General features: G+C 40.3%; 1 protein-coding gene across 1 annotated transcript; it reads right to left on the reverse strand.

Annotated features, from left to right (window-relative positions):
• Positions 1 to 16,707: 16,707 nt before the first annotated feature.
• On the reverse strand, positions 16,708 to 40,804 carry lrfn5 (leucine rich repeat and fibronectin type III domain containing 5). The gene is made up of 9 exons (XM_022751123.1): positions 40,608 to 40,804; positions 38,910 to 39,038; positions 38,616 to 38,796; positions 37,859 to 38,014; positions 36,641 to 36,900; positions 34,406 to 34,873; positions 18,505 to 18,778; positions 17,257 to 17,688; positions 16,708 to 17,142 (listed from the first exon to the last, which is right to left on the reverse strand). Exons 1-9 carry the CDS (start codon positions 40,802 to 40,804, stop codon positions 16,708 to 16,710), a joined length of 2,532 nt encoding a protein of 843 aa, XP_022606844.1.
• Positions 40,805 to 72,089: the final 31,285 nt, after the last annotated feature.

A 72,089-nucleotide genomic window follows, 5' to 3' on the forward strand; every position in this document is an offset into this window, starting at 1 on the left:
TTTCCCTGGATTTAAGAAGAATACATCTCTTCTTTCATCTTCCATCTCTCTATCCTCCCCCCTTTTCTTACTTCTCTTACTCAAATGTGTCAAAAGTATCAACATTCCGCCAACAGCTAACTGATCCACACAATAAACACTTGAGCAGCCTGTGACATTTCATTGTTGTCTCTCTTTTACATTATATCTTCCTCATCTGCAGGGAGAGAACTCAAACCATCTAAAACTGACAACATCAACAAATTATTTAACATCATCCTCATGTAATATAAAAGTGTCACAGGGGATGTGAGGCAAAGATACTGCATGAGGTGAAAAGGACTTGAAATAAGTTAGAAGCCCCAAGCATCCCAGCAGACACACAGGAGGAAACCAACGTTGTTAATGTTGATATTTGGTTGAATTTAGGTTGTGATGTCGGGTGACCAAACTTCAATATCAGGACGTCTAATGCCAAGTCATTTTGATCTGATTTTCATTTCCAACTAAAATTTAACACGTGTCCATTGTTAGAGTCGTTAGAGTCCGTCTTTCTGGCATTACATTGATGTCCGTTACCGGCTGGGATATGACAACTTGCAATAGTACTACAACAGTGTTAAAGGTTGTCAGTGTTAATGTCTCTGCACCCACGAAGCCATCCGTCATATTCTGGTACATGCAATACCTCAATAACGACTTTACAGAACTTCTTTACATTTAGCACATACATTCACTTGGACTCAAGGATGAACTGATTCGATTTTGGTGGTCAAAGGTCAATCGTCAAAGGCCAAGCTCATGATGACCTAACAAAACGCGGTTTTGGCCTTGTGAACGCAATATCGTAGTTGCATAGTCAGCTCTGCTTGCCTTTCTGTAAACGTCACCACAACACAGATTTAACTATATGGTATTTTTGGAGAATGTAGTCTGTGGTGGAGTTGACCTGTAGTGTTTTATGTTGACAGGTGTTCCTTTTATTTTGTCCACCCCATTCAAATTAGTGAGGGTAGGCTAAAAAAACAGATTTACCTTTTCTACAATGCTACAGGGCTACTTTTATGACGATTAGGTTGCTTTTTCTCAGTCAAATCTGGCGATGCTGTCTCGCACCATTATCGGGTCAAAATTTCAATTTGTCCAAAACTTTGCTGCACTAATGACATTCCCAGCAGCCTCAGCTGTACTTTTTGTTTTTCTCAAATCAACGGTGAACATGGTAAACCTGGTACCCGCTAATCATCAGCATGCTAATATTGTCATTGTGAGTATATTAGCATGCTGACATGCACATTTAGCTCAAAGCACTACAGTGTTTAAATAGAATCTCACAGAGCATCTAGCATGGCTTGTTGTTGTCATATGTTCCTTCAAATCCTGGAGGAAACAAAGGTCTGCTGTCAAACTGCAATATATCTGTAGTGGAAATATCTGTAATATACAGTACCAGTCAAAAGTTTGGACTTGTTATTCTCTGTTGCTTACATTTGGCCATTTCATATGTTTACACACTATTTTGTGCTTGGAAAAAAAATCCCCCTGACACCACAGAAAGTGTATCATTCAAACTCTATGGTATTTTTGTGTCTGATGCTCAACGTCAGGAAGCATAGCCCATATGAATGGGAAACTTCTTTTCATTGTAACATTATAAAAATACTTGACACTATTAAGAGAGTTTCAAGGGTGAATCCACTTTTGTATTGACTTATGTGCACATAGTAGTTCAAATGCCTTCATGACAACTGAATACATCTTTAAGAATTCTCAACACTATCTTCATTTAATCTCCTGAGTAGGAATGATTTCTTGATGAAATATCCACAGTGTGTAGATGGTGAAATATTCATTTTGAGGTGTATTTTCTGGACAGGGCGCTAGTACACATACTGCATCCTAAAAGTGACAGTGTAAATGTATACACCAATGAGAAAGGCATGGTAATATACAACCCCATTTTGAAAGAAGATTTTGTCTTTTTTAGTTTCATATTATTAGTTAGGTAGGAGGCAGAAGATTGGTACCACTCTTATGTCTGCGAGGTAAATATGAAGCTAAATGCTAATCATTAAACTTAGAGACTTTAAATTTAAAGACTGCAAACGAGGGAAGCAGCTACCTCCGCTGTAAGGTAAAAACAACTAGAAGTCTTGGGTGAGCCAAGAAGTAAGCCACTTCAGTTCATAACTTCCACCAAACCACAGCTTGTTTTACCGTTTTGTTTTTGCACCAACTGAACAAACTACATATCACATTTTAAAGACTGAGCTTCAGAAAGAGGCTTGTTTTTGGTCTTTAAGTTAAAAAGCTAACCATCTCCTGGCTGTAGCTTCAAGGTATTGGTAATGCTGCATCTTTGACACTTGCTGTGTTGACAGCACTATACTTACTGCAGACATTTTGGTAATTATACCTTTTCGCCAGCACAGACTTTCTTCCACTCAACTATTCATTCCTCTGATTAATAGATATGGATTCAAACCTCCTTACTCTCTCACCCCACTTTTGCCTCAGCCCTGTTACCATCCCTCCTTTTTCCATTCCTCCCTCCTTCACTTTTTCCATCCCTGCCTCACCTTTTTCATCCTAGGAAATGAAAAAAGGGAGCGGCAGCATATGAAAAGTCAGACAGCATGGAGTATTCAAATCAGTCTGAGCCCCCAGGAGAGTGCTGCAGGAGAGTGCACACTTAAGGTGCTTTGGGAGGGAAGGGTGGAGAAATAGATGAAAGAATGGTGCAGAAGTTGTTCGAACACCTCCCTAGTCCTTTCATCCCCTCTGTCGAGCCCCCCCCACCCCACCACCCACCCACGCACCACCCAAAGTCTCTCAAGTGTATTTTTGGTGCTCGGTTCTGTCTCCAATTTTTTAACACTTCGTGATGCATGAGCAAGCCAGACATCCTCCGCACAGCATGGTGCTGCAGAAAGGTGTTTGTTCTCTCATTTCACCCATTCATACTGTGTTTAAAGCTTGAGCTGTGTGACTAATTGCTTGGCAAGTCAAAGTCAAGGGGTAGCAGCAATGCAGAGCAACAGTGTGTATTTTGTTTTGCAGGGACACAGCAGAACAGCTTCAAGAGAACACAATCTGCCGCTGAGCCAGACTCTTCTTTATACTGTCATCCTGTTGTTGGCTACACTGTGTCAACACACTCGCACAGCTTTTTACTAAGACCGCTTAGGAGCTGGAGAAGAAGCGAAGAGGAGGAGTTGGTTTCCTGTTGCAGGCAGTGAAGTAAATGAGATCTAAAAATAAATATTTATATGTGAGCTTGTTTTCTGTATGAAACTTGTGGTACTGAGTGTTAAATACTCTAATATTTTCCATACCAAGTTTCAAAAACTTTTTGTAGAGTCATTTTTCATTAACCAGTATTTTGCTGGAACAAATGGGAAGTACTGAGCTTTACTGCGATTTATACATCATATTTATACACTAGTCTATACTGCTCCACGAGACAGCTGGAAAAGAAACACCTTTTATTAATTAATGTGGCAGAAAATGACATCTGCTCACGTGTGCACCGCTTTCTTACTTTGTTAACACCCTAACCCGTGTGGTGCAGTTTAAATTAAATCTGATTAATTTTCCTATGAGGTCGGGTGCCTTTGAGCTGGTGAGAGTGATTTGTTGAGGACCACTCAGCTGCACTGAGAGCACTTGAAAAGATGCATCAAGCGGATTCTGCTGCACAAGAACACAAACCAGCCACATCATTTCATGTGAAAATGTGAACTGGTCTGAATCTAAAACTCAAAGAATAATTAATACTTCTATTGCTTTCATCTTGTTGCAGTTGGATGGTTGTCCTCTTTTTATGACACATCAAATCCACAAGTGTCTGTACTACATAAAAAGGTACCCTGTGGATTTTTTTGGATACCAACAAAGTATACATTCATTGTCTTTCCCTGAACTGTTAAATTTGAGGTAGGCAGTAATTTTTATTTTAGCACCAATGGACAAAAATTCAATTATCATCTTTCAGCATATTGTAATTAAAGTGATAAGAGAGCAAACAAGACGTCCGCAACTCCTCTTGGCTTTGTTTTCAGACTTTAGAAAAATCTAACTTGTGAGGGGAGACTTTGGCCAATCACAGCTCTTTTCAGAGAGTGTTCCTATTCGCTGTTCTACAAATGCAGACGCTTGTGCATGTCCTTTCACTTGGACAGGTAACAGGCTGCTAACTTCCTGTGATATCTAAATGTGTTGTAGTGGTAGGTTGTGGATGTGTAGATTTACCATGAAAGCAAGAGATGAGTGGCTATGGTGAATGTTGCTAATAGTTTAGCGTTCTGCTTACGGTAGCCAAAGGCTCATGGCCGCGGCTGTGTTGTTTGTGTTGCATATGGGTATGAAGCACATGCACACGCCATGAGGGGAGAGGGGTGTTTTTTTTCCTTTCTTTCTTTTTCTAGATTTCTGCCAACCCCAGCTTTTAGCTTCAGCGTTTTTCTTCCCTGTCTTTGCATTTCTTGACACCTTCGATCAATGGAATAGTGTGAAGTCATCAGCTGGACTGTCTATTGTGACACCAGCACACATATGCATTTGAGTGTCCTTGTGCGGATGCACTCTTTAAAACATTGCTCCATAGTGCTATAGGGAAAAATGGTGAAGTCACATGCTACATGTACTGTACCTCATGATCAGTCTGCTCAGCCTGATTCCACTGGACAAACATTTAAATTACCTGCATTACTACTCTATTTTTTATGCACGAATTGAAAGTGGTCATAAAAACAGGCAGATGAAAATGCACTTAACAACAATAAACCCAGAGGAGTCATGACAAATGTCTAAACACTCACAAAGAACAAACTCATTCCCTTTGCCTCTTCTCTGAAATAACGCTGTGTGTGTGTGTCCTTCTTTCTACAGTAGTTGTAAAATGCATCTTAACATTACAGTCAACACAATGACCTACCTGAGTCGGCAAGTCATTTAAACGTTGCTTTCAGGTTTTACACATAATGACAATAAAACCCTCCATGAAAGAAGAGGATGTTCAGATTCATACATGGTTTGAATATTCAAGGACAGATGATCCCGAGTAACAAATGATTCTGTCTCATATTCACATCATTACATTTTCCCTGCAAATCTCCCATTCGGTTTCTTCCATTTGCTTCTTTCCACGCAGAGCATTGGCATTTCTTTCACCTAGTTAAGCAGAGATGCTTAAATAAAATATGTGAACGCTTTTCTCCTATTATGCAGAAATCACACAAAGCCACACACCGTCACAAGTCCCTGACAATAAATGATGCCAGATCCACGTTCACAGCCATTTTCTGTGAGCTGCCTCGTCTCAAGGACCTTACTCTGCGGATGATTTAGTTGTTGTTTCTCCTCTCTGGAATAAATGCCTGCAAAGGACGTCTTTTTTTTAATGATGTTTAAAGTGGCACGTTTTTTGCCTTAACTTATCATTATGAAGTAAATGTTGATTGGACAATTTGATGTCTATAGAACAATGCAACAAGTCCTCCAACCTGAACGACCAAATATGTTGTGTTTTTTTCAACCCTCTAGGAGTGTCTCCTGAAATAGCGCCCCTATGGCGACAGGCACACCAGACCTTGGTTGTCATGGTTACAGTAGTAAACTGTACCAACAACGTGGTACCTACCATAGTTATACAATAACAGTTATGGCTTGGTTAGGTTTAGGCACTACAACTAGTTATCTGTCACTATCACTATCATGATTTGGGTTAAAATAAGTAATTCCTGAACATTACACAATCTTTGTTGTCATGGTTTTAGTAAAGACAATGGGGTTTATTTTGTCAAAAGGCCATAGATAAGTGAAACAACATAAACTGCTACTTGATAAAGCATATAAAATGATGACAATCTCACTTCCTCCTCAGTGAACCTGCTTCTTTCTTCTCTCCTATTTCCAAAATGATGTTGATTGTGTGTAAATTCTGAAGGAAACGGAAAGTGATCCGGACTTTGTGAACCCGAATCCCCCAGCAGTAATAACACTTTGGGGGGGAAAGTTGTCTGTTTCCACTTTCAAGAAAGGAAGAAAATCACGATAAGGTTTTTGGTAAGTTCTCCAGCATGAATGAATTGCTGTCCTAACTTTTTTTTTTGATGACTGGTTGATTAACTATTTTCCTGTTTTGCTGCAGAGTTTGAACCTTATGCCCTCAGCCGGCAGCTTTCAAATGCCTGCTCAGAGGAAAACAAGATGTAGAGCCCCATTTGTTCCCCGTGCGTTACATTTGCTTAATACAAAATGATGGTGCTAACGTGACACTTTGCACTTATTTAACAGGATGCCATTTAAAAATAAATCTCATTATTTTCCTTTGAGGTGATGCTGAGGTGATGTTCGCTTCACTCACTCCTTCCACATGCACACACACTCACTGTAGATTCCAACTAAGTCACACACACACACACACACACCCACTTCCTGCCTCTCGTACATGCTGACGCTCTCTTTCTTCCGTTCACAAACTCAACACCACAGTTGGCCAGCACATGCTGACACAGTCATTAAGCATTCCTTCTGGCTTCATGAGCAAAGGATAATTTCTCTTGTACACACACATGCGTGTGCGCACACACACACACACACACACACACACATTCTTGTACAGCTATCTTTGTGGGGTCCAGTCACTGACAACCAAGTCTAACCCTCACTCAGCCATTTAAACTTGTTGGGTCCAGTATTTTCATCACCAAACAGTTGTATAATGGATTCCAGGTTTATGGACCCCAAAAATATAGTGAAAGAAGCCCACACGCACGCACGCACACACACACACACACACACATTTGCATTCTTCTACTCTCTTTTAATCCCTCAATCTGTGTGTGTGTGTGTGTGTGTGTGTATGCGTGTCCACAATATCAGATACACCTGCTCAGATGCTCATATATCCACATGGATGGCGTAAGGGGAAGGGGGGGGGGGGGGTTTGGTGACAGTGAGTGGACTATCTGATACTGTGTATCAGATACGGTGTATCAGAGTATCAGATAACCCAGACCTCGCTCTCTCAAACACAGAGAGAGAGAGAGAGAGAGAGACAAGACACTTCAACACAACACAATCATTTCAACCACTGACAAAATGCTAAGAACTAAGTTAAAAAATATTAATCGCCACATATTATTAACACTTAATTTCCATTAATTCTTAATAATTTCCTCAGAAGTTTCTTGGAAAGAATCACAAATAATAATGTAATCCCTCCTTGCCACTGAATGTAAGATATTAGACTGGGCTTCTAATTCAAAGTGTTTGAACAGGATCCTGAGTAGAGCTGAGTAGGTTGAACTTGCTAAACCTCCCTGTACCAGTAAATGTGATCATTACAGTCTAGAATGTAAAGAATAAGCATATTGTAACCATAAAGTAATTGCCAAGAAATAATAGCGTTGTGCCTCCACTGTGGGTCTACAGCCGTTTCTCAATCTGCATTCTTCTCTGTGCTTGTTCTTGCAGACTTTTGAAAAGTCATCAGTCTCAGCCCAAATACTGTTCCAACTCAAAGTCTGTATCTACCCAAGTACAGATCAAATATCCTGGCCCCACTCATTTTATCAAGGATGCATCAGATTTGACTTGTGAGGACTTGGGACATATAACTATCCTAGAATGCATTTTGCACTAAATAGCAACAATGGCAGAGTTCCTAAACCAGGCTCAAAGCTGAAACAATTTTCACCCCTCGTACTATATGAAGTCGTGATGGTTTTTCAGGCAAGAAATTGACCGTTAAGACTTCAAATATGTGGTCAGTTTATACAAATTACCTCTTTTTGGAAATTTGCTCGGCTATTTTCGGACATGTGAGGACCGTCGAACCGAGTGAGATCGATGGTCATTTCAGCAGCTCGCTGCCCAGCTCCTGGCCCAGTCAGTGTTCACTGTCTAATTGTAGTATTATGTTAAAAACAAATCTCTTTTTGGTTGCTTCACCATATTAAATGAACACAAAATCAATACCAGTGCAATTAGACAGAAATAAAAATAAATAAAATTTCAGGAAAGTACCCTTTAAACTTAAACTGATGTTCTGAAAAATAATCAATAATTAAAAATCTTTAGACTAAACACACTTTCAACCTTTAAAATTAACACTTCCCTTGTTTTTCCCCACAGCAAAACCCCTGTGTGTATGTTTACCAGTGTTTAGATGTAGGTGTGTGTGTGTGTGTGTGTGTGTGTGTGTGTGTGTGTGTGTGTGGGTGTGTGTGGGTGTGTGTGGGTGTGTTACAGTGAGAGTGTATGTGTGTAAACCAATTATATTTAACACAATAGAAAGTATAAATCAAATCACCTGTGGTTAGACAGTTAACCATTAAGAACAGTTAAAATTATTAGAGCTTGGATTTGTGACCATTGGGGCCCATAAGTTGGTGCACATATGAAGAAACAAATCAGTCGGTTACTCACGCGACCACAATACATGCAGCTAAGAAGGGTCCACGAGCTGGTAGGTGACGCAGCAGCAGGTGAGATGCACAGGTGGTTGTCTGTGTCCCGACGTAGGTCCAGTGGCTGAGTCGATCCTCATAAACAGAAGCAGCTGCTGCCAATTAACATGGTGCTCCAGCAAAGTCCTCCTCTCCTCCAGTCCTCGGTGTAAATGCTGCTGACTCACGACGCTGCTAACTTAAACGTCCACATTTTAGAGTCCAAACGTTTCACGTTTTACAAAGCTAGTGACAACAATAAACGCACCTCTGAAGCCCATAGGAGCATATACGCTCCCAAATACCACGTCGTCATAACTCCGCCACATTTTCAGATAGAGACATGCCGTTTTTTTTTCATTTCAAACTAGAGAATTGGCGCTAATAAGCCAATGTCCGTCCGTGTGAGTCACGTTCTTCGGTCGATAAACTAATGTGAAAAGTTAGAAAATAATTGGACCTTCTTACTGCTTGCCTGGGGCATTGCTGTTTGTGTGTTTATGAATGGATTCACATCCGCAATCTTTGCTAGTGACGTGACGAGCCAATCAGAGTGTTTGATTGAGGCTTGCTCAGTTGCATGTATATACCCAAACTAAATGGCAGCAGTACTGAACCATTCTGAGCTCACAGTGAGGAGAAGTTGCTTTGACTTCATTGTAGTGACTGAAAACAGTCAGAAGGACTTGATCATTATTATGGTTTGCAGTGTTTTTATCTATAAAATAAGGAAAAATTCCCTCTTTGTTTTTATTTTTTGTTGTTGTTTTGTTTTATTGGCTACTATTCTCTGTTATGCTGTACAGAAGTCTTTATTGAGTGACCTATAACTAATAATTGGGTGAAGTTGTGCTGATTCTGAATCTGTGCAGCACTTGGTGAAACTTTTAGAAATTACACTTTATAAAGCAAAACACACAGGTATGAAAAAACAGAAAAGTCTTGATGTGGGCCTTAGAAGTGACTGCACTAAGACCTTTAACTACAGGATAATACTTGTGCCGAAGTATTTGAGTCTACAAATATTAGTACAATGAACTTAGTCTCTACTGCTCTGCTGGCTACACAACCCTCTATTTTTCTCCAAGTTCATCTCTGATTGGCTAAGAGTGCAGCTGTTACAGATTGGCTTAGATTACATCACTCAAAATAAACTGAAAACACATCAGCTGAATAAACAGGATATTACAAGTCATGGTAATGTAGTTGTCAGACAAAATTTGCAATAATTGGATAATGGGTATAATATTGACAGTTTCCATTTGGTACATTTCCAATTAATTAGTTTAAATAAACTGCTAGCATAATCTACCTTAGCTGGATATGTGAAGATATGAAATTTGTCCGGAGGTCAACAAACAATTCAACATACTGTACATGCAGAATAAAGTTTTTAAAAATGTATGAACACTGAAGGCATATTGGGTTAAAGTGGCCTGCTATTCATAGATATCATCATGTGTAAAATGTGTAAAATAAAGCAACACCCACAATTTCAATTCAGCTTTAAAGTCACCTTTAATGGGACGGTCAGGTAGGTTAGAATGACAGCCGGCCGTCTCCTATAAATGTGCATCTGCTGAGCATGATCCACCCCTGTGATCTGTTACTTAACAGTTCAACCGATTCCCAAGCTCGTCATTGTTACACAGGCCAAAGTTACCACAGCAAACCACACTGTAAAAGCATACTTACCCATCAGCCTCAGCTCACCCAGTCTTTCATAAGGCCTCCCAGAGCTCTTAGCCTCAACCTGGGGGTTGGAGATGCGGGATGTTGCTCAGATTCTGGTCCCGACGGTAACAATTCGCTTTTACATGATTATTGTGCCTAAATGGAATGATTAGGTCACACATGCAGCTCTGGCTTTTGTTGCTTACTCTACTTTATATTCAGTGAAATTCACACTTTTTATTTCTTACCTTCATTGTGTTGCATTTCCTTGAGATTCTTGCATTTTTCACAGATTGAATTTTTCAGTTGATTTCTCGTCTTTGTGTTCTCCAGACAATGAGAGAGATAGATACCATTGATATATCACCCAGCAATATACAGCGGCATTATACAAACGTATTCACTTAGACAGTTCTGTAGTTCAACAATAAAACATTACTTCTTTCTTTCCCCTCTCTGTACTCAGCTCATGAACCTGATGATGTAATGGTCTGGTCCCAGTAAAAAGTGGCACAGTAAATTCATCTGCACATTTTGCACCTTCCTATTGTTGGGAATGTTACTTTTGAAATGTTACTAATTACCCTGTTAAAATGTTATTGTTTTATGTTCAGTGTAACTGTTACTGTTACTTCATCAAAGTAATATGACTTATTATATTTGACTGCGTTTTGATAACTTCTCATTGCCATTAATTTAGTCTGTTGGTGCCCTGTGGACATTTCACAACCTAATGACCTCTCCAGGTTAATATTTAATGAAAACACAATGCTTCGTTAAGTTAGTGAGTGTTATAAGTTCTCACACCTATCACCTGTCCGACCCACGTCGTCCACAAATATGAAAAAAAAAAAAGGCGTTCCTAGTTACTCCCCATCACTGCTAGGGACTACTCAGAGGTGGCGAGGTAGCTGGAGAGCTAACAGCAAACATGTGCTAGTGTAGCTCTTCCAAACCTTTTCCTACTAATGGCCTACTTGAAAATCTCAAAAATGTTATATATATGTACATATATACTTTTTATATAATTAAATTTTTTTAATAAAATGATACTGTTTTGGAAATGATTTGTCGGATCACTTGCAGTACCTTTGTAGGGTTAGGCTCCAAGCGCTCGGACCACTGTGCTCGTCAGTCACAATCACTCTCTGAGCTTCTCTCTACTTTTCCTCTACTAGGCTGCTTACTCTGGCATTTTGTTATGAAGCTTGTACATCATTTCATTCAGTAAAGAATTACTGAAAGAGATAAAACCCTCTGAGCTGGCTCGCTAACTCTGTTATTAGCGCTTACTGTCAGTTATTTATAGCACTGACTCCACTGTTTGTTTGTTTTTTGCGGAAGTTAATAGCTGGACAATGGAGGATTAACTTAAACTGGATGATGTGACACAGGATTGTTGGGGTCTTTGTTCCCTGAAAGATCAGCCCTGTAAAGACATCTAGCTGTGATGCAGTGTAGACTGTCAAAGTCCACCAAAATTCAACTTGACTTTGGGCGAATTTACTCTGCCACTGAACGAACGAATGATTTTGCTGTTTTAAATGTTGGTTTTACACCGCTGTCAGTCTGCATCATGCTCGGTTTTTCACCATTAGATGTCAGTCACACACTTCAGGGTTTGTTTAGGGTTCAAACTATTCTGGCTCAAAGTTATTACTGGAGTTCATTCATAAGACTCTTAGTACTAGTATTTTTTTTTTTTTTTTTTTTCACTCCAATCCATCATCTCTTCTCTAAGGCTTTTCCTCATTCATTCAGTCTGTCTTTCAAACATTCACTCCCTCTGTGTGAAGCAGGCCAACCACACAGCTCACGCTTCCACCGGATGACTTCAACTTCTGCTGAGGCTCGATCAGATGGCCTCTGTTAAAACGCTCCACCAGGACTTTCACTCGCCACCAAAACTTTATTCATTAGTTTTTTTCCCCTCATTCAGAATGTGGATGAGTCTTTATGAGTTGAAATGCGGTGTAAATGTCACAGATTATTACTTTAAGCTTCTTCTGCTGTTACACAAACTATCATTCACTGTATAAAAGCTGCTGCTAAATCCACAAAATATAAAAAGATAAATGAGGGAAAATGAAAGACGGAGAGAAAGAGAGAGAGAGAGAGGGAGAGGGGCAGGTTCTGAAAGGGAGAGAAAATGAGGAAGACGCATATAGAGAGGGATATTCTCCTGCAAAGCCTCTTACCATTAAGCATTTACAGCTTAAGAAAAAGGCATTGGAAGGTCAGTCAAGGAGGTGTGAAGCAGGACGATACTGACACACTTTTAAAGAGAGGAAGATTGTGGGTGTGTGAGCTCAGTTCTGAGGCTGTATATGGGCTGGCTGTACAGCAGAGGCAATGGACTTTCTACGCATATTAAATGAGGAGAATTATGGGAAGGTAATTTGTTTCCCCTCTCATCTTCTCCTATGACTCTCCAGCTACTCAGGTTCCTATTTAAACATTCACCTGATGTCTGCTGGCGTCATCAGCTATTGAAATGTAAAACCCGGCGGAGAACCTGAGTGTGATAGGAGAACGATAGCGGGGGGTGATTTTGTCTTTAATCCCGCAGAGAGTTTAGGTTTGTATCTCACTCTCTTTAATTAAATAAGTTTGTCAGGAGAAAACATGTGACTTCATTACTAAGAATTTAACCCGATGGTCTTCCAGAAAACACAGAGTAAACACTTAGATATTCTCACAAAGGTCTGTAATGATTCTCCGTCAGTTCAGTCGATTCAATTTACTTCATTAAAACAGCAAAGCCTGATAATTGAAGAGAGAACATCCATTTGTAATTTCCTGTCAGAACTGCTTCATGTCAAACAAATTCCAGTAATTTCATTGCAAAGTGAATACATTTTCTGCATTGACGTTAACTAATAGTGACTTCACCCGTACTGGCTGTGGCCCCCAGGTCGCCTTCTCACCGTAGCTGCTGATGTATAAAAGCAGACCTGACGGTGTATTACAGCTGGGTGAGGCGGAGAGTGAGAGCTTAGTTTGAAACTTGGTTCTGGTGCTTTTTTTGTGTGAAATGCTGATATATGATGACACAGGTGGCTGTCACGCCAGGGATAAAGTTCATTTGAATAAGTAAGAGCGCATATATCATTTGTTCTAACCACAGCAGCCTGGGTTAGAGTCCGGCCCGAGGCCCTCTGCTGCCTGTCATCCCCTCTCTCTCTCGCTCTCTCTCTCTCTCGCTCTCTCTCTCTCTCTCTCTCTGACTTCCATGTCTCTCTTTCACTGTGGTAATTACAAGAAAGGCAAAAAATACCCAAAACATAACTTAACAAAACTAAAAATCTGAGACTTTTCCCAGAATGGGAAGGACTGCGGTGTATGTTCGTTTTCCTGAGGAACTACTAAAGTATAGGAGTAGGACACAGACCTTCAGTCTTTTTCTGAGGTGATCAGGTAAAGCCCAAACTCACATACTTTACCGCGGTTACCTGATGAACTTGCAAATATATAAATATATAGGCTGCTTTACACTGATCGCTTGGTTAACAGTTCACATTCATCTAATGGAGTTAATAGTAGTTTGGCTTTCAAAGAGGAGACGTCCCTTCTCATGCGGTTTCTTTCCGGGCCTCTGGCTGTTCTGCCTAACCTGTTTGGTTTGGTTCAAATGAACTCTCGTTTGTTTGCCAATTTGGTCTGGTTCGTTTAGGCTGCTGGAAAATGATGCCAATTAAACAACTAGAGCGAGACTGTGGGCCTGTGGGCGCTGTCACACCTGTGTTTTGGTTCAGTTGGTCCAGACCATGGGGAAAAAAATTATATCTGGCTCATGTTCACACTGGCTTTTTACAAACAAACCAAGAGGAGTAAACACAAAGTCACAGAGTCTGATACCTTACTGATTGGACAGTTTTGGTGATGTCATCCTGTATCACCAGCCCATCATCAGGAGCAACGTGGGGAAATCAAATCCTGGTCACTGATAGCAGTTCATGCAGCACTTCAATGCTTTTAATGTTCAGAGATCTTCACACTCAGCAGAGGGATTTGATTGGAGTTCAGCTATGAAAATCGTGTTAAAACCACATATTTTCCATCAAAAAACATTGTGGTTGGTCTCTTTAATTTCCACAAATGAACTGCACAAGATTCAGCTGGGAAGTGGACCCAGACCCTCTCTCTCATGCGGTCTCAGTGCGGTTGTTTTGGCAACTGACAGCTTTCACACAAGCCCAAACGAACCATGCTAAACGGGCAAACGCACCATGGTTAGGTGTGAACGCACCCTAAAAGAGTTAAATTTACAACAGGCCTCTTTTTCATCCAGCTTTTACTTGTATGTCATCATTTATGACAATAATGATAATGATAACAGTAATTTATTAATTTGTATGCTTTTTGGCACCACCAGAAAAACATAAACAAACACATAAGGTCTATAAAGTGCTTGTAACTTGCCATCACTCACCAGAGTTAATTACCAGTTACCAGGAACAGTGTATCCTTTCTTTCTTTCTTTCTTTCATTCTTTCGGTCTCTAAATAAATTAGACCACAGACTTCTACATCTTGCTATTCTGCTCTTATCATCCTGGTCTACTTGTTGTTAAATACCATTCTGGCCCAAGTATAAGACAATGTTTTTTGAGGATTAGTCATTCACATATTCACAACTACATGTTCCATTTAAATGGAGTGAGTGCCAGCACTTGTGTTACAGTGTGCGCCAGAGTGAGCGTTGTATAAGAGAGTGAGAGAGCATATAGAGAGCTGAAGTCCTGCCCCCTCTCTTCGCTTGCTTTTATTCCACTTGCATGATTGTATTACTCAACAGCTTTACTCAAAGCGTGTTCTTTACTTTGTGTTTAAAAAAAAAGAAAAAAAAAAAAGAAGCCTCTCATGTGTTCCTAGGTTTTCAGTCTGTTTTTACCGCTGTACTGGGCATTAATATTTGAAAACCTCAAGATAAAACAATGATTATTTTTGTTATCCCGTGATTCTTAGTCATTTGCACACTGGCAAAGCCTCATGGGAGCATTTTTCTGTATTGTTACACTCTGATAAATGTGTTTGCAGTCAGGAAAAAGTGGGAGGATTGGAAATGAGATCGTCTGCTCTAAATAAACAGCCGAAGAAGATTTGATCTATCAAATTACAAAAAGAAGAGTCAAAATGTGAAACTTCAATTATTCTAACTTAAAAGCTGCCACACGTCTGTTCTGTTCTCATTTGCAGTGGGAAATTGTTTTTTATTTTTCCTGAAATGAAAATGAAAATTCAAGCCGGATGAAAAGTGATTTTAACCTCCCATAAACGTGTTACTGCAATCACAGTAGGAACTGATGCTGATGACATTATTGCAACATTTCCAAATGCTAACTCTGTGATACCCTCATCCCTCACGATAAACACGCAAAGATCCAAAAAATGTATATTTCCAATGCACATGAAAGACACGTGTCACATTTCCACTTTTCATTTTATCCCTTTTTTATTTTACACAACATAACAACACAGTACATGTTGTCTTTTTCTGTACAGAAGCTTTCCGGGGAACTCGTGACCAACACAGGCTGTGGAACACCAGTGTCAGTGAAAAGCTTGCAAGGTTTTTTATGTTCTTTTTTTTTTTTTTTTCTTTATTCTTCCCTTTAAAAAATATCAATTTCATAAGAGGTCCGTTAAAGTCTTCTGTTTGTTACTTGTTGTCTCAGTTTGTGTCCGTCTGTATGTCAAGAAAACATCTGTACTCCTCAGTAGGTAAGAAAGGCTATGTGTGAAATCTTCTATTCCTTTGTTTGCCCCCCCCCCTCTGTCCTAATCCCTCGTTCGTGGAGCCGTGGTGGAGTTTTAAATCCAGTTCTATCATCTGTCAGAGGGTCTGTTAGTGCAAAAGAAGGCACCGACTGCTGTTCTCTTGCCACCGTATGGACGCACACTCTCTGTGGGCGTGTGAACGTTAAGAATGGTGTGCTTTTCAGTTCTTGTATTGTTGTTGTTTTTTTTCATTCTTTTTTTCCTGTAATTATTCCCTTTTTGTGGTATTTTCAGATAAGGTGAGTGTGAATCGGGAAATGACGTGGCGAGCCCATTGTCTTGTTTTCTTTTTGTGCTATAAAGTGGAACCAACGAGACAACCCGAGGACGCTACGAGACAAGGCAAGTTATCCACTCGCTGAATGACCGACTGCAAAACAGATAGGAAATTGTCAAAGTGAAAAAACTGTAAACTGAATACAAAGAGTTGTGGAGAAAAGTTATGAAAAATAATAATAAAAAAAAAAACCTGGTTGAAAAAAGAAACAGTATGAACGCAGAACACACACTCGCAGTCAATCATCCAGCTACAACATGAATGAACACACACACACACACCAAAAACGCAGATTCTAAACGGCAAAAAACATATGTCACAAATGCTCTCACACACACACACACACACACACACACACACACACACACACACACACACACACACACACACACACACACACACACACACACACACCTGTACCTTCACTCACACATCTAGAAACAAATTCAAACTAACACACAGAGTCTCAGACACACACTCATACAAAAGATAAACAATAATGGATAAACCAAAGTTTATTTTATAGTCGCCGCCTCGCTCCACTTCAAACCGTGCTTTCTAAGATCCAGTCTGAATCACAGCGTCCTTTGTCCGAGTCTCCGTCCCCATCTTTAGGGAGCAGCATCCCGCTCATTGATTGGCTCCTTTTGTTTCGCATTATGCGCCCTAATCTGGGCGCTCCTCCTCCCTGATGTGACGAGTGCGTCTTTGGGCCTCCCTCACTGAGCGAGTACCTCCTCCTCGCCCTGCTCCTCCCTCCCTCCTCCACAGGGAGAGTCTGGTACTTGGCGGAGGAGGAAACAGTGGCGGAGGAGGAGGAGGAGGCGGCGTGGGGAGCCCGGCGCAGGATGGGCGTCTCTCTGAATCGGATGGAGGGGACGGGGCTCGGCGTGGGGTGTTGGCTGGAGAAAGGGGAGGGAGCGAAGGGAGGCGGGGTTTGGTTGAGAGAGGTGGAGTTGTTGCGGTTGGTGTTGAGGTTCTCCAGAGGGATGGAGGAAGGGAGGAGGACGGAGGAGGCAGTGGAGGAGGAGGAGGAAGGAGGGCGTTGGGAGGTGGGGAGATTCTCAGGGATAGCCGAGGTGTTGGAGCACGCCGAGCCTGGCTTACTTTGGGCGGGCATCCGCTTTGGCTTGGGTAGTGAACCAGTGGTGGTGGTGGGCGTGGAGATGCCGGCCTGAGCTCTCTCTTCACCCGCTTTCTCCCGTTCCTCGGCTCCAGCTGTCGGGCTTCTAGCCGTCCAAGGCTGGCTGAGAACTGACGTAGTGGTGGAGCAGTCAGGCAGGGAAGAGTCGGACGAATGAGTCATCGTATCCTTGCCCCCTCCTCCTCCTCCTCCTCCTCCTCCTGCTGCTGCTGCTCCGCTCCTCTTCTTTGTGCCTCCCGAGAGGTCGTCTAATCCGATTGAGCCATGTTTAGAGGCGCTGGGAGTCACAGTGCATCCCTGCGACTGCTGCCCATTGGTCTGTGAGTGAACGTTGGTCATCGACATTGAAACGCCTTTACCGCCCTCCCCAGGGTTACACACCTGTGGAAAAAAAAAACACAAGCAAAGAGGTTTTCATCCTTTTTTTCCCACACTCAAATATTTGCATATGAACTCAAGGCAAAATGACAGAGAAAATATGAACTCAGTGACCAAGAATTACAAGAGCTACAAACAGAAAATCTATTCAAATAAATAAATTATATAGAAGTGAACCTAATGTCAATCTTGTCAGTTTGAATCCTTGTAAATCCTGCAGAGTGAAATGTTTACAGCCAAGGACCTTATGTCTTGAGCCACAATTATGACATATGATCGGTTAGACTTAGCTTTGATTCTGTGATGTAATTGTTTAATCTGTGATGTAATTGTTTAATACCTTTGCACGCAATATACCTTCTTGACAATACATATATATATATTTACAGTATATGTATATATAAATATAAATATATATATATATATATATATATATATATATATATAAAGTTTCTACAATTAGTTATCCTTTGCCATTTTTTGTCACCATGAAAAGAAAAAAAAATCATGATGTTTTTCCTTTTCATGGCATGAATGGACTTTCATACAGGGGTCAATAATCACGTAGCGCTATGCAGACTCAGAGATGCATTCTTAAATCTTAAATGCTCAAAAATGGCTTGTGATTGTTTGTCACCGCCGTGAACGAACACGTTAACAGCAGAAGTGTAGTGGTGCGTAAAGGCAGGTTTAGATCTGGGCAGTACATGGCCGCCATGCGAATAATCCCAATTGTCTCACATAATGAAAAGCTCTCTCCTCTTATTCTCTCTCATTTCTGGCAGGAGAGGATTAAGAGTGACAGACGGAGAGACCCACCTTGTAACGTATCATCAGGATGATGATGAAAACGAGCACCGAGGCCACTATTATCCCTCCAATGATGATGATCATAGTCCCGCCGAGAAACTGCGACTGCATGAAATGACACCTCATGTACTCTGACTCGGTGGTGAACTGCACACAGCCGACCACGCGGGTTGCTGTCAGAGAGGTGATGACATCATCGTAGATGGCCAGCACGCAGAGGTCGTACTGGGTCCCCGCGGCCAGGTTGTTGACCAAGAAGTTCTTGCTTGACGGGGGGATCATTCTGTGGATGGAAAGGGGAGGGAGACACAGGAAACACAAATGTTTATTTAAATATGTGAGTTTCAACAAACTAAAGGCACTTTGAGAAGAATAATATACAACCAGTAGAGGAATGTGCTGGTAAGGGTACAGTTAGGATTCTTATCAGGATGGATCATGTTACACCAACATGTATATTCCAATGTCATGTACTGTAACAGCTTTTTTAGATGGCCTCAAACCATATGGATTTATATGGCCTGACATCAGCCGTTGGTTAAAGGGCCCATATTATATAAAGTGAGATTTCTATGTATTTTTTGATTATAAAGCAGGTCTAGCTTCTATATCAATACTGTGAAAGTATCAAAGCGCTCAGTCCACAGAGAAAGACACACAGCCTGTATTCAGGAACTGAGCCTTACAACGACTTGTCAGGATTTCTGTAACACTGAGATGTCACAACAAAGCAGTCACTGCCCACCTGGACCCACTATCCAACCTTACAGGATTTGGTTTTTACTGAGTGTTTACCTGATATCGGTCACTCAATCACTCTGAAAACAGTCAGCCAATCAGAAGAGAGGCTGTTGTTACTAGAGCTCCAGAGAGAAGCCTGACAGAGAAGATGTAAAACTACACCGAGATGGTTTTAGGTTCTTAAGACCATAAATACAGCTTCTTATGGATCACAACTTCAAATAAAACACAGGGAAAGTGTAAAATATGCGACTTTTAAATTTTCTTGACCGGAACTTTACACTATCTCAGACAACTCCGAAAACCCTTCCTGCTCATTATTTTAATTTGACTGAAATGCTCTTTAGAGTTGAGGGACTACAAACATAACATGAACATATATTCATTAAAGCTGCTTTAAACAGCTCTTGTACTTTGCCTTGGGTACAATTACAAGCAACATTTCTTAATCTAACAGTAAGGGGACTGGCAGGACAACATTATGTGAATGCTCTCTCTGTACAACCTAAATAATCCATTCACTGGAGTGTAATGTGGTAAAAATACTCAACAGGGAAGTAAAAAGGAAAAGGGTATAGAATCAATGCACTCTGCTCAGATGTGTATAGCTGGCTGCTGAATCCTCAAAAACAGAAACCCACAAGTCATCAGCAGGACAGGAGTCCAATTAAATGATTTACTATTGCAAGGACGTTTGAGCAGACGCCCTTTCACAGCGGGCAAACTGTGTTCCAATTGAGCACAAGTGTAGAACAAAATCTTTCACAGTGAAACACAAAAGGGAAATAGTTTTCAATCAATCCATATATTCGTTTGGACAAATACAAAGGTCCTTTGCCACTCCGAGTTAAAGTTGGTTATTCTTCACTGGTCGCACTGACTAAAGAATTTGCACATTTGTCCCTCAATTTCCTTAAAACGTCTTGTCAGCTTTCCCCAGGTTTCCTCATTAAAATGCTAATGAAATTCCTCATTAAAACACAAGAGGCCGGCCGGTTCACAGCTCGCGGCCTCGCGTGCACTGGGAGGAGCCGAGGGTTACTTTGGCCAGGTTAAGCATCTGGTTTGGAGTTGGAGTTAAGTGAAGGTTAGGAGACATGTAAAGGTTTAATGGTGAGTATTAAGAGCAAGAGGATGAATGTAGTGGGAGGTCATTAGTGTGTTCCCAGCGGAATAACAGCACAAGGATGCAAGAGAGCGTGTGTGTGTGTGTGTGTGTGTATGCGTGAGCATCTACAGCAATCAGCCACAACCTTATAAACAGTAACTGGCTTTAAACGTTTATCAAGATATTTTTAAACTATGTAGATTTTTAGGTTGTTAAACGTTGTTTTCTATTACTGATACTACAGGCGCTTCCACTAAGGATACATGAGTGTTTTGGAGGCTCTGCTATGAGTGTGTGTGTGTGTGTGTGTGTGTGTGTGTGTGTGTCTGTGACCTCTCAGTATGATTATCTCTGTATATGTATGTGCGTAAATGCATCATCTCCTCATGTGCGTCTTCATGTTTCGTGGCTAAGGTCTCGCTCTCATCAGGTTTTTCTGGCGATGGACGATGATATCGGTGATAGACGATCATCAGAACGTTCGCCGATAGCTCATGTCTTTGCAAATATCAAGACGATATTTGACTTGCCCACCACGGAGCTGCACTGTGATTTAAGAGCGGAGGAGATCGACATTTAGTTCAGCGTTCAGCCTTAAGAACATGTTCCAACAATCCAATGAGTACACATATAAAAAACACATATACTAGACACATGCAGTATTAATGCGTCAGTAAACAATGGTCCCTGTTTGAGAGCATGACAGTGTTTAAGTCTCCGAGAAGATGATGGACCCAGAATGTGCAAGGTTATGAAACAAACACTTTTTTTTTTCTGTTTTCTTTTTTTACAGAAAGATATTAATGCTTTGCTGGTTATTGTGACACTCAACCACATGACACACATTCATACACACAAGGCCCAAGGCCACAGCAATAATGTGGAAATGAATCTTTGTCTGTGTGTATGTAGGCTATGTGTATACAAATGTAACCGCTTGTATCTGAGCTTTTAAGTGCAGGTGACATTCCGCTCCTATCATTAATCTGCAAACTTCAGTGTGACTTTACGTGTCCCACCATAGGAATAATGACAGCTGGGCAGTGTGTGTGTGTGTGCGCGTGTGTGCGCGCGTGTGTGTGTGAGTGCCCACGTGCGCATGCGTGTATGTGTGTGTGTGTGGTTTGCCCCCATACTGATGAAAACATCAAGCAGAGGAGAGAACACTACTTGTTTTAGTACTCGTGGGGTCATATACATTGATCATTAATAAAACCAGCTATTGGTATCAATGTTGTGGCTGATCATTGTATTCTGAGTGAATATCAAAAACAAGGGGTGTTGGACCTGTTATCATAATGCAAAACTATATAACTGTTGTTATCAAAACATACAAAGGTGGCAAATATAAGTGAAAACCAACATAAAGGCCTCTGGTTTCATCTCAGCAAACCTTATCAGCAAATAGCTCATACACTCTGGGGTGCGTATTGTGGTTTATGGTGGAACACACACACACACACACACACACACACACACGCACACACACACTGCCCAGCTTGGTGCGGTGAACCTGATGTGTTTGTATTATGAATATTTCGCCTACTCTGAACAGCTTTGACTGCCGCAGTCGCACCTGTGACAAACAAATGACAAACAAATCTCTGTCCTGATTATGTGGAGAGCCGCTGAGGCTGCACTGACTGTTCCTGTCACACTGACATCATGTTATCCATCAATCCCCGGATTCTCCACTGAATTAACAGAAAGCTGTGAACTATTTTCATGCTCTTACTCCACTGAAATATGAAACAATACGACAGAAACATTCAGTGCTCCACTCCACTAATGTTAGTCTCTGGGTGATGGGTGCAAAGTATCCACGTAATCCTCATAACTTCACTTGCTTCATGCAAAGCTAATGACTGAGTTATTACATCTCCGTGCCACGTTTTATTTTTCCATTAACACAGCTTCATTAACATGTACAAAAAATCTGTCTTTTTTGGGGGGATTTTGAATTGGTAAGGAGTGGGCGGCACAGTGGCACCCCCCGCAGCCCTAAAAGGATAAGCGGTATGGATGATGCATGGATGAATTGATTCAGAAGAAGATGAGAATTGTGATTCATATATGAAACAATCACCAGTGGGTTTTGTAATGGTCTATTTATCTTAACAAGTAGAGAATAAAGTCAGATATTTTTTGTCAAACTCTAACAATTTATTCAAATCGTTCAAAGTGAACAAGTTTGGAGATTTATTTTTTTTTTTTTTGGTGGTGACAATGTTACCTTATGAATAATTTTATTATAGGAATATTAAAGGAAATATTTCAGAAATTCTGCTTTTAATTTGAACAATATGACCATCTGTGCCATAAACATATTTGGTGTAATGAATAATCATTGTCATGTTCACACTTGTGTATTTCATTCCACAAGTCATTCATTCCAAGTAATTGGAATTGGTTAATCAATTAAATGGTTAATGAATAAAATGAGATAATAACATGGAGAACTCTACTGGACGACTACAACACCACTCTTCCCAAAGAGATTCCTTCATTTCATCCTTTTGATGATGCACAGCACTGTTGAACATGTCAATCCAAAATCAATAGCAGGAAAGAAACATTAAGACCATGGAAGTACATCTCTGCTGTATTTGTACAAGAAGAAAACCCCTTCTTCTGTCAGTGTACCACCATGTTATCTCTTATCTCTCTTGATCAATATCTTATAGCTCCAGAAGTAGAAACAGACAGTGATTCTGTTTGATAAATCTCACATTATCTGGATATTGATCTGTAGGTTTTGTTCAAAATCGAAGGGAAACAATCATGAGTGAAAACAGTAACAAGGCGAGTTAAAAACCAAATGTTGTAACTCTGAATATGTTTTGGTTGGAAATCTATTAATGGACACTAATTATCTGTCTTTCTCGAGCGTTTGTTTGCTGCTTAGCCATGTATCTGCATGAATAAATGACATTTTCTCTCTTCTCCACTTCACAAACCTTTGCTTCCAAGAAACCATTAGCTACATGACTCATCCTGGACACAGGCCAAATTAGAATGTCTCTAAGCAAAATCCATCCGACCGGACGCTCCGGCTAATGAAACTCGCATTGCAGAGTTTTCATTGTGGACGTGTAAGCCAAGCTGTCATCATTTATAATTCATAGATACATGGAACAGTCAGAATATTGACAATGTGTTTGGCTTATTTGGACCCTGTTCCACTGCATGCTGAGTGCACAAAATACATTTTCATGCAAATCAGTTTTTTTTTTGGTCTTGCATACAATTATTTCTTGACTGTGTGAGCCGTTAGCATTTGTGAACTCATCCAAACTGACTCATTCATTGTGGCTAATTTCTTTGTGTCTGAGCTGGATCTTGCTGCCAGTATCTGAAGCCCTACAGTGGGCAGATGATTGCCTTGGCCGAGACTATTACACTAATCTATCTACTGTGCTCTGCCAAGCCCTCAGCCCAGGGCGTCTGTGTGTGTTTCTGGGTTTTATCACAATTTACACAAGAGAAAATGTCTGTGTGCATGCTCCTCTATGAGTATGCATTTGTGCACTTATGTCTGCATGCATCTGCAGTATATATGTGTGGACATGCGTGTGTGTGAGTTCCATTACAATAATCTTCCCCTCCCATGGCAGCTTCCTCTTCCCTGTGGCTGTCACTGTGTCTGGCCTTCTGCCAACATTCATCACTGATACAAGTCTATATGCTAGTAAAACCCAAACTCTTATTGTGTGTATCTGCATGCACACGTGCGAGCATGCACGTGTGTGTGTGTGTGTGTGTGTGTGTTAATCAACTTTAGCTTTCCTTTCCTTACTCCAGCTGGGACGAAGCCAGCAGGCCAGTGTGATCTCCATTAGTCGCTCTCAGCTTTTTGTCTCAAGACAAATGACTGCCTCCATGCACAGAGCGGTGAACTATGATACCAGATTGTTCTATTTCAGGGCATTTCACATGATTAAATATTGGACAAAACCTACATGCCACAAACATGCATTATTCCAAAAGAGAAAAATGGCATTCATGGCAATGATTCAAGACACAAGACCAGGGTTTCTAGGTCGACCCACAGCAATGCGATAAGGGGCCAGGGCTCCTATTAACTCAGCTGTAGTCGGTAGTCATTGGCTTCCCTATAGCGGAGCCCAGTCTGACCATGTGTGACACACTGGATGAACAACTTCCAGTGTTTTTAAATGATATTCACTGCTCTGGGCTAGACATGAAGGGGAATACTGTTTTTGCATTTCATCAGAGGACTGAAAGTTTGTGATTAAAACTTAATATTCACACATTGTGTTAAAATGTTTGTTTTCTTTTGATTACTAACACCTGGCAACTGTTTTTAATCAGCATTATTACCTCCACCAAGGAGGTCGTGTTTTCACCTATATGTTGCTGTATGTTGTTTGTTTCTCTGTTTTTCAGCAGGACGAAGCAAAAAGTACTGAACTGATTTGAATGACATTAAATGTACTCATTTGGGCAGTGACTTACAAGTGGGAGAATGGGGCATGGGCCAGGAAAGAACCAGTTCAATTTTAGGGAAGATCCAGAAAATTTACTATGATTAAAAATTTTTGGCTGGACCGCAACAGCTCGGCCAGCTCTTTAATCTCCCTCACTGACTGACTGACTGACTGACTGACTGATCATATTTCAACCATTGCTCAGCTAAATGCCAGTTGGCGTTTCCCCATTGGCCGTTAAAGTATTGATATAAATAAACATATGAGTGGTATTGATCTTATCTAACTCACACCAAAGCAAATAAGCACATTTCCCGAGAGTGAAGTTAAAACAAAGCAACTAGAAAATATTGCCCATGTGTCATGTGTCTATGACATCTGACATATCCCAGTTCCATCTGCTGTTGAAGATCATGTGATGTGACTGAAAGCTCCAACTACAGAAACTCTGCTGATGAGAATCATGTGATCAAAGGGCCAGAATAGCTACTAAATGACTTGTCTTGGTAATAAGGGTCATAAGAAATTTTCATTATATTATAGCATCTACCTTTGTTGTAAAATAATACACCAAAACTCTGATAAGGCTGTTTGCATTCCTTATTGTGTATATTTTATTATTTTCATTCATACATTGTCTATCTGGTTTATGCTTCTGAATGTTTGTATTTTCTCTGTAAGGTGTCGTTGGGAGCCCAGGAAGGCGCTTGTAAATAAAAAATGTATCATTATTATTATCTAATTTTTTCTGTAAAACTGAAAGAATACAGTAATTTGGTGTGAAATCTCAGTAGTATCAGTAGTATGTTACCACTACCCACTCTTGTTAGAGGTATTTGAATAGAAAAACATTGTGAAATTGCACAGTAGTGTTGCTCAAACTGGGAAGGGACCAAAATGTGGGTCACAGATATCTAAAAGTAGGTTGTCCAATTATTTCAGAAAATGCTATTCAGTGCTTCTGGCTAAAGCCTCCCATGCCACCACATTGCAAGCTAGTCTAAATTCAATAGCCTGAAACATGGAAAACTTTGTCAGATAAGCCAACAAAGTAGCATGCAAAAACAGCAATGGGTTTTAATAAACTTTTCTTGACACTGCACTTTTTAAACATGCGTTACCCTCATATTTCCAAATAGTTATTTTTGCTTTTATGTAGTGTAGTAAACTAAACAGTAACAGGACATTCAGTCTGTTAAGCAAACGACACAGTCCACTGTAAAGCAAACAATTGCAATCAAACCAGTAAAGATTAACTGGTTTCCAAGAAGAAAGTGAAGAGGATTAATGGTAGTTCAACGTCCGCTCCATTACTGCTGACCTCAAAGCTAATGTAGCTTACACAGCAGATGGCACAACGCCATGCTAATAGGTCTGAGTCTCGAAGGCAGACAGAAAACACTGCAGAAGCTAGCATCTTATCTTTGTTTTGCCATGCATAATGCCCCTGATGCCAGAGCTAATGGTTAACAAGCCTCCACACAGCTTGTAGTCAGAGGTGGAACAGGGATTTTGAGCCCAGGCCAGGTGGGCTTTGCTAACACCTCCCCATCCATTTTTATTCATTAAACTCTGCTCGACTCAGGGAGAATAGTTTTACACTTGGTGAAAAAGTAAACATTAGCCATCTAACTCGCGGATTAGCAATGATTCCACAGTGAAGGAATGAACAGTTCCCACTGGTGGTAACTTACTCAGAGGATTAGGATAATATTTTCCCCACCACTGAACAGTTTAACAAATTCTATTTCAATAACAGTCATAATATTACAATAACACACATTGTCACTTTATTGAAATGCCAGTATTTTCTAAAAACTGTAATTATCCCCACCTTTTGATTTACTTTCCTCATATTCATCCTCACACACTAAAAGATCTGAGAAGAAAAACAGCTTTGAAGTTTAGCTCCTGTATTTTGAAATACAGCTGCCATCTAGAGGGTTTTAACAAATCACGGTGTAATGAATTACTACTTCCTGTAAAAGTATGAATAAAAGATCTAATAATATAAACTAATTATAATTTGGAATTGAGTTTTATGAATATCAAATTACTCTTATGGATAATTTGTCTAGCACTACAGATCAAACTGAGCTGCAGTCAAAAAACAGTTTGTTACACAGAAGTCAAAAACTTAAAGCTGCTGTTGTCAATATTTTTATATTCACGAGGAATGAAATGACCATGTGTAATGTGAAAGGTGTAACTTTAAGTTTCAAGCCCACATAAATGTATTACCCAACTCTGTAGTTTCCCTGAGCTCTATGGAACATTTTTGCATCTTAAAGCTAATTGTTTTGGTTGTATGGCCTGATACTATACTAACCAGCTGCCACCTGTCAGCAACAAACATCAGACAGGTAAAGTTAGCATTTAGCTAAAGAGAAGAAATATTTCCATTTTCCAAATGGCCGGAACTATAACTGAAATTAATGAATGACAGCTAGTGTTGCTCCACGTCTGCTGAATGTGTAAATATACACAGTTTTGCTAACAAGTTCACCATGACGTCATAAGGTAAACGTCAGTGTTGTGTTTTACAGTTTTGTTGCGCTGCCCCAAATAGCCAAAAAAAAATCAATTAATGCAGTTTTAAATAAGTCATTTACAATGTAAATTGAATATTATGAAGGACTCAGTTTCAACTAATAGCAAAACAGTGACAACAGCTTCATTTATACATTGCTGATGGAAAATGGAAAATGATTGGAATGTTATTCAGTGACCATTATGGCAAAGCATACATGCGATTTATCATAAAAAATGTTACATTTACTATAGAGTATATGGGAGGACTGGTTTGAGGTCTTCTCTTGAATGACAGCCACCAGCAGGGGACCCAGTTTTGTCAATTCTTAATTCCAAAACAAAAGCAATGACGCTCCACACTTAGCAAGATCTCATTACTGCTGAGCTCAGTGCAAACATGCACCGCAGAGTGGATGTCAAAGTGCCGTGCAGCGAGAGCTGTCCCAGATGCGGGGAAGACATTTCAGCACTATCTGTAACTGGGTGTAGACCTCCATCTGCCCAGCTCAGCTCCATTCTTCCATTTAGCTGAGTCATCTACATCTATCCTTAATGCTGTGGTTGGCTCCTTCCATACTTTCCCCCTCCATACTGTTGTTTCTTCACTAATCCATTCTAACTTTGTGCCCCTTTTTACTCCATCCTTCCTTCTTTCCTTGTATCCTCCCTTTCTTGTTGTCCTTCATTTCCTCTTACTTCCAACTTGTTTTCAATTTATCCTCCCACCTCTTCTTTGTTCCCTTTGCCCATGCTTCCTACTGTTTTTACTTCCTTCATTCCTTCCTTTCTCACAACCTCTTTCTTCTTTCTTCCTCCCCTCTCTCACCTCACTGAAGAGTCATATAAATCTTCTTTACGTTCTGTTTGCCTCCTTCTATCTCTCCTTTCCTCCTTGCGTCCTTTGCTGCCTTTCACCACTCGTCCTTCCCTTCTTCCTAGCTGCTGTGGTAGTTCCCCTGTACTACTCACCTGCGTTTAAAACCCCATAGACTATTTACAACAATAACACTGTTACGTTAAGCCCACGATATGTTTATGGTGCTATAAAATCAGAATTGGAACATAACTGTGCGATAAAGGCAGAGGTTTTTTCACGCCTTAAGCACAGCTGAGCTAGGTGTTATACCTGGGCCGCAGGGACCATTGGCAAGGATAAACTACTTCCTCCTAGTGTGAGAGGGAGGGACAGAGGGAGGAGGGGGAGTGGGCCTTTTTAAAAGCCTGGATTCATCCCGAACCCCCTGTTGTGTAGCCTCATAAAAAAGCTTGCCACACAATTTGCTTGATGTGTAGTTTTTTTGGCAAATGGCAACCAGCCCCTGTAGCTCGATGGGTCTGCTGGAGTGGAAAACAACTGCTGAAAGAACATAGAGGAAAAAAGAACAAAACAAAACAGGCAGAGCAGAGCAGATGAGGACTAGGGTGGAGGGAGAATGGGTTTTGCGTGTGTGTGTTCTCAAGTCAATTGGTAAATGTCAAAGGAGAGTTCGGGTCCAATGAAAGAGAAATACAGCAGATACTGTATGTTGAAAAAGTAATGTCTGCAGACTTGGAAGCCATAACTTAACCCTTTGTTGAGGGCTTATGTTAATGTATGGCAATGGCAAACAGAATTTCAGTATTTCATTGAATTATTTTCAAAGCTCAGTTTGGTTTAGAGCTTGGTGATTATCATCATCATCTTTCAGCCCACTCCTCATCTCTACACTTCATAATGTTCTGAGGTTCAAGCTGACTCTCATGCATTTAATATTCTTGTCTTTGTCATTTTTCATTCTTTTCTAATTCTCATTTTTGATCTAGTTGCAATTATTATCATCGCATCCACTGATAGCCTTGTTACACAGCCTTAACCCTGCATTTCACTGCACATATTGAATGAGCATGTGACAGATTCAACCTGTGAAAAACTAAACTGCTATAGGTCATGTTCTTTTTTGATAACTTGTGAGTTTTGCCTTGTGGGTGTTCACATTTTAGAGCCGGTTCCATAATTTTTAGATGCAAAATGTTTAAATCTGACCAAGTTCAACACCACAAACTCCTGAATAAACCAAAAGCTTCAGCAGGAAGACTTTGAACACCATGTAGAGCAATAGTTTCCAACCTGGGAGGTCAGGACTCTCACAAATTGTCACAAGATGAGCATAAATGGCTGAAAGAGAAAAACTGTTTATGTTTCTGAAAAAGAAAAAAAAAAGCTTTGCTTGAGATTTAAGTAAAGCAAAACCCAGCCCAAATGCTGTCACATTATTAATTACCTTTATCAAACAAAAAAATGTTAATACATATCATTATCATGCAAAATCAATTATATCTTATTAGAAAGCTTTATTCCATCAATCTCTCTTTCTTCCTTTCTCTGTTCAAGGCTCACATATCTTCAATAGCCTTTTTAGCCATGATCATTTTGAATCTATTCATTGATTAAACAATAGATATGCTCATCTCATAATTTGGGAATTCATTCTTTCTGTAATCCCAGAATGGCTTGCAATCATCCCAACCCTTAATTAAGGGCAATAATTGCCCCTGCAGCTAAATAAGAGCACATTCTTCTTTGTGGCCGTTTTATGGATGTCAATGTCAATGCTGACGGTGAGTTTTACTATCATCATCGACGCGGCTGTGAATTGTTCAATAAAAACCAGCGAGGTGTAAAGGCCAAAGACTGCATGTGCCGCCTCTGCTGCGATAGGTCATGTGTGAAAGGTCAGCGCATTATTTCATCGACATCAGCCTTCCCTGGACCTGACCCTGAAATAAGGAGTTAACAGCTGAGGCTTAGAGGGCCATGTGGATGACTCAATTTAGCTCCTAGTGAAGATAAGAAATACAAAAGAGATTAAAGAAAAAAAAAAATCCAAAGTTTTCAAGTTGCTGAGTAGATGAATGAGTAGCATCAGGAGGAGAAGAAAAAGTGTTTTCTTTTGGGCACTGTGTAATACAACCTCCATGTTTACAGCTTTTGATAAAGCTTCTATTGGTCCATACACTGGAAAGCCTTGATGAAAAAACAAAATGAGCCTGAATTCTATCAGTTTTGGGTTGACTCCTAAGAAACGTTTATAATTGTAATAATAATTGTAATTTAACTGTTCTGCGATCACAGTGAAAGAGTGAAAGTGAATTCTGCGCAAGAAAATTCCAGCAGCTTTGGCATCTAAACAAGAGAGGTGGCAAGTCTTTTACTTGTCTATGCCCAGGGACCTGTTATTTCACAATCTGTCTGTCTGGACCCAGATAAGATGCAGGAAAATGGTGGATCGATTGAACCAAAAAATACATAATTAATTTGATAATTTAAGTTTTTGCTAAAATTGACATGTCCAAAATGAATCGATGGGCTTCCCACCAACAGCCAAAATGTATAGCTAATTGTACTGTCTAAGACGGGCAAGAAAAAAAGCCTCAAGAATGTTTTAAATGAAATTTAAGACTTCTGCTGCCTTTTTTGAGAGAACCTAATAAAGGCCCTTCACCACTTTTCGAGACCTCTTATTGTTCAGGTCCCCCCAGGGTTCAAACTAGTCAGTCAGAAAAAAAGTCAACTTCTGAATGAAGGCGGGTGCTTCTGAAGAGAAAATTGATGCTGGGAGCGGGTGGTGGTGATTGTTGCTTGACAAGAGCTTCAGCCATTGTTGTATTTATAATTCTATAAAAAAGAGGTTATAATACACCCTCTGAGCAGTGCTATGTTTTCAGAGCAGACCTGAGGATACAGTGAGTCGCTATCACAAAGTTAGCTGATTAGCGTGCTAACTTCAGTAGAAGATAAGACGTGACAGAGAGTTTTTGCTTTCCACCACTGAAGACAGCTCTTTCTGAGTAAAGGAATGAAGTTTGATGCTGAACAACATTTCTTTCAGGTCAGTAAACAGCTTATAATTATAATGTTAGCTATGTAGCAATAGCTATAACTGACAGAAAGCTCCATTAAAACATGACATTTGTGTTATAATTAACATTACTCAATAATATTCATTGTTAATCATGAGATTCAAATGTGTCATTTTATTATAGATAACAGCTGCATAGTTGGTCAGTCATGTCATGACAATGGTTTGTTAAATGACTGGTGACTTCCAGTTGAGATAGCATTACATTAACATTATGGTCAGTGGTCATGCACTGTAGCTGTTCGGACAAGACAACACTAAAAAGACAAAAGCCCACACTTTCATTTTTCAAACATGAAGAAAAAAGAAAAGAAAAAAACATATTGTGTATACAAGAAGCATATTAACCAGCAAACAGGCAAGGTTTCCAGTTTATTGTTTTGCCCACTCACATCATTAAGTTAACCAGCTGCAGCTGAGAACAATCAACCCTTACTTGCTGCAGCTTGTTAAGACACTGTTGTTTTTGCATGATATAATTAAAACTGTGGCTCTTGTGATCTGAAATTCGCAATTTTGATATATAAATGATGACTTGTTCAGCCACATTTCATTTGAGTAGTAATTACAAGGAAATACTCATCATTACTTTAAGCAATTGATCATTGCTCCGCTAAACAAAACCTACAATGCAGTGAGTTGCTGAGCGTGAAGAGGTTTACTCTTGTGGCCGACTGGGCAACAGGCCGGCCTCTGGAACTGAAATGTGACACTTAAGCTGGAGGACGGGCGTTCAAACGCCACTACTGTATGAGTAATCATCTGCTTGTCTCAAGTGTCCTTGAGCAAGACACTGAATCCCTGTCAGCTCCGGCAGCGCTTCTCTGCAGCTGACCCTGACCTCCCTGTGGAAGGAGCTGTGGGTGGGGTTTCCCTGCATGGATCAATACAGAATCAAGTATTACAACTATTACATTTCAGACATGCAGCGTGTCCATGAGATGAACTGAACCGGAGGGCGGTGGGGGTATGCCGGTAAAAGCTTGAAACTATCGCTCACTTTTCCATCTGTTTGTGCTGAAGTCACAGTACGGAGGAATCATACAGGAGCCCCTCCTACACCCAACAACAATATGTTGAGCAGGTGGGGAGTAAAGTGCACAAATGTCAATGTGCTGCAAATCGATAAGCTCTCATTGAACCTGAAAAGTAAGAGCTCTGTGTGTGACAATAGGACCAGTCTTCCCCAGTCCGTCATTCTCTTCCCCTCCCACCCTCGCCTCACTCATTCCCCCCTCCATTTTCCACTTGTCATCTTCTTCCCTCCCTCTTTTCTATTCTCTCTCTCCCTCTCCTTCGCCTCCCTTCTCTCTTCTCTGTGTTTGGGTAATGAAAAAGAAGAATCGATGAGTTGCTACTTTGTGCCAGCAGAGGTGTTGAATGGAAATCAATCCACTATCTAAAGACAAGAGAGCTGCAAAATAACACGGAGACACACAAATGAATATTGGAAAAGAGAGAAGAAGGGAGAGCCAGAGGATGAAAAGACAGGAGGCAAAGATACGACTTTGAGTGAGGTGACAGGGAGGGGAACAATGGTGAAAGGCTCTCTCATCACTCCACCTCCGTGCCCCCACAGGAAGCTATTTGTTTGTGCCTGTCATTCTCTCTAACTTTCCAACAAGTATTTTTAAGCGTCAGGCTAAAAGTATAAACTCAGCCTTTTGTAAGGTGAAAACCCTACAAATGCAAAAAGGCTTTAGTGTGCTTTGTGGAAGAACGAGAGATAGATAGACAGATGTGATCTATGATGTGATCTATGATGTTATCTCTACAAGACAGACAGCTGTGAATCCCATTGGCGCCGTCTCTCTATGATGCATCCTCTGAATGGGGTTAAGTGCTGATGAATTATGTACAGAGATTAGGAATAATATGAAAGGCGGATAACACCAGCAGAGTCTTATATGAATGATCCGTGTTTGTTAATTATACATTGGTGCAGTCAAAGACAGATAAAGATCATACATTCAAAGTTTGTGGGGAAAAAAAGAGAATATATATATATATATATCTTCAGAGATGAATTTCTTAACGACCCTGGGCATTGTCATCATCGTGACCCAGACAGTCAAACCTTACTCTCTCCCAGCTCTCGGTGATGACGATGTGTACTGATGAGGTATGTATGGAGATTAGCAGAATATGAAAGGCAGATAATACTGGCAGATTTCCCTTCGAAGGCTCTTTGTGTTTGTTAATTCCCCCATTTCACCAGGGTAAATATTTAGCTCAAATAACAATCATTCCCCGCGAGATCCATCTAATCTTTGTAATCCTGAACAAATAGCAAAAGTCAAGAAAGATTGGCAGAGCTGTTCCTGTCAAGGCCGTCCCAGTGAGTCAGCAGGGGGAGGGGGAGCTGCGTTGTTTTGGATGAGGATTGTGAACTTTCTCACTGTCTCTGTTTTGTCCCCCGTCTTTGTCGTCACAGCCCTGTTTCATCTCCATGCTGGTCTATTCCGCCCTGATATGAACTGATCTGTCTGCGCCGTAATTTCATACACAGTGATACATATAAAAAAATGCACATAGTCTTCAACATTACTACTATTCTATTTATAATAATTCTCACTTGATCATTTAATAGCTTTTAATATTTTTTCAATTGCCGTTTCTTTTTGGTATACAGTATATCCTTGGCTATTTCCTACTGTACATGCTGCATACACGCTGTACTGTTTATATCAATAGCTTATATTTCATTTACGGGATCAGAGCATTGTAGCACTCTCGTAGCGCCCTTGAAATAATATGGAATAATAATATCTCTTAACGTGCTGCAAAAGGTGCTATCTATTGTAGCATCTTTGAAGCACACTTGTAGTGCTTTTGTAGTTCCCTTGTAGTTCCCTTGTAGTGCCCTCATAGTGCACTTGTAGCACCCTCATAGGGCCCTCATAGCACCATTGTGGTGCCCTTGCAAGTGCCCTTATAGTGCCCTTGAAGCACCCTTGTTGAGCCCTCCTAGCACTGTTGTAGTCCTGTCAGAGTGTTTGCCTATTTGCCTCAGCTTCATCTGTGTTGTGTTACTATTTCCTGTGATCACATTTTCCAACAGGATCATTACAGGTACATCTAATCTACTGTAATCTAATCGGTACAGCTCAGACCTGGGTAATTGTCTGCCTCCACTCAGTGTAAACTGTCTGGCTCTGACGTAGTGATTCTGTCAGTCTTACCTGTACACCAGCGAGTCGTCCTGGCTCCCGTTGTACTGGATCTGGAACATCCTAATGCCTGGAATATTCCTCTGGAAGTTGAACTTGATCAGAGCTGTCGACGATGTGGCTTCAGCCGTCACCACCCTCTTGTCCACGCCGCCCTTCACGTCGCCCGTCACGTTGCTGCCGTTGGCCCCGCCTCGGGTCGACGTGGAAATGTCCGACGATCCCGGGTCAGGCTCTTGGATGTTGTTGGTGTTGTTGGAGATGTGAGGGAGTTTTATAATAACCAGGTCAACTGTTTGGTGGGCTTCACCGGCAGGGTTGGAGGAGATGCAGGTGAAGGAGCCGGTGTCTTTCACAGTACTGATGAGGATGTCCAGGGTCCCGTTGTTGTACACCAATGTTCTGGAGGAGTTAGACACCAGTTTGCCCTCTGGAGAGATCCAGTGGATGGCTGGCTCTGGGTCACCTCTCGCCTTACACCTTTAAGGAAAAGCAGTAGAGTGGAACTTATGAGAAACAAGACAGAATGGGGTCAATTGTACAGTAAAAGCAGAGAATTTCTTGATGGTGGTTTCTGGAATCCCTTCACTTTCCCTCATGGAATCTAAAGTGGAGGGAAAAGACTCTGATAGTATTTAGACTGTCAACAGGGCACATATTCTTTAAGTTAAACACGCTTTACACTACAGCAAGGATGTAGAAATAAATTTTCATTAATCAGGTACGTATGAAATAATGACAGGGTACAGTTACATGTAGATCTCTGGTGACATTTTTGCCTTGTTTTGCATTGAGTTACTATGTAAGTACTATATATATACATATATACATATATATATATATATATATACATGTATATATATACACACAATAAACAATAAAGCTGTAAATACAATAAACCAAGGAACTACATGTGTGACTCATTCATAATGAATGTAGTTCAGTCATGAAGCAGAGATGTAAATAGATTTTAAAGCCTTATGACAAGTAAGTCATGTAAGTGAAACACTGAGGGACTGAATAAAAAAAAAAAAAAGTGATAATTTTTTTCATTGAGAAAATTACAGGAGAGAAACATTGTACACCCTATAATTTCTCACTTTTTTTTTTTTTTTTTTAACACCACCTCCCGAGTTGCATATAAAGAACAAGCATGTAAAAAAAAAAGTCTTCTGTTACCTTTCCCTCCTTTCCAATAGTGACCCCCCCACCCCCATCCCCAGATGAAATCCTCACAAAAACAAAACCAACAAAAGATCTTAAATTGGTCGCACTGCGCGCTCTCTTTAACTAAATTGTAAGCGCTCTGGCCACGGACCCCTCCATCAGGACAATTTTGAGCAAAGAATTGGCCCACTGTCGCCAAGCCAGGGAATGTTTTGTAGGTGAATGACTGTAATTAAAATGTGTGCAGTTATAATGGGATTTGAAGTTGTTAAAGATATAAGCAATAAAAAAATAAGGACAAAGAAATGTCAGAGTCATTGAGACCCTTCACTTATTCTATAATTACAGTGAAGTAAAACAGAATAAGCTCAAAGGGAAATGTAGTGATTTTTTCAGTGGACTTTGCTGCAGGGTCACACTGACAAATGTCTGACAGTGTCCGGACATGTATTACCTGGTATTAGCTTATTCCCAGTCATGAAGTTATAAAATAAAGAGTGAGTAAACTATTATCATTCATTATCAAATGAGATATATCGGATAAAAAAAATCATTATCAACACCTAACTGTGTACCCTGACTCTTCCTTGGCTTTTTGCAGTTTTATGCTGCAAAAACTGAAAAACTTTGGGTAAATTCATCCTCTGATAATCTGCACTTCACCTGATACATTGAGCTGAAGGCAAGACACAATAAAGGAAAGAGAGTAATGGCATCTCATTGATTTCCTTTGCCCCCTTTTTTCTAATTTTCATCATATTTCCACACTTGAAAACATAACATCTATTATGATTGGAAGCGTGTGACCAATATATATGCAAATGAAGTCATTATTAGCTTTCTGTTGTCTTGATTTAGTTTTGTCCATCCTAAATTTTTGGTGTAATGTCCCTGTGTTGTGCTTCATTGAACAGTAAGGCATTTCATGTATTCTTGAGCGGTTTATAAACACAATGCACAGCTACAGGAATTAAAATAGAGAGTGTGTCTATGTGTGTGTTTGTGATTGCTTGTAGGATAATGAGGAAACTTATTAAAACTGATTGCATCTATTCACATTATTAGAACTAATACTGATACCTCAGTGCGACTCGCTGTCCTTCAAGCACCCTCATCTCATGGGAGTATCTGGTGATGAGGGGGGGTTCACATATGAACTCCTCCTCGGGGATGGACCAGAAGTATCGACCAGAGAGGAGTTGGGGTGAGGCGCATGTCTCCAGGTCGTCCTCCCTGTTCAACCTTCTCAGCCACAGTAACTCACAGTTACAGTGGAGAGGGTTCCCGCCAAAAGACAGTGCGAAGGAAGAGGAGGTCATGATTCCTGATGTGGCCAGAACCTGGTAGTGTGAAACAATGATTCACAAGTTCAAGCAAAAAGTTATTTTCCAGTAAACCTCTGCTATACATTTGATTCTGGAGTTGTTTATGTGGAGGATGTGAAAAACTGTTCTTTAACCTGTGTGACTGTAGAAATCACCAGGGCCAGAAAACATGAAACATGATTCAAAATGTGGATGAAATAAACATTCATTCGAAGAAGTTTTAAATTAGCTTTGAGTTTTCTCTGCTGCTGAGTGTGGATTCTTGCTGGGAGCGGGTGGTGGTGATTGTCGCTTGACAAGAGCTTCGGCCATTGTTGCGTTTACAGGACAAGAGGTTATACTACATCCTCTGAGCAGTGCTATGTCTTCAGGGCAGACTGGAGGCTACAATGAGTCGCTATCGGAAAGTGACAAGTTGGGCCGGGGCTAGCTGGTTAGCGTGCTAACTTCAGTTCGAATTTAGGAGTTTAAGAGTTGACATTGGTGTTCCTTTCCACCACTGGAGACAGTTCTTGGTGAGTAAAGGAATGAAGTTTCATGATGAACTTGCTGCTTCTAGACTGGTAAGTGAACAGCTGTTAATGCTAACACTGGCTGCATAGCAATAGCAAATCCTGCAAATAGCTCATTTAAACAGATTTACAGTGATTTATCACTAATATGAAAGTTGCCCCATTGACTGCCATAGCGACCGAACAACAAAGTTTTGCTCTGAAGGGTCATCACATTTGTCTCGTCTTTAAGGCAGAGATGGAATTGTTAATTACATGGAAAGTTGTATCTTTTGCTGTAATGTAGTTTGGTGATTTTAAAATATTCTACCACTTTGCATGAACTGTTACCGTAAAAACAATATTAGAAAAAAGATGTTTCTTATGTTATAAGGATATATGATGTGTTCCATCATCAATTTAAAGCTTATTTGACCAAACTGTTTGTTGGGTTGGGTTTTAATCGTTTGAGTAAAGGATACCTGAGCTCGTTGAAAAAGAGGGTCTGGTGGGAGCTTCTGGAGCTTATTGGAGGTGACGTCCAGCCGGTTGAGTTTCTGTAGCAGTGAGAAGGTTCCCTCTGGAATAAAGTCCAACATGTTGTGGTCTAAACTCAACGTATGGAGGCTCGTCATTTTCTGTCGGAATAGCAGAGAAAAACAGATTTCTTTATGATTTTACCTTATATAAGGATGATTTAATACTTAAGGCTTCTCAGGGTGCACACTCATGGTCAGTGTCACTGTCTTTTCAATCTTTCACTCTTGATGTTCAGTGGTGATAAAAATGTTAAAGCTGAATTGGAGTGTTAATATGATTAAATACATTTAGAAAACCAGTTACCTGATGCCGCAGCAAAGGTGTTATTGCAACTGTATCGCAACTACTTAGTCTTTTCAAGATTCAAGAATATAATAGGAAGCTGTGACATTGAGATCACATAAAAATTGCCTGTTGACTGACAAAAAGCAATAATATGATTGTAACTTTTAGCAATGAAAATGAACAGACATTAAAAAACTTCAAGTGAGACAATCAATGACAAGTGCATATAGGTCTATTGAACTGTCTGATAATGGTCTCTCTTCTGTCAAAAAGCCCCTAAGATCTTTTTATTTTATTTCTAAGAAATGGCCAAAAAGGTTTTATGGCCACTTTATTGTGCTTGGAATTGGCTCTTTTTAAAGGCCTCCAGCTAAACAGGTTTGAGAGGCTGCTGCAGTTTAAGGAGATTCTGACCTGGATGGCCTCCCAAGGAATAGAGTCCAGATTGTTGTAGCTGAGGTCCAGTTCTTCCAGCGCCAGCAGGTCGTTGAACGCTCCCTGGTGGATCAGCACCAGCTGGTTGTTGTTCAGAATCAGGTGGTGAAGCTTCGACATCCCGCTGAATGTATCATTGCCTATCCTCGTCAGCCGGTTACTGTGAGATATTGAAGGGATAAAAATCTTTTTTTTAAACATCCAGATCTTTGCAGCTTTGTAAAAAAAAAAACTACAACAGTCATGATTCATCAGTCTATGTCTTAGACATACCTGTTGAGGTGTAGAGCTCTGAGGTTTTCCAGATCGGCAAAGGCATGAGGTGTGATGTAGGAGATGGTGTTTCTGGATAATGTCAGGTCTACCAGCCGTGTCATGTTTGCAAAATCTTTCCTCTTCACACTGTGGATATAGATGAGTTCATTTAAACAAGTGACAAACATATATCACCTCTGATATTTCCTCCAGTACTACAGATAAATATGTCAGACTATTCCTTTAAAAAATTGGTGTTGCATGTTTGTTGCTCCTTTATTAGTGTTCAAATGCACACTAGACTTGAAAGAGAACATTTTAAAGAAAAATTCATCCTAAAACAGAATTCACGTGGTATTTCTTTCATCCTGTGGAGCTCATTCAATATGAACAACTCTCTCCAAAGGCTACAAACCAGAGAACCACGGCATGAAACTGCAATGCCATCAGGAGACAGCCTTGAGCTGCTCCACTGACTATGAACCGACTCCGACTTACTCTGGGGCCCTCGAAGAATGTGCTTTCTTTAAACACCCAAATTAGTTTTATTTCATTCTGGTGCCAGAGGATAATGTGCTCGTATCCCCATAAAAAGCACCCTGGGTGATGCCGCTCTGTCCAAAAATTCTCAGACTTATTCATGTTTGCTGGAGGAGCTCTGGGCGCTGTTACATCATGACATCATAGATCACTCTCTGCTTGCAGTTTAGAGGGAAAGTTGTTCATTATCCACGACTCTATAATTCATGTGTCTGACTATGCTTCTGGTGTTTGGGGTTTCCGTGAACATACAAGTTTTAACACTGTACATCATTGAGCTATTTGATTTTTTTCATTCTACGTTAGCACACTTTGAACTGAAGTTTTAGATGAGGTTTTAGAGAGCACTGTTTTACCCTCACATCCAGGCAGATTGGTGTGTTTGTTTTTATTTATTTTGCCGTTAATGAATAAATTGTTCAGATGACAAAACGCTGCCCAGGGATTAATGCCACGCTGCTGTGTTTTTATGCCAAAGCCCTCTGTATTAGCAACCCCGCTATGTCAAAGCTATGGTGTCTTTGACATGAATGAGTCAATGTTAAAGGTCCCATATTGTTTTTTGATTATAAATCAGGTCTAGGTTCTGTTGTGCTCTCCTGTGAAAGCATCAAAGTGCTCAGTCCACAGAGAAATGCACACAGCCTGTATTCAGAAACTGAGCCTTAAAACCAGCCATCAGGACTTCTGGAACTTTGTGATGTCACAACAAAGCAGTCACCGCCCTCAGCCATGCCCCAAGCCGAGCCCACCTGGATGGTGGGTCCCACCATCCAACCTTGCAGGATGTGGTTTCTCTGAGTGTTTTCCGGTATGTTTTTATTAGATCACTCAAAAAACAGTCATCCAATCAGAAGATAGGCTCTGAGCCTCCTCTCTTCTGATTGGCTCACCGACCTGTTGTTACTAGAGCTCCAGAGAGAAGCCTGAGAGAGGACATGTAAAACTACATTGAGATGGTTCTTGGTTTATGAAACCACAAATATATCTTCTTAAGGATATCAATACTTCAAATAAAACACAGAAAAAGTGTAAAATATTGGACCTTTAATTTCTATATGAACACTATCCAAAAAGTAAAAACTGCAGTAGGGTAGTAACAATAGCAGTAGCGTTTGCAGAGTGAGTGGTAGAAAATACTAGTGTTGTTAATAGCATCATGGAGGTGACTGTTACCTTGTGACAAAGTTGTCAGCCAGCCGTAGCTCCACAGTATGCCTGTCAATGTTCGGTGGTACAAAGAGCAGACCTTTCTTGGCGCAGAGGGTTGCCAGGTTGGGCGACAGGATCTGACATACGCAGCGCTTTGGGCAGATCTGTGCCCGCACTGCCATGGCAACTGCCAGCATCACACACAGCAACAGCCTCTCCATGGTAACCACCCCACCTGGACACAACACCTGAAAAATGAGACAGACGGACACAAAGAGAGAAACGGAGATGAAGCCATACTGGAAATAAGATACTGCAAAAAACAAAGCAGAAAACAAAACAAGAAATGGATAGAAACACATTCACCATTTTATTAACATGGTCTTTTAATATCTTTCCAGTGTTTCTGCAAAGTCTTTAGGCAGGAGTGCAAGGAAAATTGACTAATAGACAATTTATCATACACTAAACTTTCTTTTGTATCAACTAAACTGTATGCAACTTTCAACGCAGAGAGCTGTATTGAAAGCTGAGTGTTTATATTGTAGATAGGATGATAAGAACCACTTAAAATATTGGTCATATCAATAGAATTCCTTATTACATACACAGTTATTACACTTTGTAAGTGTAGAGATTCTAACTCTGATAAAACTGCTAATGAACAGACTTCACTAAATGAACCCAAATGTCTCACCACCAACTTTTAGGTATCACTAATCAAACCAGGGGAGATGTTTATTAGTTATTCATTGCCCAGCAGCATAGCTGTGCACGCGCACACACACACACACACACACACACACACACACACACACACACACACACACACACACACACACACGTTCGGTCATCATTAGTAAGCAGCAGTGCTTGTTGTTAATTAGGAAAGGTTTAGAGAGAGAGACGGAGCAGGGCGATGCGGGGCGAAAGAAAATGCTCATTAATGACAACCTTGATTGGGGCTTGAAGGGCATGGGAGAGTCAGGATTAAAGAGATCACAGTGCAAATGCGCACACACGCACACACACACACACACACACACACACACACACACACACACTCACATAAATATGGTGGAGGTGAAACAGAAGTTGAGGTTTTACCTCAGTAAACGTTTCTCACACTTCATCATATAAAAAAGGTGAGCTGGAGAAGAAGGAAATGAGAATGATGTAAGGAATGTGGTGTAGTGCACCATTTCTAAGTAAAATGAAAAGTCAAAATGATGAAGATCAGTTATAAGCCATTAATATGACTTGTTTTTTTGCACTGGCGGCTGCCACTGCTCATGCTAACCCTGCAGTTCTTATAGCTTTTCCAAACAGGAAACATAAACCTGACCATCTTCTTCCTTTCTCGCCAGAGCAGATTTCTTGGAGAAGAACTACTAGACTTAAGTTGTTCATAGAAGTACAATGTTTTATGTTCGCACACATCGCCAACAATCTGTCTGTGGGACTCAGGCCCAGGTCCATTTCCAAAGACATGAATCATAAACAACAATTACAAATAAACGCACCCTATAGAAACTATTTTGAAAAAAAAAAATTAATACATTTGATGCAACAGAGTATTTATGGCAGCGTATGTGGGATCACCTAAAAATAAACTATAAACATCACGTTAGCTGCATTGAAGGAACATGTGACCCAGAGCAGTGGTGTGGTTCATTATATTTTGAACAGATTTGGAACAACAGCAGAGCTCTGTGGCAGAGAGGAATAAGCTACATCAGGCTTTGCATACACAGGCCACACATGTTATTAGAATAGAGATCATAGAGATGAGGAAAGACTACAAAGACACAAAATAACAACTGCAAAGAGACACAAACTGAGCACAAGAAGACATAAATCAATAGAAATAGATGAAAAAACTATCATTAAGATACACATATTGGTAGTTTTGGTCTTTTTGTGGGATTTATTTACAATAAGAAAAATATAAATATGACCAGCCTTATCCTTTAATGCTGCAAACCAGAAAACCCGATCTAGACAAATACAGTTGCTGTAATGGTTGGGTGTCAGCTGACTGGGCTTTGCAACATAGGACAGTATAATGCCTGCTACATGATCACAGGGTGTTTGGAAATTAATTTAGTATCCGTTTCAGTCATTATTACTTTCCCTGTCGCTATCTTAATTGAGTCAGTGTGATAACACTCTGCTGCAGGTTGATATAAGTGCTACATATTCATATTATATCAAATCGCTACCCAGGTCTGACTAAGAAGCCATTCACCTGTCTCCGCTCTAACTTTGCGGTCCTCTCTCTATATATCTCTTTCATTTCTTGGTGTAATTACTGAGCTGAAATCTGCAGCGATGTCGGAGGTCATACGATCCCTGCTTTTCTTTCCCTCTCTATTTGAGTTCAGAGAAAGAGGAGCAGAAAGACAGAGCGGCAGCTAAATAGAGTGCCGGATGACTCATATGCACTTGTGCTACATAGAGAGAGGGAGGGAGGGAGGGAGAGAGAGAGAGAGAGAGAGAGAGAGAGAGCTCATGACCCTTGTGACACGAAAGCAGATATCAGCTCATTAATTAGACTGAGAAATGACTGTAATGAGAGTGAATGAGTGAGAGAGACAGAGAAATGGAAAGGATTCGAGGGAGAATTATCAGAGAGGGAGAGTGGAAAAAAAGAAAGATCAGAGAAGGAGCTAATTAAAATGAGTGCTGAGGTGTGACAGGAAGAGGGGGGAGCGGGGACGAATTTCATTTAGCGAAAGGAGACGAGGTAGCACAGATGATGCCGGCGTCACATTGTTGCGCTTATACACGACGCTAAAACTACATTGAACATTCGCTGTATAGGAGAGGATGTTTGGGATATAAGTAAAACATGTGGAAATGATCGTTTTCACACAAACTCCTCCAAACACAAGTTAGTGACTCGGTGTAGTGCGAGGTGACATGCGGGACTGGTGGAATCAAATGGAATGGCGAATTAACCAGCGGGATTATGGGTAAGGAAGACAAATTAAGCTCTGTTTGTAGTGGTGTGTAAAATACGATTCTGTTTCACACATGTGCAGCCTGCTTGATCCACCTCTTTGAAAGCCTTCCACACTGATACCCGAGTTCCCCGAAGGTCTGCCATAAAGCCAGTTTCACCCCCCCCCTGGCTCGCTCACTGATGAACAACTGGCTTCTTGGCCGACTCGAATGGATTCTCCACACGATCCATATACTGAAACTGAGCTTAGGCTGCATTCAAATCTCAAGGGGGATAACCAGTGGAACGGCTTGGCAGTTAAAAGCGACGGCTTGGAAGTATTCACACATTCAAACTCTTTTGAAGCTGCCAAGAAGCCACGATTGAAGATTTCATTGGACTTGTTGCTCCTGATCAGATTTTTCACACTTAATGCACAGCCAGCTAGCCAGTGATACATTTGAGGTCATGTGTTTTATAGGAAACGATACAGTTAAGTAAAAAAATCAGGCAATTTCATTTAATTTTCCTGTATTTCCATGTTGGAAGCTGTGGTAAACAGTTATGTAGGGATTTCTCTAAATCTTATGTCATTAGCTTAGCTGTGGTTAAAGGTTTCAGGCAGGTTTGAACCTGTGTTGTCGAGAACAAAATTACTTAATCTGCTAAATCCCAATGACTTGGATAAAACTGCATCATTGTGTAATTACACTTAAAAGGTGCTTAATTCATTTTTGACTTTAGAGACAGGGCTACAGAATTATTCAGTAACCTGAGGCTATAACACAGAAAAGATGTATTCTACGACTAATTACCAATGTAATTTGAATTCAAGCTAATATATCTGACAGCTTACAGATACTGCAGATTGTGAACGAAGAGAGTTGTAGGATTTACATTTGTTTTTGAGTGATAAAATGACTGCAAGTAATCTATATAATATAAAACATGCACTGTAAATTGATCCAGCGGTATTTCTAAAGTCCATCTTCAGCAGTTTGTGATGTGGTCGGCTGAACTGGAAAATCAGAATGCTGAAACCATATTGCCTTATTTCCATTTTGCAAGTGCATGAACAGCATTACTATATAACGTTCCTCTGAAAGAGTTGCTGGGCTTATACAGTTATAAAGTAACTTTTCCCTGCCGTTTAGCTGGATTTCAGCCGAATCTGTGCTAAATGGCAGCTAAGCTAGTCAGATGTGAAGTGACACAACAACAGGCCCATGGTGGGTCTGGTGGGTCAAGTCATTACGAACTGTGTTTAAACCTATATAAATAATTATTTCAAGTTCTGTTGGACTTACCAAAGTTTCCTACTAAATTCCAGACTTACTGATTTTGGATGAAGGATATTCTAATATCTATTTTTCTGTATGGCAAAACCACAGGGGATCTTGGGTTGCAGTGTTAAGATCACATTGCCTCAATGAAGAGTTGGAACAAGCTGAACAGAATATATGGTGTTACAAGGTGTGAAATATTTCAACATTGAAGCTATTTAAAGGGGAAAAGTTAATATTAGGTGTTACAGTTAAAGGTCCCATATTTTGCACCTTTCCAGGGTTTTATTTGACGTGTTGATATCCGTAAGAAAATATACATGTGGTTTTAAGCATCAAAAACCATCTCAATGTTGTTTTACATCTCCTCTCTCAGCCTTCTCTTTGGAGTTCTAGCAACCACAGGTTTGTGAGCCAATCAGAAAAGGGCTCTGAGCCGTTCCTCTGATTGGCTGGAGAGAGCAGGCTCTGAGCCTCTCTTCTGATTGGCTGACTGTTTTCTGAGTGATCAAATAAAAATAAAGCAGATTTCAGGTAAACTATCCTAAATCCTGCAAGGTTGGATAATGGGTGGGGCTTGGGGCATGGCTGAGGGCGGTGCCTGATTTGTTGTGGCCTCACAACATCGAAAGCCCTGACAGCTGGTTTTAAGGCTCAGTTTCTGAATACAGGGTGTGTACATTTCTCTGTGGACTGAGCGCTTTGATACTTTCATGGTTTCAATATAGAACCTAGACCTGATTTATTATCAAAAAAGACATAGAAATCTCACTTTATATAATATAATTTTCTGGTTATTCTTACAACTGAAAGCTGAAGAGAAGAGAAGAAGTGCCTTTTATAAAGGTATTCATCTCTGACTGACTGATGTGAACAGTATTGAGAAGTAGAAACCTTGTAGCCACTATATTTACCACATGACGTGAACGTGGCAGCAAACATAGGAAACTACTCCGTCTTCCTAAAGTGTCATCCAGCGGTTTGCAGGCCTCTTTGTTGAGGAGTGTCAGGTAGTTTCCTATGGTACTTGTGCTGTTAAAATAGATTAGTCATGTCAGAGTTAGGAAAACACTTCATAAGTTAAAGTGTTCTCCAACAGTCTCAGAGCGCTGTGCTCTTGTTCAGAAGAGAGACATTGTTTACTGAAACATACTACTGTTCAAACAGCTGCAAAACCCACAGTGAACTACAACCTCAACAGATTTAAGTGACATCGAAAATTAGATCATTACAGAGACAGGATTTCATAACAGCCTCTGTCTCACAGCATTTCTTTTTCGATGACTGTACGGATATTTGAAATACAGAAGCTCATGCAGATTTTTCCTTCATTTGTTGGATTCCTGCTGGCTGCAGGAGAATATAGTAACATGAGATTATTCTACTGCACTACTGCACTACTACTACTACTCTCCATCAGTTCGTTTGACATGGAGCATTTGCTCTGTTATATTTTACTCAGCTATTATGGAATATGTCATACAAAGATTAAGATTAAGATAATATTTGATATTTGTTATAAAATAGGTTTATTATTATAGGATTGCTGATTGAATGCGGATTGTCGTAAATACATGTACAGATAACGTGTCTCATTTTAATTCTTTTATACATCCTATACATCTCCTATACTTAATCCAACTTCAAAAGGATAATCTGTGATGCAATGGTAAAGAAAAATGATAACCCAACCACCACACTTTAAAGGTTCAGTTAACCTGAATTACAAGAAAACATTCTTTCTCTCAAACCTTATAGTAGTTTATAACTGCACAGGTAATTTTGGCTTCCTTACTTATATCTGGGATTGAACCGTCCTTTTAAAAAAGGGATTTGGATTCAAAGGAAATTGTAAATGTTTAAATTTCCATGTATTTCTGCAAACTTGTAGGTTTAAAAGCTGAGGTTTCCCCTCATTCCCCTACTCTCTTCTCCCACATTTCCAGTCCATCTTCACTGTCCCCTCATCAAATAATGGCATAAAAATGCCCACCCCAAAAAATTGAAGATAAAATAATATGTATGCATATACAGGTATAAATATGGGATTTTATTGAAAGCCATTGTGGTGTGATTGTTTTCTCAACTGTCGCTTCAATGAATGTGAGACAACAACCCGTGTTTTCTAATCATTTACTTTATTTATGAGGTCAAATCATTTCTGTGGGGCCTTTAAATGGCATACTGGGAGTGTTTGTGTGTGTTTATTTCTAATGTGATACAATACAAAGCATTTGGGACACTGTTAACAAAAAAAAATGTTTGAATCCTTTTGTTGATTTCACTCATTAAAGCACCTCAGTATTGACGGGAGATGTGCTTGAAGTACTGCACATATTAAGAAAGGATTTGAGACAGTCAAAGACAAAGTGTTTTTCACACTCGCTGCACAAATTCTAATTCACAGCATGGAGATTATAGTATATTGCTCTGGCCGCTGGAAAACCTTTTAGCTCCTTTTTATTTTTTTCAAGCAAATTAATAGTTTACATGGTCTTCTGTGCCTTCAAGCATGTACCTTGGTTGTTTGTACCAGCATCTAATGCATAACAAAAAAGCACCAATGCCCAAGCCACTTAACAAACCCACTGCCTTCCTGTAGCTGCCACTCTCTGGCTCTGTTTGTCCGTGTGTCCACCGGAGTAAACCTTATGCTTAAGCTAATGGCTTTACCCACTTGAACAACAGGGGTCAGCAGCTGCCTAAATACATCGCAATTACTCTTTATTCAATTAGTTCACTTTAAGACTGCTGCACTGAGCACACGCACACTCATCACACACACACATGCACACACACAGACACACACACACACACACACAAACACACACACACAGCCCTGATTAAAACCCTAAAGCCTATATAATCACATGAGCAACCAACCGGCAACGCAGTCACACAAATACACACACAAGCAGACAAGTAAAATGAATCCCAACAACAGAAACTGGACTCTCATCTGCATGGGTGCTCTGCATTCAAATCAGAAGCCAAATATATTCTGTGTGTGCTTTTGAAAAGGCTAAAACAAAGAAAAGAAAAAGAAACCTCCCATGCTTTGTAAGACTTGCCATCCAATACGAGACCATCACCGCTCAGGGGAGAGGTTTTTAGGTTTTTAGTGAACCGTCACTTCCAATCCATCCACTTTACTTTACACTGACTTGCGAGTCATTTTGCACATGCATTTTTTCGTTGTGTTGAGGCTGAGGAATCCTTCTTTAACCTGCCCTCCCCCCCTCCCCTCCCCCGGTCACCACCTTCCCTTCACGACTGAACTGAACTTAATGGATGAAATCAAACCAATCAAAGGCAGATACAGCCAGCCGGATGATTTGTAGGAGCACATGAGCCGCCTGGAATATGAGACGATCACCGCCAAGGTCAGTCTGCAGTGGAATGAGAGAACACACAGATGGACACACACGCACACACACACACACTTAAAACCCTAAACACAAACGTACATATATACATATATGACAGCAGTATACATTAGATATACATCAAGACACACATGGACTACTTGAGTATTGATTCATGCATTATGTATATGACTGGGAGCAGCGAAAGAAAAAAAAGAGAATGAGAGAAAGATGTGTAACAGGAGATCTTGGCAGTAAGAGCCTAACAGTGGTACTTTAAGTGCCTGATTCATGGGGGGTGCTGTGTAATATCTGGTCTACAACGCTATTTCCGCACCATTACATCACAGCACTATTTTTCACAACACGCCAGAGTGCATCCATCACAGGCTATCAGATGATATCATGTTCACAGGACAATTTCTATGGCATAACATTACTATCACTATCCCTCAAAACGCACACGAGTGCATACATCAGCGCTGCTGAAGAGGATCTGATGTAAAGCGGTTTCTGAGCTCATTGTTTTATGAGCGATCGAAGAGCGGTGGCGCCATTACAATACATAACTTATCTTTTAAGATGTTAAGCAGTACATACGTCATACGGCTGCGAAGGGATAAAGTCTCAAGCATGAAGCTATTTCGACAGCATTACGCCATCCAAGCTGCACTCTGGTGCTGCGCGTCATGGGCTACAGGAAAATAACTAACATAAAATACTTTTTAGATACAGTAGCAGTGTAGGGATGGAAACGGTGGTGTGTTGGCTCCTATGCAGAGCGAAGCAACTACACAAATATTGAATGGATACCGAGAACTTTTGCGCAGAGATTCATGTTTCCTGGACTTTTCGTTTCGCACCACGAGTAGGTTAGCATCTTTGATTCACTGTTAAACTATTTGATGGGTTGCCTTGTTGACGTTAGTGTGCAGGTGATTGGCACAATGTCTGCTATCTCTAAGCTCCACCAGCTCATTCTCGCCCTCATCCAATCACAACCTGACACTCTGGCTTTTAGCCAATCACTCGTAAGATGTCAAACTGTGTTCTCGCTCTCTGCTGTCATTCCGCTGTCATTTCGGCACCGTGAAGATTATGTGCCGCACCTCCATCCCTTCACCACCTCATCTGCGGCTGCCTGCCCATCTCAAATCGAACCATCTGATCAGAAGTTTCCCTCTCATGAAGATGTTCCTCTCTTTGATTTCCATTGCTCACCACCACCACCACCACCACCACCACCACCACCAGTGTCTTGGCTCCAGGGGAAGCTTCCTCTAATTGGAAGCACCTAACCCCTACGGATCATGGTGATCCACTTCCTGCCGGGGTCTAAGCGCCTTCTGTTCACCATAAATTCCACTCTACTTTGAATCTCTCATTCTTTTCTTCCTCTTATTAGACTCTCCTGATTGCAATGACGTTAAACAATCATTTTTGCACTGCCATGTTCTCATGGCGTTTTCTCACTGTAGACTTGATCAATACAGCCCACAATATTCAAAGTAATGTCCCATATACAACAGAACCTACATGCACACAGCTGTAACATGTATAATATGTAGCTGGTAAGTAATAGGCATTGTTTACAGCCATAAGTACAGCTCTAGGGCCGTGCACTGATCCTCTGCAATGCTCTCTTAAGGTTAACAGGCTTTGTGCCTGTTGTGTGTTTTAGCTGGGTGCACAAAACAGATGCACAAAAGAAGCATTCGTCACAGGTTTAGCCTTTGCTAGAGTGTAGTATGAGACGACTGAATCCCTTTTGAAATGCCGCACTCTTTTGATAAAAAACTGGTTTGGGATTTTGGCGTTTAGCATTTGCTTGAAAAACACACACACTGCGATCTCAACCCGCACACAAACAAGAAGCAACTGAGGGCTACAAGCCTGAAGTTCAAAACAGAGGTGGTGTGAATGCAGGAGAATGGAAAGAAAGGGATCGAAACAAAGACGGGTCCACTCCAATTTCATCCATTCATTTTTGGTGGCTGGCTTTACTGTTCAGAGTTGCAGGGTCGACTCGAAAGATAAAGTTTTATCTTGGTCAGAAAATATGAGGTTATCCTGCGTGAGGACCTGGGGAAGCAGGAAGTGGAAAAGCTCCTGCCAAATCTTGAAATAACAAACACATATACACATCATACACTGGCACAGTCCACATAGATTCAATGTGCACTGTTAAAGCAAATGTCCATTCGCTGTTTGTGGTTAAAAACACAGTAAAAAAAAAAAAAAATACAAGAAGAGAAGCCAAGAGTATATTTTACGCAGTTAAGCTTCGATACATTCACAGGCGCAATTAGTTGCTACAACAAAATCCAGTAGTGTGTCATTGAACCCATAATGCTCTCTGTTTTCTACAGCTGCAGTAGATCACACCTTTCAATCCAAAAAAAAAAAGCTCCAAAGGTTTTGCGAGGAAATGTACCAACAAACCCAGCGTCTCAGCAAGGTCTCACTGTGATTACAGCTCTATCATACACCCAAACAAACCTCTCCAGGGTTAAAATGACTGCTGCAAACCAAACAGGTGTGAAAATGCCTCGTGAGATGTTGGTTGTACAGAACAACAACGTCCTCTGTAACACTGCGGTGAACAACCCAAAGCTTCTGTGTCTTTTTACTTCCTCGTATCGAACACAGAAACGACGGAGCACAGTGAGGGCCTTCTAAGAGTCACAAGTGATCATTTTCTTGCCACAGACGTTTTAATCCTCTCAGAGGCATAGAAGTGTTTGATGTTAATAAAATGGCACCGTTTTTTTTTTTTCACCCAGTCATCCAAATTGCCACAGAGCAGAGATACATTCACATGCTAGAAGCGTAAAGATGAGGGTGCGATACGTTCCATTTCTGTACCAAAAAATAAAAATCCCATTAATCTGTCCTGTCGTTACAAATACATTTTGTTCTGATACACATTTACACTTGGGGAAGCACAAAGCAGATTTGGCATTTTTAATATACAGATGGAAACACCGCCCGAGTCCCTTCTGAGACCGAATCTGCCAAACATACTCCGCATTCACTCACAATTCTGCATCTTCCTGTCTCATTCACACAAGAAAACACCCACAGGTCCCCACACAATTCACTCCCACACAGATTCTAGAGATATTTCAACTTTGATAGTATAGGAATAGGGATTCTGGACGGACTATTTGGACAGGATAATATTTGTATGTGTGTGGCTTGTTTGGCAGTGTTTTGGCATGCTCGCGATCATCACTGAATATTGTGTGTACACTCCTTTCCACTGCTTTTCTGAGTATACAACAAGTATTCAGATTGATTTCAAACTTTGACTGTAACTAGTTCTAATTCATTGCATTGAAATTTAATTTGCAGAGGCTTCATTAGCTTTAAATCTGTAATTGATCAAAGCGATTGTATTAGAAAATGGTATTTTGGGTATTTTCTTGGAGGCATTGTTTTGTGCCTTTATTTGACAGAGAAAGTGGAGAGAGACAGGAAATTCAGGAGAGAGAGTGAGGTGAGACACATACAGTAAGGAGTCCAACCGACCGGGAGTTGAATCAAGGACTCAAGGCTCATTATGCTCAAGTGATATACTACAACTCAGCCATCAGGTCACGCCAGTATACACAATTTTGTAATAAATGAATGTGGCCCTTAACAGTTTGTTGACCTGTAAATGCCCCCCATCCACTAACAGACCTACATAGTCTGCATCTGCTATAAATACTGCGTACTGTAAATGTAAATATATGTGAATGCAGTCTATTTTAAGCAGTTTAAAGCCCATCGGGAGAAAAAAAAACGAGTGTGCAATTATGAAGAAACTAAGCATAAAGCATAAGGGATGACAGCCTCAGTGAGTAAAAATATCTGATAATCAGCATGTACTGTAGCTCTCATGAAAAAAACACTGAAGTTAAGAAAAGGAGAACTGAGAAATTCATGAAAATGTGACTGAATATCAATTGGCTAAACTGAATTGACTAAAAAGACTACTAGAGATACACAGTGAGGGTTTATTTTCATAATGGGCTCTCTAGGGTGAAAAAAGTATTAATCATGAACTGGGAACGGGCAATGAAAAATTTATTTAAGTAGTCTAAATTGGGTCAGGCTGTTTTATATTAGAATATATGAGAGACAGATAGTGACAGTAATGGACTGAAGTAGAGTAGTAGAGAAAAGAGATCATATAAGACTGACAGAGAGAGAACGAGACAAGGACAAGAGAGGACACCATGTCCATTCAAGTGTCCAGAGGATTTGAAGCAAACTTTTGAAAAGTCAATTATTTGTAATGGCACAGTTTAACTAATATAATCTATACATATTTCACATAAGCAAAGTGAAAAACAATCATCAGACAATAGAACTGATTAACATGCTATCCTTAATTAGAAGATAATGTATAAAACTGGTATTTTGATAGTAACATAAAATTGGAAATGGAAAATGCTAAACAACTAGTTTGTATAGGTTACTTTATATTTATTTTCAAACCTGCACTAACTGATTTTTCTGGCCACCAGGGTGCAGCAGAAACAAGCAACTCTGACATTTTACCATCTTTTAAGTTGATAAGGCGAACTTGTTTGCTTATTTACACATTCAGCAACATAAGCATCCATTTGGACTCTGGCTTTCTGGCTGCCTGGTGAATTTAAGTCCAATATCCATTCTCTTTTAGCTCCTTTTTTGGTCTCTACCAACTCCTTAGGGAAATATCTAACTCTTTAGCTGCTAAATGCTAAATGCTAACTGTTGCTGTCTGTTTGGTGCTGCTAAAATGTCTTTGTGCCGCCACAAAGGACAGCTAAAGAATGAGCTGAAATCAGCTTCAAAGCTGCAAATACATAACACTTCTCTGTAGGGTCATCACTACAAGCAATGCCTCTCATATTACACACTGTAGCGTATAATTGTTATTAATCGCTTTTAATCTAGACATTCCCAAATCTGCATCATGCACTGATGAAAAAAGGCTGGTGTCATTTAGTGTCAACCTCAGTATCTGCCGTTGTAAACAATATTATCACCCAGTTTAACTTGCGCCCCCTCTTCTGTGATTGGTCAGTTTGGGAAATGTGACAGCAAATTGCTCGGAAGTGGCTGCACCAAATAAGGGTAAGTGACTAATGGACTCCCTCGTTTGACAAAGGCTGACTTTCACAAAGTGGGACTATTTCCTCCTCCATAAATCTAACAGCTGAAAGCTCTGCAGTTTGAGACATCACATTATGCTTGATTTATGCAAAAGTATTAGTGTAATAAAGTGCTTATTTCAATAAAGGTTGTAGTTTTTTTGCACATCAATCACAGCCATTCACTAATACCTGGCTTGTCTCTCTCCTTGTGGCTGTTTGGAGGCACTGCAGTGTCACAGACAGCCTGTAGGATCAGTCGCTCGCCTCCACTCTCCAGTCCTGCACAACTGTGTGGGGAGCTAAACATCTCGCATTGTGTGACACTGTTTGAGGAACAAACCCACTGCTTACATCGCTGTCGATGTGCGTTTGAAATTCATAATTAATTAGCCATTTGTGTATGACGACACAGTTGTGTTACCCGGGAAATGTTTCTGCCATGCCAGTAAAGCACATTTGATTTGAATGGATGCAGAAAGGGAGCGGGAACGAGAGAGATAGAGAGAGGTGGGAGGATGACAAACACTTTCTATCATCATCCTCGAGGCAAGAGGAGGCTGCATGCTTACATAAGAATACACACACACAGAACCCAACACAAATACGCATCTACACACGCACACGCACACACACGCACAAACTCACAAAGATCTTGTTTTTGTTTGTTTATATGCAGACCAGTAAATGGGGTTGGCCAACAGAGCAAGGCATTGTGGGAGGGCATAGCAAACATATTATGGCATTAGGTTGTAATGACACATTGTTAGTTCACATGTGTGTTAGTGTGTGGTGTCTGAAAATAGCCCGTGTGACTGAGCAACGGGGAATGTTGAAGCATAAATCTTTGTCTCTCATCTCTGTGCCTGTCTTTCTCTCATTTATCTTCTACTGTACTGCACTGGTGCCCCTGACAGCAGATATACAGGAAAGTGTGAGGGAGTGAGATATTGCAGCTGAAATGATTATCAGGAAGCAGCCATCTTTTCTTTTCTCAACAATTATAAATAAAGGTAGGAAATGTCTCACAAGGAAACCAGAGCGTGGTAAATTTCACTGAAAGGAAATTTCTTCCCAAACGTCTCCCCAGCTCACTGACTTGCCCTTCACATCTCAACTATTGACTTTTCTCTGTGTTAGTGCAGAAGCTAACACGCATACAAGACAATCCCCAACAGCCCCTGTAGTTCAGCATGTTACCTTGAATATGAATTACTTGAATGTTTTATTGGTCGAGCTAGATTTCCACTTGAAAGAATACAGAACCAGACATCTAATTTGCACAGATGAGGGCGACGGTCTTATTATTTGAAACTATTCCAAAGCTGGTAGCTAATGCATATTTAACTCTAAAATTCCTTAATCACATAGAAATCAAATAAACTGTAATCATCCTGAGATAGTTTTTCAAACTGTGTGTTGTGTTACCTTTTCCCCAGTCAGTGCAGGTACAGGCAGGTACACGCTTACAATGTTGAACCACAGTCAAACTACATTTTTTTCATATTATTTTCAGTCTTCATCACTTACTGTGCCAAGTATTTATATATTACATGCATGTATGTTGCTGGAAAAGATTTAAAGTGATAGTTGGGGTTATTTGATTTATCCACAGTCAGTGTATTACCTGCAGTAGGTCTGGCTGAGCGTGCTCCTGTTTGGAGAAGCAGGCAGGAGAACCAGCACAGATGCAGAGTAATGTACTGCTGTGGATGGGGACAGCAGAAAAAATATGTTTTACCCACCTAAAAACATGCCCACCTCAAAAAACAATATCAGTTTAAGTGTATGCTACATGTGTCAAATAACACAAACTATCACTTTAAAGTCTGTTTCTTTCGCTACAAACTTATTGAAATATAATAAGAAAACATTTTGCATTATGACAATAACCCCAAACAAATAGCCAGACTGGTACAGTAGATTTACATGCACATTGATATTTAACTATTATTCCAAAAATGACAATAATTGGAATTTGATATGGGTCACGTGAACAACATATTCCTTGTGGATATTCCGAATTTTGGCCATTCTCTGAATTTAGCATTTTCTGAGTAAGATGTCGGAAAAGCAGATATTATTGGGATTTTCAAAGCGTATATGTGTGCAGCCCATTTGAAATTTGCATCTCAATTGGCTTTGTAATGGCAGTGTGTGACACACAGCCTCTTGCCTCTTTATGCAACAGATGGTATGGCCCTTAATGATGTTTCCTGGAGACTATGCTCATATTCTACACAACTACTTTCAAAGGCACTGGAGTCACCAGGAGGTGGTTGGGGTCGACGGCAGCTGTACAAAGCGCAAGACTGTTACACTGCAGACCGGAGTTCGCATCCGCAGTCCTCTCTGTGCTTTAGGTTTAAGCAACAAAAGCACTTTCGTCAAGCTTAATGAGAGATTGTGGTTTTAAATGAAAGTAAACACATTGTCACACTGAAGTCACTGTGAGACCACAATATTTCTGTAACCTTACCAATGTGCTGTGTCTAAACATAACCATTAAAAGGTTTAACAATGCTGCAGTCCCTACAAATGGATATTCTACTGCAGTATATTTTGGCAGAAAACAAATTCATTGTCATTGATATGTTCAGTATTAATGTGTTTGCAACTTACTTAGCCAAATACGTAAATTAACATTTCTCATGCTGTTAATAGGGACGTAATCCGGTCGGAATTGTTTCCTTTCAGTACGTATTTGCTAATGCAAATGAGTTGTAACAAAAAAATAGACATGCAACGTAAATAAATGTATTTTTGATAGTCCTTACACTCTATTTCTTTCTTCACTACAAATGACACTGTAACCTTTAAATGAGCAGTCATTACTGATGGCAACATTTTGAATTTATATATTGCCTTCATTTCCCAACTGTAACAAGATTCCTGGTGAAGTTGCTTTTTTCTCATTTGCAGGACTCAGTAATTGCCACCATTACTTTTTTAATTTATAGTCATTAATGGGATGTAATTTACCTTAAATTCCCAGGAGGGGATCAGTCAGAACACAATATTGGCAGCTCCGTCAATAGTCAGCGCTCAGCATTGACGACCATAAACAGGAAGGTTGATTACCGATGTCCGGCTAAGTAGTATATCACCTCCATCTTCTTCCCACTGAATTCTCTACTTGACATCTCTCTAAGCTAAAGTAAATAAATAAATAAATAAATCATTTATTCCTGAATGCAATAATGCCCTGACCTTTACATTTAGTTGCTTGTAACGCTGATGACCTGGGAACTTAATCTTTATCCAAAGCACACCTCCACTGGTTTATTCGAATTCAGGCTCTTCACTCATTTACAGCTATTTGTTGGCATCAGTAGGAACTGTCCATCTGTGGCTCAGGGGGACACCAGTAACCACAGTCAGGTCCCGGTAAATGGATAAAAGGGACGGTAGGAATACATTTAGGTACCTGTTACATAATGTTTCTTTATATTTTTGAAAGGTATGACGGAGAACATGAAACCACTGACAGTGTCACTGTAACTTTATTGAGCTCTTTCCCATCCGTAAATCTGTTTCTGTCACCAAGAGTCTACACATTGTAAAAAGATTACTCCCAAAATGAAGTAGACATTTGCTTTTGTGCAATTGATCTGCCAGTTTCTGTCACCATCATACTCCTCTCCCTGTCCTCACCAAACATGTTCATCTCCTCTGATGATATTCTATTTTCATTTTCCATATCTTCTTTTGCCTTTTTATTCATTGTGTATATATCTTTTAACACATAAAGTACAGGTCTAATACAGAAATAATGAAAGAATGGCATTCACCACCGATTATGTGCATCAGTTAATAAGAGCTGTCACTGCTTGACTTTAGGTTTACTGAGTACTAATGGGAAATGTCTGCCCACCTAGAGCAGGAGCTGAATCTTTACTTTCTTAAATGTGTATATTGTGTCCTTTATAGCACTTGTGATTTCTATTACTGACATATAGCAGGTCATATACACAGCTAATGCATCAGGTCACTTTAAAGTGTATTCAGCATTCTCAAGAGCACCATGGAAACGCAACACTTTCTGTGAGAGCATTGATTAAAGTGTATTTCAAACACTTTTAACTTCTTTGACCCATTGTTGTCAAGAAACCTGGTTAGGATTCCTGGTTAGTAAGAAACAAGACTAGGTCATAACCTATGGCTGGACCACATCATGGGTTACTTGCATTCTGCCTAATGTCAGCTGGTTTCAGCCCTTTATCGGTTTGCATATCTCCTACTCTCTGTGCTCACATATACAGTGTTATATATACAGCTGAATGCCATTGCTGCTGCTCTGCAGCATTAGATTTCTGACTTTATTACAAAGACATCGTCTAACAAAATCACCAAACACATGAGTTAAAGACATCTGCTGTGTTGTCATTTTGGTTATATTTACTTTTAAAATGATTGCTTAAAGTAAGCAGAGGGAAAGCTCAACCTTGTGCTCGTGGGGCATTACTGGGGACTCTCTTCTCAAGGAAGCTGCTAAGATTGGTCCAAAAGTTGCTAGGGGGCTTTTTTTGAAAAAAGGTCAGTAAAGACGTTTGAAAAGTTGGGAAATCAAGTAGCTAAGGTGTTAAGTGAGCAACACTGCTTATTCGTGCTAAATCATTTTGAAAGAGCCACAACCAATGACGAAACTCAAACACTTGGGAACCAGCCAATGGCATAACTTTATCACTCAGCCACACGAAATTTGGCTAACCGATGATGCAGCTCCATCACTCATTCAACTCTAGCACTCAGTCAGTCAGTCAGTGACATTTGCCAAAAAACTAGAATTACTGCCTCGCAGTTGTATTTCCCCTTCCTGAGTTACAGCATTGAATAATGGCCAGAAGTGTTTCTGCGGAACATTACAATGTTGCACTGAGGTTGACCTTTGACCTTTTGGATATAAAATGTCTCCCTTCATCATTTTATCCTATGAGACATTTACGTTGAATTGTTATGATTAGCATATTTTTCAATATTGTGAGTCATGGCCAAAAGCATGTTTTGTGAGATCACAGTGACCATGACCTTTGACCACCAAAATCTCATCAGTTCGTCCTTGAGTCCAAGTGAATGTTTGTGTCACATTTAAAGAAATTCCCTGAAGGTGTTACTCAGATATCACATTCCTGACAATGGGGCTTGATGATGTGAGGACACAAGGACGTACCCGACACTTGAATACATGATGCCTCCGGCCCTGGCTGTCGCCAGTGCAGACGAATAAAAAGAAGAAAAGTTACTCTGGGAACACGTGCCAACTAAATGCCTAAAATATAAATGAAAATGCAGAGCCTATAAAACAAACAGACCCAGAGTTTGTGCTTGAATAAACTGTAGACTCCTCATTGGGACCTGCTCCTAACGTATCCTGCATCCTGCTGTTATCAAAGTTACTAAATAAAGACCCCCCCCCCCCGAGGACACTGTCAACTTTAAACAGACTATGGTAATACTGGTCCCAAGCCAGCCCACTGAGATGTTTAGTTCCTGAAGAAAAAAGCTGTCTTGACCATTTTACTTTCAACCGATGTGCTCAATAAGAAATGACATACAGAAAGCGAGAGAGCAGAATGACAGACGGCCGGAAGGAGACAGGTAGAGCTGTGGCGTGTGAGCAGCATGTCGCAGGGGAGAGTGTGTGTGTGTGTGTATGTAGGGTTAAATAATTCACAATGATCCAAACATGAGCACACTCTTTCATTATTTAGACACCGCACATTTAACACACAATCACACACACACAAATGCCAAATTGAATGTATTCTGTAATAACAAAAAAAGTCAGAGGAAAAGAATTACCATGAATTTTTAAGAAATGCGCAGCACACAGCAACAGAGAGAAAAGAACAAGAAAGTAAAGGTGAATCACAGCAAGACACACGGTTGGTAAGAGAGCGAGCAGGGTATTTGGGGAAAATATTAAACTTGCATAAACCTTTTCCTCAGTGTTTACGCTGCTCCTCATGTCCCACCGTGTCATAGCAATGAAAATAGTCAGAGTACTTCAAAGTGAACGGAGGGGGGTTGTGGTCAGGTCAACTGCTGTTTTCCAATACTTTATTTCCCCAAAGCAGTGTGTACACATGACATAACTTTGAAACAAATTCCATTTATTTGCCCATGTAAGTGAGCATCAAACAAACTGTCCTCCATACAAAGCTATGGCCAATGAGCCCATCAGCAAGGCCCTTGAGCCGCCCTGCCTGCTCCACTGACAAAGCTCAGTGGCTGAAAGTAGCAGAGGTTGTACTAGGCAGCGCCCAGGTGTCAGTGTGAGCTGAATTATATGAATGTGATATATTTATAATAACAAAATCTTAACTTGTGTAGCATTTCTAAACTACATGACACTTGGAAAATACCTCAAAAAAAGATTCAATCACACTGCAAGAGCAATGAAAGCGAGAAATGCTGCGTGAAAGAAAATCATGAAAGGAAAACGACAAATTGTATTGGATCAAAAATTCATTTTCAAATCATCATCATTTCATGTAATTTACATTGAAAAGTGTAGGTAGACATAGGCTTTGGGTGGTAGCTAATGCAGAAAAACAAAACAAAAATATGACAATGGACTTCCAACAGGTGGCTCACTTTGTGCAGGCACTTGTAAAATGTATATTTCGAACGCTCATTATCACAATTTTATATTTCTCTGTAATGTAATGAAGTGTTAGCAGTGTTACCTATAACTTTCTTTCAGACTCAAACTATTTGCTGAGGCTCCTCAAAAATGTCCATATAAACAATTGAATTAATATCATTAATGTGCAACAGATAGCCGACTAATGGCTTGAACTGACGGCTACGAGTATGGTTGTGGGCAGCCCTACACAATAGTATAACTACATACATGTCTTACCTTGTTTGGGGAGATGAGAATGTGGAACGCCGTCCCTTAAAAGGATGGGTATTAGCAAAACATAAATAATCAATCAGAAAATACAAGTAAATCAGCAAATTTCAGTTCATCTGCAAAACTTGAAAGCAGAGGAAGGATTCAAATATGCAGTCTCATCCAAACCTAGTCTTAAGCCTTCTACTCTTTAACTGAGACTTTTTTTTTTTTTTCCTCACACATAAATTGTCTGTTTTTCTGAGTGAGAACTTCATCAACATCTTCACAGTGTTTCTGTGCCAGTGCACATCTGTCTCTCACAGTAACTGAACTTGTGTCAGGTGCCATTACGAGGGAAACATACAAATGAGTGTGTTCAAGTATTTAGCTGCACTTTGATAGCTGACTCTGATGTAGTGAACTGCACACATATGGGAAGTTACTTAAAATGTCTTTGAAGTATTTTTATGTCAACCTCACTGCACGTGTGTGTGTGTGTGTGTGTTTACATATACATGTGCTATGTTGCCTTTAATGTGTCAGGGACTTATCAATAGCCACTGACTAATCACCACAGTATCTAGGTTAAATACAGATCACCACTGTGTGTGTGTGCATTTGTTTGCATGTGTGTACACTTCCAAACAACACAATAACTAGGCTAAATACAGCTTGTACCTGTATGTGTGTGACTGTGTGTGTGTGTGTGTGTGTGTGTGTGTTATAGTCCTCGCATAAAAATGATCTGCACGCCCCTGTGTGTGATCACTTCATAATAACCTGGGAGAATGACTAATCTAAATGTATCCATCAAAAGCTACTTGTCACTTCAGTCATAGAATCATTCAATGGCTACTGTGAAAGATGATACGTGTACATGTGTGCGTGTGTGAGCGTAGGTGTGCGTGCGTGTTTGTGTGTGCGCGCGTGTGTGTGTGTACAGAATTACATCCTGCAATTTCTCTGAAATGTTATGGTTTCATCTAAAAATACTCCTACTTTCAACGTGTCACAGATCCCGTTATAACATGAATAATTCATCATGTCAGTATTATTAAAGGTGAAATTTTTTTTACCACTAGTATAACTGTGTCACTTTTTTTTTTTTTACATTGAATGTCATTTTTAAAATGTTCTGATGAAATAAATCACAGATAAAGGAAATAATATCAGCTCTTCTACCAAGTGTTCCTTAAAATCGTTCATTATTTAATAGTTTTGTGGATCAATTTACAAATTATGTACAATCAAAGGTCATTAGCCAGGAGTTCTTCACCTCAAAACCATTCCAATTCACACAGTAATTTTGTTTTGGTTCAAAAAGGTAACCAGTTTTTAATATGAGCCGTACTGACATGAGGCTGGTCCTCAAGAGATGAGACTGTTTCACACGACACAATCAAATTTGAATGCTGTGGACATCCAACTGGAGCTTAAAACTCAATCTGTCAACGTCAAAGGGCCACAGTTCCTGACACACTGTCTGAAAGCTGGTAACTGGATTCACCTGCCCAACAAAGGAGCTACAACACTCTGTGTCTGTGTTGCCGAATAAAATGCGAGTATTGAAAAATCAGTTATTTTCATGGTGCTTAGGTTTAAGGTAACTGCTATAGTATTACATCAGCCATGCTATGCAAGGAAGCTGAGTTTAAATTCCAAATATATGATCCTGCTGCTTGAAGAGCCACATGACTGCCATAACTGAGGCTGAGCAGTCTGTTAACACTATACAGTAGCAAGGAAGAGCTCTCCATGGTGCTGAATATACAGCTAATGATTAGTACAGGGATGCTAAGCCTACTGCATTTAATTTAGGCCTAATACAGAAAAACTCCACCCAGTTTCATAATCAATGTAAATGGGGACTGGCCCATGGTGGCAAAGTGACATGGATAATTGGGTTTAAGACAAACCACCTGTGAGGCTGCAACATTTTGATAACATAAGAGGTAGGTAGTAGGTATAGGTAGACATGAAATGATAAGAGACATGGTGAGAAATGAGATTTTGTGACAGGGTAGCAATTAGGTTGATTTCAGTCTTTATGCACATTTTTAATTTGTGGAAATGCCAGAACTAAAATTAAATAAATCTCGCTATCTCACAAACATGGTTCTTACACTCGGTGATGAAATCAAAATCTGACAATGAAAACACTTCAAAATTCATGACCTACATAAAGCATGTGACTTAAGCATCCACTAAAGTTTCTGCTCCACTGAGGAGGCATAAAATAACAGCAGACAAACACCTCAGATCTGTGAGGAGCGATAAGGAGACTGTAACCTTCCTCAAAGTAATATATGAAACTAACATAAATGTCATATATCTATCATGTTTACCTAACTATTTTCACCACTTGGCTCACATGGAATCACTTAATTTCATTTGGTTCAATGGCATCCAACTGGGAAATTAGTATCATCAGCCGTTTATCTTGATGGATCAGCTCCTGCTATCTACAGTAGTGGATGGAACCACACATTAATTTGCATTTTGTTTTGTAGATTTTCTCAAAATTCTGTAAAAAAACTGGACTACATTTGGATAGAAACCAAACTGGTGCCTCTTAAAAAGTAAGATACAGTTGTTAAAATTTGCATTTAAAACTGGCCCATTCTCTCTTGACATGTGGGCTAGTCTTGGGTCTTCTTGTAAATGAGTGTGGTGGGAGATGGCTGCCATTTGCTGAGCAGACCTGGCATTAGATTTGACACCAGCCACTAAATTATTTGTGATTGACCCAGCAGTGTCAAATTCAGTTTGTCCATCGAGTACCAAGTTCTAGGATGCCAGTGCTCTTGTTACTGGCCCTTCTTTACATTAACTTGAACTTAAAATATAATGCTCACAGTCTCCAGGTTTAGAGAAGCTGGTACAATGTTATGATCCTGTGTTCCACTAGAACACTGGTTGTGGCTATGTTGACAGAGATCCAGTGTCATCTGTCTTTGCAACTATTGCACCACTAAGGCCTACACCCCAGCTGCACCAAGATCAGCCTGGAGACCTATCAGAGGATTCAGCTCCTCCTGGCCCTAGTGGTGGATTCCTAGGCTGAGCTGAATTGCAGTCACAGACACTCTCACAGTTCAGGTTGGGGGTCAAGATCACTTTTAGGCTGTGTGTCTGTCTCCTAGGCCTCGTGGCATAATTAGTCCAGGATCTACTGCGAATGAGCCTGGTGCACACGTGCCTCCGAGATCTGGGACTCAGCTGGAACAGTCCTCTCCAGGCCATGGTGGGTGCAGGACCTGCCGAACGGCCCTCTCACTTCTTACAATAAAAGTGTCAGAATTAACATTGGCCAGACAGGGAAGAACCATCCTCAAACGGGAGAGACCGATGTTTTGTCAGCTTGCAAGAATCATCATCAGTCTTAGCTTCTGCTCCATCAACCCTGGAGTGAGGTCACCCAATCAGCAGAGAAGCCCTGCTATCCGACCCTTGTTGCTCGGCAACCAATGCATCCTTCTTCCATCAAATTGTCAAGCAAAAAAAAAATGTTGAAGAAAAAGGGCACATGTTAATACAGCAGAACACGGCAATGCCTACAGACTGTTGTGGCCTTTTCTCATTATTATTCCTCAGAACCATATGAAGTGATGCCGTTTTCAAAACAAGATAGTGTGATATTAACTCTAATTACCAATGAAAACTTGACACAGGGCTCTCACCACCCACTACACCAGTTTAGCATACCTAACAGATGAGAAACAGTAAACAGAATGCGAGGAAATGTTCGGCACACACAGAGTAGTAACATAGGGGCTGCACTGTAACGAGTAAAAGAGAAAACACTGACCCAATGGATTTCAATTAACAGTTCTTCACTGAATTGTCCTAAAAATTTTAGATTTAAGTCTTTGACATCGATCATATTTTGCCTTTTACACTGATTGACATCCATCAGCCCACATGACTGTCTGGAAGTTGTACTTAAGTCTGTAGCCTGTGCTGACAGTCTGTTTGTAACATGCACACATGCACGCACGCACGCACGCACACACGCACACAAACACACACACACACACACACACGCACACACAAACAGGTCATTAAGAAGGCGTAGGTAGCGCATTTCCTGTTGAGGGAGTTGACAACATATTTCTCCAGTGAGTACAGTCATCCACGTCCATATTTAGACAACCACAGTGCACTTCTTGTCTCAGTGTTCCACATACATCAGCAGTTAACAAAGGCATCATGGGACAGACGGATGGAGAGAAAAAGAAGGAGAGAGAGAATGAAGAGGAGTTGGGGATAAAGTACAGCACAAACCCACCTAATCTCATTTTTAAATGTACATCTGTCTGTTTGTTTGTTTCTAAAGATTATCTTTATGTTTGCTAAATCACTTTTTATTTCACGACACACTGAATGGCACACAGCCACTTTGTAAATTTCAGTTGTTATCCATGTTTAATAACTTAGAAGCAATCAAATCTCCCCCTTCCAAAGAATTTTCAATTTTAAAATTGTTTTTTTTTACAGCTAACAAAAACACTGACAAATAGAACATGAGACGATTGGCAGTGTATATCAAACCGAGCATTAGAAAGTCATAATATCTACACAGACCAAATCTAAAGACCCTTCTATACTGATGACGAACACCAAAGACATTGTGAATGAAGAAAGAAAACATAACCAAACGACTAAATCCTCAAAGAACAGAATCTCTGCCTAATAACCGTTGCTAAGCGATGATTGGACACTGTTTGGGTGACTCTCCATATTCACCATGTACAACCACACAAAATAACACAACTTCTTTTACATTTTTTGAGCAGGCTGTGTGTGATCATGCACTGAGGGATGGCCTCTGGACATGGGCATGGATATGGATACAGTATTATCTACTCAGCTCAGGCCTACATTTCACACATTGGCAGTGCACAAATGGATATGGTTTGGAATGACTTTTGAAGCATTATAGGGCACTGGTGCACCTTACTGGCAAGCAAAGAAAATAAGACTAGAAATAATAAGCAAAACATTATGCAGAATGCAAGGTAAATGCAAATTAAATTAGAGCAGACTGGCCACAAAATGAACCCCAAAAAACGCCAGCCTTATCCTTTAATCACCACAAGAGAACGCATCTGCTCCAGCACTGCGCACTCTCTCTGTGAAGGATTCAGGATGTGCTGGAGTTTCTATTTTTACCGCAGGAAAGACACAGAGGTGAGAGAAGGAAGGTATACACAGAGGTGTATGGAGAGTGAAAGGCGCACAGACTCATATCTGCAAAGACAGGCAGCAAAGTAAACAGAAAGCCAAGTCACAGAATGCAGGGACAAAAACAAGAAAGATAAAAAAGAAAGAAAGTAAGAGAATGAGACTTTGTGATGCTGAACCTCGGAGCTCAATAAGGAAAGATGTAGCAACAAAGACCGAGAGGCAGATGAGGAGCGGATACTGACCAGAGGCTGAGAGACAAAGAAAAGAAGTAAAATCTACCTAGAAGCAAGAAGATGAAGGAAAATCTGAGAGGAGGAAAAAAAAAAAAAAAAAAAAAGAGTGTGCACAACAGAGACTGAAACTATGAGAAAGCGCCAGACTTGTCAGCAGAGACATTTAGCTTAAGGGAAGGAAGAATAGCATCTGCAAGCTGTCTGACTGAACACATTGGGTTTTAAAGGGGAGCAGGAGCATCTGAGGAAAAACAAATGTGGAGAGCCTGGCTTGCATTAATGAAACAGCTCCATAAAAAAAGCACACAGGGAATATAGAACCAGTAGTGTTGCACATATACTGCTTCATCCCAGTATGGCTTCACATTGTTTTGGATTTCTTTCTTTCATGTTAGCAGAGGCTGTTCTGAAAACTGTGGCTGTATCCCCTGTCAAGTTCATACCGACTAACTGCAGTTTGAGTATGTCATGTGTTTGGACTGGAAAAGTGACAACATTTAGTAGACTTGAAAATACCTGCCACACGAAGGGTTCTTGCATGCAGTGGCATACAACTTTTTTTTTTTTTTTTTTTATCTGACGTGCCCCCACGGCCCCTTCAGAGGAGCTCAACTCCACCTGTGTTCATTTGAATGGAAGTAAATGAAACAGGATGTTTATTAACATCTATAATTATAAATATAAAAACATGTATGTTGTTAGGATTTTATGTAACAGCTCAAGACAGTGGAGGATGGTGGAGGCTGTACATTTAAACCATTTATCCATTACTTGACCTCTCTGCTCTCTTGCTTACTGTTTTTCATGCATTCTGAAAAACCCAATGTAGGTGTTGTGGTGCTACAACTGACTCAGGTATTGTAACTGATCCCAATTGGAGAAATACCTCCTGGTTGAGAATCACTGCCTTAAAGTCATGAAATGCATAATAACTAATAAAATAGAGTAACTACTGTATAAATGGCAGAAACTCTAGAGTTTAAAGTTCCTACACAAGATACCTACTGCACATACCTTGTGAATCTACACACACCACGCAGATACATTAATGTGTACCAGCTGCACACACAGAGTTACTTAATGATGCAATGCTGATCTAGACGGACATAGATATAGATGTACTCATAACACCGGCAGCGCATTGTCAGACAGTAACACAGTGTGAAGTGTGTGAAGACAACAGTGAAGACCGAGTGATGGATATAACGATGAGAGGAGTGGGAGAGGGAGACGGAAGTTGGATGGGAGTTGGAATGATAGAAATAGAAAGCGAGAGAGAGGTGGAGGAGGGGGTGGGGGGTGCGGGGTGGCGGGAAAGGCTAGCTGCCGACGGCAGATGACGGTGATCTGCCGGATTTTAAAAAACTTTTACAAAATCATTGTTTGAGAAGTCCTGGATGGTAGAGAGTGAAGAGGTAAACATGTAATCTCTATACACCTCGGTGAGTGAGTGGGAAAACTGTATCCTAAATACTAAATAGTACACACCAGGTTGACCATTTATAATTACTAGCAGAGTACTGGATTCTTAGACATTGGAACATATTAAAACTTTTATTATCTATTAGTTTGCAGCTAGTTAGAGTGTAAAAAGGCCATGTCCTTAATTTATTGTAAAAATTCTTAATTGTCAAGTATATATACAATATATATATATATATATATAGATATATATGCAAACACACACACACACACACACACAGAGTGGGGTGCAAAACTGTGAGACCACTGTCAGATTCACTTGGATACTGTGCATCAACATTTTCCATTTCCTTTAACCTTTTATAATTTCAAATGTCATCACAAGCATAAAAAAACATGAAAACCAGCCTGTGCCTGTGCCTCCAGCCTCACAGAGTCTGTCCATGTTTGTCATCCATCAGTGGTTTCCAGCCAGGCTTTGGGCTTTCAGTATAAAATAAACAATTACTATATGGCTATCCTCACATCCTGTTTCACATACTCCATTTTCTGCTGCTGCCTACGGTGAAAGAACAACTGAGAGATTCCAGAGAATGGGCAAGAAATTTAGAGGGGAAGTCAGAGATAATACAACTGGGCCCAATGTGATGAGGCAGTGAAACAGACAGAGACTCACTTACTAAACCGAAGATAACAAAATCCTGAGGGGCATCCTTTGTGAAATAGTACTGCATCTCAAAATCTCACAAACAAGCTGAAATGGCCCTAATACCACAGATACAAGAGGGAAACGAGGGGCTTTGTCGGTTTGATATCTAACATCCTTTCATTCAAGTACTCAGCAAAACAAACATGTTCTAATTTAAACAGTGATAAACCAGCGCCAAAGTAACATGTCCATCGCGGCGGCGTCGCTGTGAACAAATGAGGACATGGTCAAGATGACTGGTAGCACCTATCAGGGTGGTACAGTTTTCTTTATTCTCAAAATTGAAATCCCATTTGTGCTGTGAAGCAGATATCAGCAAAGAAGATTTAGTGTTTCGTGTGTGATCTGTGGGGCTATTAAAATTCATGGTATATAATGTAGTATCCTTGCCAGAAATGTCAGCTTTTACAACTATAGAACAGTGTAATCAAATTTAAAATGTATGCGATTGTAATTTATAGAGATTGATACATAATTTACGTCCCAATTAGACCTGACCTCTGTAATTCTCCAAAGTCTTTACACCAAACTTTGTAACAGCAGAAGTTACTGTAACGGCACCTGTAGACCAGTACGGAAAAACAAAAACAAACCAAGGTTTTTACTTGAACTTCAATTATCAACAGTATGTGGGGTTAATCAGCCATCTCTTGTTTTCCATCTACCAATATTTTGTCTGTCCTGTTATGTCAAACCAAACATATTCACAGTTTATCAGTGTGTTGGAATAAGTAAATACTAATTTGTTTGCAAAGTCAAGACACTGAAAAGTCTAAAAACTCCATACTGTGCTATGTTTCCTTGCTGTGCACTTCTTGAGATATAAAATCTGTCATGACTCACACTGTTGTTAGATTTTGTTGATATTCAGGGTTTTCTTTAATATATCTGTCACTGGGACGCCCTGTGCACCCACACTTGTACAAACCCATCACAGACACTTTATTGTAACATCCAGTCTGCAGCGAGGCTGCTTGGTGATACAGTTGGTATTGATACTGATACTGTGTTGTCTGCTTGAAGAGGCTATTTGTAAGTTTTCTCTGCCGCTGAACGCGGTCTCCTGCCAGGAGCAGGTGGTGGTGATTGTCGCTTGACAAGAGCTTCAGTCATTGTTGTCTTTATAATGGAAGAGGTTACAATACTCCGACTCTGAGCAACGCTACGTCTCCAGGGCAGACTGGAGGCTACAGTGAGTCGCTATCGGTAAGTGACGAGACGGGCCGGGGCTAGCTGGTTAGCTTGTAAACTTCAGTAGAGGAAAAGAAGTGATAGAGACAAGAGTTAATATTGGCGTTGCTCTCCACCTCCGGAGACAGCTGTTGGTGAGTAAAGGAATGAAGTTAATGCTGTTAATGCTAACACTGGCTATGTAGCAAGACCAAAACTTACAAATAACCCCTTTAAGGCCTGCTACTTGTATTAATAAAGCTTTGGCAAAATTAAATGACAAATTCTACCTATATTCCTTTATGACTAAACGTCTGCTTTTTCCTCTTGTTCTATTTCTCTCTGTCACTTCTGTTTTCCCACACTGTCAAAATACTGACATGTTTCGAAGTCGCCAAACACGACCTCCAGCATGTCCAGGGAGATTCAGCTGAGAGTTCCCATCATCCATCTGCTGGCTCTACCCTGCCACCACCATCACCAGCATCGAGACTCCGGGGGAATCTTCTCCAGTCTTTGCTTAACTATGTCTTTTAATGAAAAACCTTTTCTCTGTTGCTAACCTCAATAAAAATTCTCATACGCTTCCAACTGATCTCTCCTTATTGCAATACAGTAATGTGTGTCACTGTCATTGGCCAATCAACACAATTTGAATACCTCTCACTTACTATAAATCCATATGGAGTCATTCCAGGTGAATGTAACATATGTGCTGGAGGGGGTTTATGAAATGTTTTGGTAAAAAAAAAAGCTACATGAAGCATTAAGAAATAAAAATATTCTTGTTAAAACAGTTGTTGATGGTAAATTCTTATACTTAATTATTTAGAAAAAGAAAGATCCTGATAGGGTCATCACTGAGATGTCATATTTTTTTGTTTTTTCTTTTTTCCTTTTGGTCAATAAAAACAAAAATACTGTGACTGTGACACCACTTCAAAGACCTTTGTTTTCCAGCTGGTTGGTCAATTTTTGGAATCCTGATATAGATATAGACACTGGCACGGCATGGTCTTAGATTTAACTTCTACAAACTTTGAGTCACCTGCCTTTATACTATTTTTTGTTTGTTTCAAAGTTGTTGTTGTTTTTTTTGTTTTGTTTTTATTATAAATAATATCTGTGTTCTTTTGTACATCCCATAGCCTATTGGGTATCTGTGTCATGCTGGGAGTGTTAGTCTGCTGCTGCTGATTGGGGGGGAAACAAAACGGGAAGCAAATACCACTTTGGAAGTGTTCAGCATGACTAACAACTGCATGCAAAAGCAACAGCGGGAAAGAGATAGCACGAGAGAGAGAGAGAGAGCGAGCAAGCGCGAGAGAGAGAGAGAGAGAGAGAGAGAGTTTCAAGCATGACTAGCTAAATACCTTAGGGTGTGTGTCTTATGTATTTGCATTTCCTCTAATGTATGAATTATCCTCCTCCCTTTGGTTTCTTTTTCCTTTTATCTCTCCTCTCCTCTCCTCTCCTCTCCTCTCCTCTCCTCTCCTCTCCTCTCTACATCTATTATCCCATGGGGCAGGGGGAAGAGGTTAGCTTGGTGACCCAGGCCTGGCCGGCCATTGGCAGGTCTCAGCTGCCAAACTCCCCCCAGGGATCCAGGCAGTCTTTCAACTCTCTAGGAGAGAGCACCTCTCTCTCCATCTCTCTCTCTCTCTCTCTTACACACACACACACACACACACACAGCCTGGTGAGATTATCGCACATACACACTCACAAGCTGCCAGAGAAGGAGGTAAGGAGGAGGTTAACGGAGGAAAGCAGCATATGAGGATTGTAGAGAGAAGGATGGGATGTGATAGAGAAAAATTTAAAAGGAGGCCGAGGGGAATATGGGATGAAGACGAGAGGAAAAATGATAAGTGGGTATACGTGTCAAAAAGGAAAAAGGAGAGAAGAAGAAAATATGGGAGGTAAAAGGAAATAGGAGAGGAGGAAGAAGAAGAGAAAACAGAAGAAGCAGAGAGGAAAAGAGAGAGTTAGGGACAAAATAAGAACAGTTTTGCCAAATTTTAAAAAGTGAATAACGGATAAAAAACTGAAAAAAAAACTACAAAAAAAGTGAGAGAAAATGTGACTCAACCTGCACCTTAGGGCAACATCTGAAGAAGTGATGAAAAGGTCAAACCCATCTACCCACCATTTCATCCATCTACTTCCTCCTCACGTACTCTCCCCAACGCCCCCATCCATCAATACGTACTCAACCCCCTGTGCTTGCAGTGGTTCATTCATCCCTCTCTCCATCTCCTCCCTTTTTATCCATCCATCCATCCATCCATCCATCCATCCATCCATGAAAGTGAGACTTACTTGACTTTGACTTTGATGTGTTTTGCTGATCAGGCAGGGGGCTTCAGCACATGCACAAACACACACACATGTACACACACACATAGAGAGAGAGAGAGAGAGAGAGAGAGAGAGAGAGAGACTCAAAAAGAAGCTCCAGCTCTGAAGAGAGCATTAGTTCCAATCGCTGTCAGAAGCTGGAGGGTTGTGGGTTGAATTCCCCCATCGGTGCACAGGCCTCAGAGTGAAAGCCAAAGCACTGAAATGTGTGGCACTTTGTTCATTTAACAGATTCAAACAGAGGCTGCTGTTTGAACTGTCGTCTCTCTCCTTGTCTGTCTGCATCTCACACTCTCCCTCTCTCCCTCAAGCACTGACAACTATTCAAAAAATGCTCCAAACAGGTGCTGAGCCAGGTGAACTCAAACACACACATGCACACACACATGCTATATATTAGCACTGCACCGAATGTGTGCATTCTCCTTTGTGTTCATTAATATTTGTCACTCAGTCACTTTATTAAAAAAAGCTTCTGCCACAGAATAAAATGTACATTCATTATTAGACTTTTCACCTGAATAGAAAATAAAATAATCCAGTTGATTATTATATGTGTATCCATAGTAACAGTGTAAATAACACATTATTTATTAGTCAGTCTGTGAAAATAACTTTCCAAAGAACCCTGATGGTACCATTAGGGCTGCAACTAAGAATTGTTTTCATGATTGATTAATCTGTTGATTGTAATACATTTTAAAATTAATTGATTATTCACTTTGCCTATAGAATGTCAGAATATAATGTAAAGACATCCTTTCTAATTTTCTAAAACCCAAGATAGCATCATAAAAGTAGCTGCCTGGTCTGACCAACAGTTCAAAGATATTATAACTCTAACAAGTGACACAGAAAAGCAAAA

Source organism: Seriola dumerili, unplaced genomic scaffold (genome assembly GCF_002260705.1).
Source record: "Seriola dumerili isolate Sdu_G_001 unplaced genomic scaffold, Sdu_1.0 BDQW01000149.1, whole genome shotgun sequence".
Classification (NCBI taxonomy): Eukaryota; Metazoa; Chordata; class Actinopteri; order Carangiformes; family Carangidae; genus Seriola; species Seriola dumerili.

Excerpts from the sequence above, each read along its gene's own strand:
- lrfn5 (XM_022751123.1), bottom strand. The coding sequence starts at position 40,804 with ATGGAGAGGCTGTTGCTGTGTGTGATGCTGGCAGTTGCCATGGCAGTG. Across the intron at positions 38,015-38,615 it reads TTCCTTGGGAGGCCATCCAG|AAAATGACGAGCCTCCATAC; the intron begins GTCAGAATCTCC and ends CTATTCCGACAG. Across the intron at positions 34,874-36,640 it reads GGACAGCGAGTCGCACTGAG|GTGTAAGGCGAGAGGTGACC; the intron begins GTATCAGTATTA and ends TTTTCCTTAAAG.